General features: G+C 40.0%; 1 protein-coding gene across 1 annotated transcript; it reads left to right on the forward strand.

Annotated features, from left to right (window-relative positions):
• The first annotated feature begins 21,410 nt into the window (after positions 1 to 21,410).
• LOC138911488 (uncharacterized) lies at positions 21,411 to 26,642 on the forward strand. The gene is made up of 2 exons (XM_070210796.1): positions 21,411 to 21,923; positions 22,098 to 26,642. Exons 1-2 carry the CDS (start codon positions 21,411 to 21,413, stop codon positions 26,640 to 26,642), a joined length of 5,058 nt encoding a protein of 1,685 aa, XP_070066897.1.
• Positions 26,643 to 56,946: the final 30,304 nt, after the last annotated feature.

A 56,946-nucleotide genomic window follows, 5' to 3' on the forward strand; every position in this document is an offset into this window, starting at 1 on the left:
AAGGGCCAGGCGCCCATAGAAAATGGAGCGCATAACCCCCTAAAAAAAAAAGAGACCTTATAATATTCAGCGGGGGAGGGAGTGGGGCGTGGTGCGCTACTCCCCACTGCGTGTGCACATAATAAAGCTAAGTAAATTGATGGTCTTTGCGCCGAAACTGACAAGTTGCAATAACAACAAGAAGCACAAAACTTTTCGATGGTCATATTAGATACAAGCTGGACAGCGAGAGAGATGGAGAGAGAAAGAGAGAGAGCGAGACAAACAGAAAGAGAGAGAAAATGGAGATGCGTATTGTATAGAAACTCTTTTGCCATATTTGCCATATTGTTGGCCACCAGAACATACAAAAAAGGGCCAAAGTTAGATAGGTAGATGGATGGGTAGATAGATGCTGGGTTAGATTGTGTTCGAATAGATGAATGACTGCTTCGGTCATATAGAATGCATGTGAATCATTTATCATGGCAATGGGAGAACCAAAATATGCGGGCCAAAGGTAAAGAAAAATGGGAAAAGTATTACAAATGGCGGATCTAAAAGCAAGAACTACCGCAAGAGTACACAGAAATGCAAAAGCTGCATAGGGTAAACAAATTAAATTAAATTAAAACAAAATGAAATGCAGCTTATTATTTATAAGCTGTAAAAAAGCCATTTTGATCGCTAGAATGTTTTAGGAGTTCGTCAGCAAAAACAGTTGAAATTTTAAACAATTTGGTCAGTCATTGTTCAGCAAATAAATGTAGCCATTTTCAACATTTTTTTCAAAAAAACCAGCTGCCAACACTGCTTCAGACATCGCGTAGAACTTAAACTCTATTAACATTGTATTTCAATATGAAATATTATAATGCTTCATCTAATAGGGTATTCAAGAAAACAACGCTAACTCCATCATATAAATATTTATATATATGAATAAGGATTTTGGAGCCGAGTGGGTTTTACTTTTAATTGAAATAGTTCCATGCCTTGAACCTCAGACCCCGCACGTGCCCCTCCTCTTAGCAGTTCCATTTCTTTTCCTTCATTTTGCTGCTTGTTGCGCCGCTCAAGGCCAAATGCCTTGGCCCTGGCCATTAGCTAAACATTGGCCAAGACACACACACACACACACACACACACACACACACACACAGCTGGCAGCTTATGGCCAGGCATTAATTCCCTTGCACCTCCGCCTGCTGCTTTTGCATCTACATAAATCAACCGCATAAACGTAATTAAAACATAAACAAACGCCCAAGAAAAATCGAAGAGAAAAACTCACAGACGTGCCATTAAATTATGCGGTTGTTGTTGTTGTGGGCTGTTAATATCTATTTGTGCAGAGATCTGCGCCAAAATAAACATAAAAAACAAATTACAAACAGAAAATCCCTTTAAAAAATATGTGAAAATTGCACTTTGAAGCTAAAAATAAAAATTACAAACAAAATGCAGACATTTTTTTAATGAAAATTCAAAGCTACAATAAAATATGTGAAATATTTGTATTACAATTTAAAAATTGAAATTAAATGAAATGTATATACAGTCGGCGAGGGGGTGGGGGGATAAAGGAGAAAAAATTGAAAGTTGCAACAAGAAAATTGCATTTAATTTAATTTACGTGTTAAATTCAACAATAAAAGCAAAAAATTAAAAAAAAAAAAACAAAAAGCAAAATGCCAGAAACCAAAGAGTTCAAAGGGCCGCAATGCAAAGATAGGTGGGTAAGGGGCGGTGTGAAGAGGTGAGAGGGGGTTGTCCTTAAAGGGCGGCAGTGGGGCAACGCGTGGTCAGCGCAACAACTGAGGCATAAGGCATAAATAAATAAATAAATACAAAAAATGCGTCACATGAGCAAAAATATAAAAGAAAAACCAAATACCGCCCATTCTTTTTTTGGTTTATAAAAAATGAAAAAGCTTTGCCTGCATATTTGAGCCTGGCGCAAAGGATGCGTTCTGGATATGTAAATGATATTTTTCGAGTGGCCGCCAGTCAAACGCAGCCAATGAAAATGGAAAAGCCCAATGACCAGAAAACCCCAGCCAAGCGCGCTCGCTCCTGCCCTGACCTGAACTTTGCGCTCAAAAGGCCAGGGGCTCTCTTTCTCTCTCGCTCTCTGTGATTGTGTGTTTAAGCCGCTTTGCCCGCCTGTCAGCCAATTCGTTGGCTTTGGATCTCCTTCTTGTCTTTTATAGGCATTTTAAATATTTCATATTTCTGGATTGTCGGAATTTTACAAGCCATGAATTTTTAATAACCCAACGAGAAAAACCGCGCGCGACAATTTTCGGCACACGAAACGCGTCAATATTTATGAGGCTATGCGACACGACCAGCAGTTGACCCCCTACCCCCTCCCCACTCTTGACCTGCTGCTCCTTTCCGCCGTGGCCGCGCAGCTTGTTGCCCTGTTTTGGTTTTCTGTGTCGCAGTTGGCCTTTGTTTTTGAAAGAGGCCTCGTGATTTATGAGCAGCGCGTTTGATGCGGATTTTTTGGTTATCCCCTGTGGCTTAACTAGTTTGCCAGGCTCTCGCCGCTCGCCCCCCTCCCGCTTCTCTCTCGCAAAAGCCTTTGTTTGCCACCCAGAGTCTGTCTATCAACGCGGAGCTGTCGACAATGCCAAGCGATTTAATAAGCCTGTCAGCCAAACTCTTTGTGTAACCCGCCTTAAAGCTACGCCCAGAAAAGGGCTACAAAAAACGGCTCGTAGAGTTCGTGTAGTTTGTTGTGGATTCCAAGCGAATTTCTTTATACGCAAATTAAGGCTGTCCAAAGCGACTTTATATATCAATTTGGATCTCAACCGCTTTAAATTGTAGTTGCAAAGATCTATATTTTCCATTAAATGCAATCCGTACTTAAATAAGTTACCAAACAGCTCGGGAACTGCTCGACAGAAATCAAAGTATTTTGTTAAGGCTTTATATCTATGTATACAAATAATATCTATCATAATTAATCTTAGGAAACTTTCCCTAACTCTCTCAAAGCTCAGCAGAGTTGAAAATCGCTTTATTTCATTTAAAAAACCGTTTAAATCTTGTTTTCATTAAATTATGTTAAGTTCTTATCAAAATCCTACCCAAGTTCTGCCAGCTCGTAAGTAACTCGGGATTCTCTCGACAGAATTGAAAGAGGTTTTCATTATTATATTTTAATCAATTTATATATATGAAATATTTTGTTGATAAGATATCCAATAAGTTATACACAACTCATTTTTTGTATTTCCCTCTCTCTCTCTCTCTCTCTTTGCAGGTAGGTGACAATGTACGTAATTTGTTTAGGCTAGAGAAACAAGATATATATATATGTATATATATATATATGTATATACACAGATGCCCTACCCTCTTCTAAATAACACACGCTATTAATGGAGGAGGTTTTTCTGTTGTTGGTAAAACGAGCGTATGCATATGCGCACATGGCTCCATATTTTATTTACTAACCAAACGCGTAAAGTGTTCACATTCTGTGTTATATAATAATGGGAATCTGTGTATTGGTTATTTGGCTGTAAACAAATCTCTAGATGGTCATCCGTTTGCGTCATTAGGTCAAAGTGGGGCTAAAGTGTGTGTCCGTGTGTGTATGTGTGTGGAGATATAAACTATTAGAAAACCATTTGCTTGGATAGCGTTCTATTTTAGCTGGCAGCCCATTAAAACACTCGAAACGAAAACAAAAATTACCAATGTGGGCCAAGTTTCTGGCAGGTGAACCAGGCAATATCTTAAGTTGTCTTGGGAATTCATTAGTCACTCGCGCTCTGATTGCCGAAATCAACAAATCGGGCATATATAACTGTGAGGTAGCATTTATTCATTTATATATATATATATATCATTCCATCTTTTATTATTCTTTTATTTTTAACTTAGTCATCCGTTTTTTGGCTATTTTGGATTGCGTTTATTTTTGGCGAGCTAGTAAATTGTTTAATTTATTAGATCAGACAACGATTAGGTTTTAGCTTTGGGTATTTCATACAAACACATTTATAATTCATTGAAAATGAATCAGAAATGTTTTCCATTTGCATTGGAAAAAAGGTAGCCAACAAAAAAGGTCTACCTAAGCCTAACAGAAATTTGCATAATAAATAAATTTAATATCATTTAGTTCAGCTTCAAAAAGCTTACACATACAACTCTTTAAAAATGTATGAAGAATGATTTTGGGGCAATAAAAACAAGTTGTTAATTTAATTAGAATATATGCACACACATTTGTTTTGCTTTGAATTTGGATTTAGAAACAGGTCTGACAGCTATTGTCTAAGATTTTTTTGGCATGCCTAAATAAATATACTGTATATTATTTATTAAAATAAGCAGCGAGTGCGAAACGCATCAAAATGAAATAATTTCGACATTATGACAGCTTCGAATAATTTAATTAAAATGTCAAACGAATTGATCAGCGATTATTTAAGTCGTTTATTTCATTTGCAATGTGGCTTTGTCTATTTATCTATAAAGAATATCACATAGAGCCCACACAAATACAGCCCAGCCCGAAAGTCATAAAACAATTTAATTAACTAGCGACTGGTCTAGCCTGCTCGAGCCTAGCCTACTATTCAAGTCCGAAATCTTTATATTCCGTTCTGGCTGACTGCTGTCTGCTGTCTGCCTGTCTGCATAGCAAGTTCTACCAGTAAGGAAAATGTCAAGATCATAAACAAAACCTAAAACATCAAAAATAAAAGAAAAGGAAAAATGTGAATTTTTAATGTGTCACGTGGTGTGCTTCAAACAAATTGAAAACTGAGTTCAAGTAGAATTGAATTGAAAAAATATTGAATGGGAAAGCAAAGTGAATATTTAAATGAATTTATTATAAATAGTAGTTTAAGTTGAATTGAAAAGGAAAATTCAATTGAAATTTGATTGAATTATTTGAATATTGAAAATCGAATTGAAACCTTAAATTGAATTGTAATTTTAGTTGAAACATGTTGAAATTCAATTGAAATTGAAAATGTAATTGATTTGACATTGAAGTTGAAACTAAGTCGAAATTGAATGTTGTAATCAAATTATTTTCAAATTGAAAAGCTATAATTGAATTGATATTTAAGTTGAAGCGTAGTTAAAATGATTTAAAATTAAAAATTGACTGAACTTTAATTGTTCAATATTGAATTGAAACAATAGTTGAACTAACATACATATAATGCATTTTGGTTATTGAGGACCTGAATTGAAAGTGAAATAAATAAGAAAGTGCCTTTGAAAGCATGTAATTGAATTGACAAGGAATAAATGTGCTGCATCAAATCTTTTTTGGAACTAACTTTAAAGAAAAATATGAATCAAAAAGCATTATATATGGAAGAAAGTTGTCACAATTCAACAAAATGAAATGATATAAAGAAAAAAAAACGCAATTGAAAGTGTGATTGAATTGAAATTAAAAGAAGTCAATTGAATAACAGTTAATGAAGATATGAAACGACTACAATTAAAAAGTTGAACAGGCAATTGAAATACAATTGAATCATAATCAAAATAATGATGCATTAAGTGTTGCAAAATGTGTGAAAGAGGGGTGCTTAGAAGTGTTTTCATAGAGCTGCAATCTATGAAGCTTTTAACAAACTTCAGTTGCGCCACTCGCCAAATTTATTGTTATAAATTTTAATTAGTTTAGCAACGTATTTTTTTATTCTTCTTTTGTGGCTTTGAATCTAAAACTTTGCTAATTTTGTTGTGAACGTTGCTCGTGCGCAAATCGCATGATTTAATTAAAAGTTGCGATCGAAATAAACAACAAAAATACTATAAAAAGAAGAAGAGAACTAACTGCAAACGAAATATTTAAAACATTTACTTTGGCCAATCAAACGGAAGTTTGGTTTCTGGTTTTGTTTTGAGCAATTTCCGGTTTCTGGCTGTGGTTTCATACTATAAAAAAAATGCAATAAAATTATGCTAAATATTAGATTTAATACGGTTAATGAGCATTAATATTGGCTAATGACTGATTAAAGACATTGTTTCTAATGAACAGACTGACAGCGCATTGAACCAAATGTTTCAACTCAATTTCAGTTCGATTTAAATTTGTCTGTTTGGGTATTGAAATAATGTGGCTATTAAAGTTGTGCTTGGACCTGATTTCGTAGGGCCTTGTCAGTTATAAAGCTCCAGAGCTGGACTCCAACCAAAGAACTGATTGAAAACCAGTTTTTTTTTATGTTCCAGCAGAATCAGCGGGAAGTTTCAACGCAAGACATAATTTCTTTTTTGCTTTTGCCAAATGCGTGTCAACTCTGTTTTGCAGAGGCGATCAAAGCAAAATGTAACCGGTTCCGCGGACACATGAGAGGCAAGTGGCAAGTGGGTAAGGGGTTAATGTTCTGCAGCAGTACCGTTAATCAAGGCGGTCAACATAACGGTAAAGCCCAGGCAAAGAGTTGCCACTGTTTCGAGGCGCTGTTCTTAACTTTCTTTTCATTTAAGCGAAGTTCTCTCCCTCTCTCTCTCTCTCTCACTTGGCCAATTATTTGCGTTGCACATTTCGCATGTGCCTGACCTAATTCTCTGGACTCTCTTGCTTTACCGTTACTTGGCAATGTTCTCGGCCTGGGTTCTGAGTTTTATTTTTATATATATCTTCGTCTTTTTTTCTGCTGCTGTTTTTCATGGCGCTGTGCTCTTTGCGGTTGCTGCTGCTGCTGCAAATCTGCTGCTGCTCTTGCTGCCTGTTTGTATTACCTGTTTTGTCGTTTTGTTGTTTTGGTTTTGGTTTTGCTCTTGCTTTGGTTTAACGCGTTTGACCTTAATACCTTAAGAAAGGCGTCACTTGGGCCTTTTTTCTGCCACAGCGCTTTATATAAATTGTTTTGCTCTGCTTAACCCAAGCTAAACCCCTCTCTCTCTCCCCACTCCATTTCTCCGGTCTGCGCATTTGCCATTTTGACCTGTAGTTAAAGTTAGTGCAAATTGAAACTGCCAGTCAAGCGGCCGCTCAAGCAGCTGACAATCGGGTGGACAGACCCACATTTTAGGAATAAACAAGGCTGCAAATTGTAAGCTTAGCCACGAAGCTAAAAAACTGACCCAAAGCCAATGTAAAAGTAAGAGGAAAGTTTATTGACCCTGTAATCAGAAGGAATGCAGGATGTAATTCTTAAAGTAGAACTATATAAAAATAATATCAATTTGAAGAAAGAAATATATTATGGCACACTGATGGAAATTAAATTCATTATTATATTTCCTGTACCGAAGATCTAGAAAATAATCATAATTGAACTCTAGAGTATTACATTCTATATGTATCTGTATTTCCGTCAACTTTGGAGTGCAGTACACTCCAAATGTGTATGTGTTTATTTTCTTATAAACATTATTCCGATCTATCAGCAGTTGTTTATGACAATATCTTTAGAATCTTTAATCGTCTATCAAATATTAAGTTCTCTATAACTATTATGGTGAATATAAAGAAACCATTTTATATGTTTACTTCTTAATTTTCGAGTATCAGAAGTATCTTAAGTTCTCTAGCAGATGGAACTTGACTCTATATCAAACATCGCTAAAATATTCCCTGAGCCGAAGATTATTGAAGTTGTAAATAATTGTATTTCTACTACCTGATGCTTAATTTATTTATATATGCCTAAAATGTTACTCGAGTGAAATTCTATTGAAGCTGGTGATAAAATTATATTTTAATCTATTTAAATCGTATCCATTTTCTAATTATAGACAATTTATATAGCCTATGCTTACAGTTAATTCCTTTAAAGATTCCCTCTTCAAATCATTTTTTTTTTTGTATTTTCCATCAAAATTCTCTTATTTTTTTTTAGTTTTTGCCTATCTGTTTCATCTCATTATTAGTCACACACATTTCCCGTAGAATTGCCAACAAATCCATTTGACATATGCTTAAGTAACGCAGCCGTCCCACCCCTCCTTACCACTCGTCTAACACCCACCTCCCCGTCCCTCCTCTGACAAGCTAAAAACAAATTTATCAAGCAAGTGTCAACAGGCAAAGTGTGAAAAGTGTGAAAAGCGGCGCGACAGCAAAATGAAAAGAAAAACCGAGAAAAGTTGAAAAAGAAAAATGAAAATCTACACAAAAATAAGTGTCGCTCATTTAACAGACAATATTTTGCGCTGGCCTCTTGGAATTTTCACCAGGTAGAGCTCTGACCCCCCTCTAACTCTCTCTGCTGAATGCAGTCAGATGGTGGGCGTATTAGGCAACTTGTTTGTAGTTTTGACCAAAGAGATAAACACAGACGTAGGTTCCGTTTAGTCTGTCGCGACAGTCAATCAGCGGGGCATTCAGCTGACAGATTGTTATAGAAATTGTGTTGGAGATGGAAATTTAAGAAACTACATAAAATATTACTAGATTTTTGGGAAATATTTTACTTAATTCAAATAATATTCAAATCTTTGCCAGTTTTTAAATGAGTTTCATTCAACGTGACAATAAAGAAACTGGGTTAACATTTGTTTATGTTTATTTATTTTCTTTCTTGTAATTTATTTTGTTGTGTTGCGGTTTCTTTGCTCTTTTGTTAAATTTCTTCTTTTTGTTGCTTTCTTCGCGGGCTTTAGCGAAATATGTGAGTCAGGTTTTTATTTATTCGTATTGTTTTGTTGTTTGTCCGCCAGAAACGTGCGGCTAATGAATGATGAGAACTGTGCGAACTAATGAGCACAGAGTTTTTGAATAGAAGGGTGTTGGCATGTCAAGGAAAGTACGTGTGTGCGGACTAGCCCAGATTTTCAGGTGGAAAGGAAATACGCTGCAAGAAAATTAGAAACTAGTCAACTTAAAGCACATGAAAAGTCTTGGTGTAATGAAAGGTTATCAAGAGTCTTTAATCTAAACGGAGAGCATGAGCATAAATGGATTATCCGCTAAAAATGCAAACAAATGGGAAAGAGTTGTGGTAGAGGCTTTATGGGGTATGCAGTTGGCACAGGCTGGAATTGGAACGAGGAATTTGGATAATGAGTTGAAGTTCGTAATTGTCGAAACTGGTAATTGATCAGATACCTAATTGAAATTGAAAACAAACAGGCTAAATGTGAAGAACAAGCAGAATATGATATATTTTTCTTACTTGCCTGATTGAAGGAAAACGCAAGCCCTATAATAAGTGTAGCTGCTATCATTCAACATGGAAATGAAACATGAAAAGTTAAAGAAGTTTTCTTAAGTATGCAGTTGGAACAAAATGGAATTGGAGCGAATTGGATTTGGAAAGTGATTATTCATTGCGCAGTGAGAAAGTGCCTTATTTTAAAAATGGGGAAGAGGTGAATTTGAATGTGTATGGAACGAAATGGAGTAGAAACAAACGAGCTTTCTTAGGCCTGATTGAAAGCAGGCACACTTCATATTAAGTGGAACAAAGTGGAATTGAAAGGTTTGCCATGGAAAGTGCGTAAAAGTGTATTGCACTATCAGAGCAAGAAAAATCCAATAACAATCTCCATTAAGAAAGGTCAATCGTTCACTTTTTTGCGAAACTAGATTAGGGTCAATAGTTCGAACCCCCTGAAATAACTAGCTGCCAATCACATGAGCTGCCTGTCACTTTCGAAAGGTTTTCCAACACGCATGGAAAGCGCCGAAAAAACCGCAATGAATGTCATTTGGAAAGCGATCAATAAAATTAAGCAAAAAGCGGCAACTAAATGAAAGTCGGGCTGCAACAAGATTTAATAACAAAAAAAAAAAAGAACGCTCAAAAGCCAAAGTCAATGAACTTGGCCAAGAAAGTCAATGTCCAAACGAAAGAAAGGAAGGCTCAAAGAACACGGCAAAAAAATGTTAATTTAAGACGGGGGCACGGCAAAAATAGTGTAAACACAAGATTGAGCTAAGACCGAAGTGCATAAATTATGCCTTAATTAACACATGAGCGGACCTGACAAACCGCCCAGTCGCAGAAGACAAGTGCAGATTGTGGCCTGCTTCTTCTTTATTTTGTTTCAGCTCTTTGAACTTGGCACACGCTTCGCAAAGATTACATCATGACACCTTTTTCGTTACTTGCATATATAAATTTATTCAACTTTTTGTTTTTTTTATTTTAAATTTTTTTTGTTGCTGTTTTCCCAACGTGAATTTAATTAACAAACTGAGTTACCGTTGTGTCTGCCGCCCCCTCCAAGCTCCGCCTCTGCCGCGCTGCTTTGAAAACTTCTTGACTTCCAAAAAAAAAAAAAAAAAAAAACCAAAAAAAAACAAAAACACTCAGCTTATAAACTTTGCGGCACTTCACCACCGCCCCTCTCCCCGTACATCGCTTGCTGCAGCAATCTGCCAGCACCCACTGCGAGCTGCTATCATCTGCTTCTTTCTCCGCTGCTTCTTCTTTGTCGTGACTTCTTGAATAGCAATTGACATACAAAATACTTGAAGTACTCGTCCCTCAGTCCCTCAGTCGTTCAGTCTGCTACCTACTTTAGCTGGCCGCCCTCCCCCCTCTGGACCCCTCTCGAACCCACTCGACTTGTCAGTTGCCCAATTCGTGTCGTGTTGTGTCGTGTCTTGTTCTTTACCTGTTTGTTTCTTGCATTGCGTCTTTTGTTTTGTTTTACTTGGAAACAAATTTACAGTTACTGCATTTTGTGTTCTGTTTCGGTTTTCGTTTCGGTTACAGAAACTTGATAGAAAACTTTTGCACAGCAGCGCCACCTTTTGTGACTTTTTAATAGTTTATTGGTCCAACACTCGTGTAATATTTATAGTGTCTGCATATTGTAAACCCACCCATTCAATTGGAACTTTTTGCAGGCTGGCAACTCTGCTCTAAGCTGAGCAAAAATCTATACTAGATTTTTCTATTAATATGCATAAAAAGCGATTTAAAGCTAAGACGCAAAATAGTTTTAAGTATGCTCTAATAGATTCCCTCTCAAATTGACCCCCTCTCTAATGGACCCCCGATAAAATCTAAGATCTTTTGCTGATGTTCAAATGCTTATGCCTAGGGTCAAGTTCAACACAACAAAACGTGGTCTGATTTGTCGTTTCATTCAGTATGGGTTTTATTTTAAACTAACAAGATTAGTATTCGTATTCGTGTGAATTGATTAATTCTATTGAATTCCATTATTGATTTTAAGCTGTCTTTGATAAATTCGAGTTTAATGGGCTGCTTAATGTGTGTCAATAAAACTTAGAAAAAAAAAGAAACGGATGTTCTGTGAAACTTATTAATACCGCCTCAAAATGAGATAAGCATAACGTTAACATTCTGTTAAGTATGCTAAGTACACAGCTAGGTAACTGTTAATGTTAATAGTGTTTTTAACAGCTGTCTCCTAATTGCTCTGCACAACATAGCACTTTATTGAGAAAAATATCTTAACAGTAGATGTGTTTCTTATGGATAAGATGTTGTTTTTGCTATTAAGAAATTAATTTAAACATAAACATGCTATTGTTAAGTGGACTCTGCTACAGTTGACCAGTCTGTTAAACATAAAATGTTAACGTTAGAGTCGCGCCTTCAAACTCACGTTATTAAAGGAATACTGTTAAGCGCTGTTAACCTGAACAAATGAGACTATCAATGCAAGCCAGTTAACATAACATGCATTATGTTAACAACAGCATCTGTTGAGCTCCCTATGCTTACGCTTCTCTCCATTTAAATGCAAATGTGTCTCGGAAACTATTAAAGTGTCATAGCTCTCACTGGCACGCCCACTAGTCGCCACTCCCTCGTCTCTGCACTGTCTCCAGCCTGTCTGGCAGCCTCGCCTGAGGGCGGAACTAGACGTAGAAAAGAGCGGTTGATGATGATAATGGGACAGGGCAGAGCAGCATCAGCAGCAGCAGCAGCAGCAGCAGAAGAAGCAGAAGAACAAAAGAAGGTTCATAAACGATGCGTCGCCTCGACTTGCCGCATTTTTGATGGATGACATTGATTGATGATGATTAATAATGTTGCATTTTTATTGCTTTTCATCAAGCGAGCGAGCAATCAGGTCCAGGGCAGCAAAGTGCGCCTGCTGCTGCTCCCCTCTTGCCCAGCCCCATCTGCTGTCTCAGCCACTTTTAGTTGCTTAAATACATTAGCGGCCCCAACCCCCACCCCCCTTTGATACTGGGCCAGTTAATGTGCAGCATCAGCAGGTTAGCAGCAGAGCCTCTCTCAGCGCCGGGTCCAGCGTTTACTTTGTATTCATGTGACGCTCGAATGCATCGCAAACTCATCAACTTGACGCCCAGCCGCAGCGACACGCCCCCCAAACAAACACTCGCCATGCACCCAACCCTGCCTCCCGTACCCACCTCCCCTTTTTTTGACACTCCACTGTGTCATCGGACGTTGTCTTTGCCCCATCTTTGCGCCCTGCACATGTTACACGCATATTCGCTCAATTAAAAAGCATAAAATTACATTTTCGCTTAAATAAACTTTGCCTCCCACTCGCTGTTTAATTCTCTCTTTTCCGCTCTCTCTTCTCACTTCTGTTTTCGTCTATCAGACAACCCTCGGCAGCTGCGGCTCCTGCCGCCTGCTTCTCATTTTTCTGGCTCGCGTCCTTTGTCCTTGCCAGACTTTAAATACACTTTACACTCATTGTTTGGCATTTGTTCCATTCCGTCGTTACTCGGTTATGAACATTAACATTACAGCGCCTTTGCATTTTTCGCTTCTCGCTTTGCTTCTTCATTTTTCTCGCCATTTTTGTTGTTGTTTGTTTTCTCTTTTCTTATTGAATTGAAGGCCACTTTTGGTATGCGGAGTCGAGGTTCACTGAGCCGTGCAGTGGAAAATTGTTGGCAGGCACTCAGTTAAAGGTAAATGCTGTAAGGACGATAGTGAGTGATTTATGTGGGAGCAGTGTAGATAGGGAGAGGTAGAGCGTGAAGAAGCTTCGGTTATTAGCTGAAGTAGTCTGTAGAGATGCTAACCGCAATGTACAAGAAAATGTTAAAGTGACGCTGTTAACGTAACCGCTTAAACTGTTGCTGTTAAAGTAGGGCTGCTTATCGATATTACTAATATCCTTATTTTCGTCTACAGAATCTTCTCGTTAACGTTTAGCATGTGTCTCACCGCCTATATCTTCACGCCACATTAAAGTTTCTCCCTTATCGATAGCACAGCTACATAGATATAAACTACCTTCTAGAGCTGCAACCCACCAAATTGCAGACAGCAAGAGTTCGTACTCCTAAACAAATTTTTAACTTAGCTAGCTTGCGGCTTCGTTTAACTTAAAGTTTCTCCCTGCTCTAGTAAATGCTATCAGTAGCACAGCTTAATCGATGACTCGCTTTTAAGGCTGGAATAAAACAAATCTAATAAATGAATATTCCCTAAATCTAAACACTTGTTAAGCCAATTTGGGGCTACACTTAGCTTAAGGTTTCTCTCTCTTGAATAACTGGCGCATTTCACATGGAGGAATCGCTTGCTGGTAGTTTAACCACTTGATAAGACTAACGAAATGTTTTGCGGTCGACTGTTTTGCGCTTTATTTTAGACAGCTTCTTTTACAGCAAACATTTCACTTGGCAAGTGCAGAGCGCCCCCCCACCCTTCCTGGAACTCTAAGCCCCTGGCCTGATAAATGTGAGAATATTAATTTCATGGGCTTAGTTTAATATTTATATAAAAAGTGAGGCTTATAATATAATGAAATGATGTGTGGGCTGGGGGCGGACAGCACATGTCCTTACAGCAAAATAACAAGCAGGTGGAAGAGGAAGAAGCAACAGCTAGGGGCAGAAAATTAAACCCTAATTACAATGCAAAATAACTATAAAAAGGCGACATGTGTCCCATTGTCCTAATTACATTTTCAAATCCTTAAAGCCCAGCCCTTAAGTATGCTAATAATTTCAACTTTGAAGGACACACAGAAAGAGCGAGAAAGTGAGAGAGAGTGTGGGCGAGTGAGAGAGACAGCAAGAGCAACTAAAAATTTGCGGGACACACACAATTTGCTGCCATAGTCACATATGAATTTTTAAGTGCAAACATAATAAGCAGCTTAATGAACACAACATTCACAGACCTCATCGAAGGAGCAGAGAGAGAGAGAGAGAGAGAGAGAGGGAGAGACAGCGCGCGTGGGACTCCATTGAAGAGCACACGTGCCGCTCGCACTTTGGCTCTACCGTTCCTTTTTGTGAGAGGGCGATGGAAGCCGGGTGAAGGGATTCGGCTTGGCAAAGCAAAAGCAACCCTTTTTGAGCATGCAAAGCTTGTGTCACGTGTCTACGTGTGTGTGAGTGTGTGTGTGTGTGTGTGTGTGCACAAACTTCATTAATACGGACAGCGGTTGGATGGGGCCCATTTGGAGTGGCGCTCGTGCAGCTGCCATGTGATATATTTATTTAGCAGCTCTTTAAGTTTCTCATAAAATGTGCTATCTTTTAAGGTGTATATATATATATATATATATTCATGAACAGCATCAACGGACACGTCGATATAACTAACTGCGAAGTTAGTCTAATGAAACTGTGGTAGATCGGTATTTTTTGTAGCTTTTGGTATATTTTCATTTATATTTTAGTAAATATAAATGCCGGAACCAACCACTATATCACTAAAATTCATAAGTTTATGCGTCCTATACGAGCAATATCTTATCAGCATTTGACCCCTATATCGTATATCTATGCGAATGATATGACTTTTTCATGAGTAACTTCTTTGTTTTTTTGTAGTTTAACAAGACTCAGCGCTTAAGAGCCTTACTTTGTTTTCAAGACAGCAACAATCTGAATATAAAGCGGATATAGACCATATCGGACAGCTGTGTACAGTAATATATAATACGGACAGCTTTTAATAGGGGTAAAGCACCCATAATCCAAAAAATGTCCTATAATTGTCGTTTGTCTTTCCGCACAAAACGAGCAGGCTTTTCCCATAACTGGAGAATCATACCTTAACAGTGGCTGTTCGTTTAACGGAACTTTTACTGTGATGTGGTGAATATTAAGAACTATATCGCAAGGGTATTATAGCTGCGACTTCGCTTTCAACCCTTCTTAGAAAGCAGCCAGTAATCATCATCAGCAACATCATTATCGGCATCATCATAATCGTTAACACTTTAACTGTTGTTGTTCTTGTTGCTGTTTTTGTTGTGTTCTTTATCTCCCTTCTTCTCAGGCGTCGTTCTGCCTGTCGCCGGTCTGTCTGTCGGAGCTGAGCGAAAAACCACAAAGAACTGTCAAAGTCGTCGTCCTCAGCGGCAAACATCATTATCATCAGCATTGTGATCATCATCATCGGTTTGATTATTATTTGCATTTGCTGTTGTTGTTGCTGTTGTTGTTGCTGTTGTTGTTGTTGCTGCTGCCTGTTGTCATATCATCATTCGGCTTGTGGCTGTGTTGTCCTTTGTTGCTTTGTCGTCCTTGCGTGTCGTCGTCTGCCGCAGCGCCCGTTATTTGTTTGTTGCTGTTATTTTTATGCTCCCACAATTTGCATTTTAATTATTTAAGAGAATTTTGATTAAAATATATATACATATGTATATAAATTTACAATGCGCTGGCTGGCAACATTGTTGCTGGTTGTTGTTGTCTTTGTTGCTTTTATCATGCCCTAACCGATTGCAAGCATATCAGCTAAGCGAGCGAGTTTTACTTTTGTGAAAAATACTTGAGTTTTTATTTAGAATTACTTGAAAAGAAAACTAAACATCGCCAGAATAATAAAAAAAAAAAAACGATCGTAATAAGTTGAAATTAAAAAGGCTTCTAACAATAGTTGGAATAGAAAAACATTTATATTTAAAGTATATAATCTGAAAGTTCTCCATAAAACTGGTTTTTACGAATAGTAAATGCAAATATATCGGAGAAAAAAGCATCTAAAATATTGTATCAAAATAATAAATATTTATTTAAAATGAGTTCTGTCTAGAATTTGATACAGACCCATTAGTTTCCCTGTATTATAAGGGCTGTAACAGTTTTGTGGTCCAACTGACCCATTTGCTGGGATCTTACAAATTCTTTGAATGTATTTTCCTCGACTTTTTTCTCATCTGCCAACTGTTGTTTTTATTGTTGTTTGTCTGGCGGAATCCCTTTGCTTTTCGTGATATCGCGTCTTTAAGCCGAGTTGGCAGATCCGAAACAGAGGCAGTTGTCATCAACGTTTGACGGATTAAACCGACCGCTGAGCTCCCTTTTTCAGTTGTGCTTCTTCTTTTTCTGAGGCTCTGGCCCGTTCCCGCCCTCCTGCGCTTATTGGATACTCTCATCAAATGGCGGTTGTTAATGAAATTTTCATGAAAAGTGTTGAAAAACGCGCGAAACAGCTAGCTTGCGGCTAATTATAAGTGAATGGAAAACGTAAGGGACATCGTTTTGGTGATGGTGGGGAGAGGTGGGGAGTGTTTCTACATTTCACACGCAAAAACAATTTATGAGGGGAAGCATTATTCAAAGTGACAGCAAAGTGGCGTCAGCTCCCCTCGGACTACCTGTCAAATGTTGACCAAAGAACTCACACAGCTACTTGCTTACCAGAGGAGGGGAATTAGTCAGGGGGGGGTTGGGAGGGAGGATGCAGATACAGTGCGCTGTAGCTGCCACAAATTTTAGTTCAACTTGCACCCGCCGCCCCCTGTTCCTCGTGTGTGCAGCGTACAAGCAACAAGCAATAAACATTTTTATAGCCATAAATTGTTGTAGCACTTGTCTATCTATCTGCTCTGCTCTCCCGTGCCCCCTTCCCCGCCCATGCCCCTCGCTCCCGACCTGTTTATTTCTTGGTAAATTTTTCATAAATTTTCGTGTTTTTATTGCATTTTTGAACTTACGAAATATTGTTCTCTTTTTCGTACATTTTTAATATCTAACGTGCGTTTTTTCCTTTTCTCTATTTTTGTTTTTCAGGTAAGTTTCCATTTACAACCGACACGATGGAAAAGCCTCAGCTGTGGCCTCCCCCTCTCCTGCGCGTCTTTGACTCTACTTAAAACTAAGGCACAAGTATTTTTATCTCAATTGTTGCTGGAACTAGTTCCATTAGCTGATAAAAACAACAACAATTTTATGTTGAAACTAGTTTTTAGTCAGCATCCACATTTCTCTGGGCTTTTGTTTTTTTTTTTTTTGAGGATTTGTGAATCTTTAACGGACGCAATTTGGTTCGCTTGACGTCAGTCGAGAACTCGTTTGGCTCCTAACCCAGTTAAGTCGACAAAATGTTATTCCGTTTGCTACTCCAGCTTTTGTTTGAGTGTAATTTCTTAATCTAAAGCTTTTAAAAGGCGGTAGCAAAAGTTAATTAACCTCATATCAATTGACATACTATGCATTACCATGAATTGCATTCCACTTAGTCGCTTATTACTAAAACAATGAGAGGAAAAGGCGTTAAGTAAATAAATATATGCGCAATGTCGAAGATAAAATACCCTAGGTATAAATAAATTAATGTGAATAACTGAAGGACATTTTTAACTTTTACAAAAAGGTTTTTTATTCCTTTAGTGGCTGCATTAACAAAAAGTGATAAATTCTAGTTTTTCTAGCTGAATTCAGTTGTAAGACTTTATTTTCTTTAAGCGCGAACTAAGTTCGAGATCACTATCGGTGCTTGTAGTCCGATCTTTATAAAATTGTTAGTAGGTATTGTGAAAGAATCATAAAGTGAATAATTCTGCTCTCGCTCTCTAGCTCTTATAAGATAGACTCAGCTCGTTCTCCTAATTGAGAAGACTATTTTCCTTCAATATGAAATAAGTTCATGAGTCGCATCCGTCCTTGTAGTCCAATATAAACATTTTAGTGAGAACCAATCCAAAATGAGAAAAAGTCCTAGATCCGTTCAGATGAACTTGTAATGTTCATCAAGAATATATACAATACATCATACCCATTTTAGCCAACATAGGGTATCAAAAAAACAAACCAAGAAATGAACTGAACTGAAATAAATAAATAAACTCAAGCAGCGCAAACCGACAAAACTTGCCTTGAGCTAAATTTAGTTAACAATATGCTGCAATATGATGTGTGTACAGTACTTATTGTATTTATAATTATTATTATTAATTTTTATTTTACTAAAGGTATTCTTTGTTTTGTTTCGCCATGTGCCTTTCTGCTACTGGCTGCTTTATAAATGGGGCTCTCGGCTCTGTGGTTCTTCAGTTGAAGGCATATTATTAATGTCTAGTTAAACGAAATGGCGTTTCGTTCTGCACGCGGTCTCTTGGATGCCCTGCAAAATAAAAAAAAAAAAAAAAAACGAGCCCAACCCAAAAGCAACAGCGGGGTTTGGGGCGGAGTTCAGGCCTCTTCATTCAGTTTTGCCAGCTGCAATATACTTTCTGGCTGTTTTTAGCCTTTTTTTGCGCCTTGCTTGTTAATTACTCACTAAACAGTCGAAAGCAAACGAAAAAAAATACGAAAATATATCTAGCTAGATCTGAAAGCCACAAAAAATTATAATAAGCAGTCGAGTGGTGCGCAGCATGCCGGCAGCGACGTCGACTGCGACTGCGGCAGCGACAGCGACAGCGACAGCGACAGCGACTAAAAATATATGGGCGCACACCTGCACGCTAGCAGCGCTGCCAACGTCAGCTGCGTTGAGGTAAAAATGTATTTTTATAATTTGGAAAAATGATTTTTCCTACGCTTGCGGCAAATATTCTGGGTATCTTTAGTTTTGAACGAGAAAAGCAGCATATCAAATATATTGAGCAAGCGAGAAAAATGAAAATATGCATGGAAAGCAATTTACACATTGTTCAAAATAACGAGACGCCCGAGACATGTATACATATATATGTATATATAAAAAAGTATATAGATAAAGGTATTTCTTATACACACATGTTTAGCCTGCATTTGGCATGTGTTTGTGTTTCTTTTCCTGCCTCTGTTTATTAGTCCAACAAATATTTTAGTAGCCGGACAACCTAATTTGACAGCTACTTAAAACTAGAATAGAACTTGAGCACAAATGTCGGCCAATAGAAATAACAACCCCCCTTGCACCCTGCCTGGTTATTTAATTCAGTTGCGGATAGCTGCCATAATTCAAGAGTTCTCTTCTCTGAGGGGTGTTTCTACTCAGGCCTCGCATATATCTATATATATGTTTAGTCCGTAGTCGCCGCTTTACCACAGCGCTTTGATTTGTGCGCTAACAAGTAAATTGACCTCTCCCAGCACTCTCCATCACCTCTAACTCCCCTCCCACCCTCCTCTATGCTGCTCAATGTTATCAACATCGTCATCAACATCCCTCAACATTGTGTTCGGTAAATTAAATTAAGCAAACAAACAGATGCACAGACACTGAGGGCCGGCATATTGTACAACATGACAGTGGAAATCATCCATTTATGAATGTATTTATATACACATAGATATGTGGGAGAAGTGTACACTGAGAGAACAGATAGCTCAAGTTCTATGCAAATGCAGCTGGTGCAAGCGGCAAACATTAAGATATGACATAAATTGAATTTTAAAATGGATCAAAGACCAGGTTTTAAAAGAGGATTTTGCTTTCATTTGTAGCCCACACGTTTTGTTGAGTGTACGCACATGGGTGTGTGTGTGTGTGTGTGTGTGTGTATGTGCAAAGCTTGGATTGGTTGAGAAATCGTTTCGTTTATTGCAATTGCTGCAATTGTTAATTGAATTCCGCTCGGCGGCTGCAAGCTAATCAGCTTTTGTCCGTCAACAGGTGCAGCCCGCCTGCGTTTCAATTAATTTCTCTCCCTCTCTCTGTTTCGGTCTGTGTATTTGCTTATGAAAAATGTCAACCGAAAAAAAAAAAGAGAGAAAACCCACTTAAACAAATAAATGACATCATTTTCATTTCCGTTTTTGTGCAGTTCACGATGTTAAGAGATCGCACTGAAAATTCAATTAAAGCGCTCCACTTGCAAATGCACCCACAAGTGTGCAAACCCCACCCCTCCTCCCCACATACACACACACACACACCCCCGGCAGTGCCCCTGGCCGACTTCCACTTGCTTTGGGCACATATATGAATAGGTCGGTCTGTTCGTTTGCTTTTTGTGCGCCTTAAATGGATTTTGATTGAGTTTAATTAAATTTTATTAGGTTTTGTCACCCTCGCACACTCAGTCGTGTCGTCGTCCGGTCCGCTCCGGTCCCGCTCCGGACTGCGACTTGCGCTTGGGTCTGTGTCTGAAATGGAAAAACCTTCCAATTTGTGCAGTCGCCTCTTGTTGGAAAATCAAAGCATTTGCTTTGGGCTTATTATGCTTGAGACCAGCTGCAAGCTGCTGTCTTTGTGTGCGTGCCCATATGCTAAATGGATTTGCTGAGCGTGTGTGTGTGTGTGTGTGTGTGTGCATGGTGGATGGTGGGAGGTGGGAAGGGGGTTATGCTCTATGGGGGATCTAAAATTTCACTCGTTTCAATAGACATTCGCATATATCCATTTGACGTTTGTGTTTATTGAGGCTTTCGGTTGCTGGTTTTGAATTTCTCTAGGTCTCTTAAAACTAAGTTAGTCTCTCTCTCTCTCTCTCTCCGACTCTCTCCCTCTCTCTCTCTCGCTCGCTTAGTCAAGCTCAATTGAATGAAACGCGTTGAACTGCTTTTTATAGCTTTTAAAAGGTTTTTTTTTTTTGTTTTGTTAAAGTTTGATTCGATATCGATTTGAGTTTTTTGTTTGCTTTTCAGACACAGTGTTGCCCACTTTTTTTATTTTTAAGATTGTTTGGTCAAGTAACAGCAGAGATAACACCGACGGCTGCGGACATCATCCAACAGCAGAAAATAACAATCATAATTACAGCCTAAGAGCAAATAGTTTTTTTTGCGCGCTCTTTGTAAGCTGCTGTCCACTCTCCTTCTGAATTGCTTTGCTTGCATTGCTGCCCTTCGCTCTAACCGGCGAGCGTCTGATTGGAGTTTCGTTTCGATTCGCTTTACATATTGTTATAAGCTGTCAGTCTTTCGTTTTGATCGCAACCTAGGCACAACTAATTCGAGTTGGCTGCCAAGCAACAATTTAAAACTTATAAATTCTAATAAGTGCCCTGCGCGGCAAATAAATCCATTTGAAAACTAATCTAAGTGTTTGAATTTCGCTGCACAAGCAGTTAGAATTAATTGGTTGCAAAAAAGCTTGCAACTACACATTTTGGTGACCCCGACGTGATTATTTCTTTCTTTCATTTTTTCTATTTTTTCTTGTACTTCGTTCTTGTCGTGTCAACGGACAGTTATCAGTTCGGGCAAAGCTGTGTGGTGAGCCGTTTGCTTGCGCATCTGCATACAGTTGGTTGTTATACATAAACGCCGTAGCAAATCCCCGCTAATCGTTGCGCGCTATAACCCGCTATACGCTATCTCGCTCGAACGAACACTTGCGCGATCAGACTTGTATTGTAGTTCGGCTGTGTGAACCTTGTTGTGCGCTACATTCATAATGTTTGATGAAGGTGCAAGTGCAAATGGAAATGATGAGGCGACATCAGCTAGTCAAGTGGCGGTTGGAACCCAGGCTGCTGTTTTTAAAATAAAGATCAAGAATTTAACTGATCGACTCAATAGATTGTCCTCGGAACTTGATCCCGCTCGACTTCGCGATGTTGATGACTACGAGCTGCAAGATTACATAAGCATGGCATCTGACTTGCAGGCGAAATTTGAGATAGTCTGTGATGGTTTGTTGGAGGTGGATCATGCCAGCGTTGATGAGGATCTTCAGACAAGTTTTGAGTCAACTATTAGGCAGCTACGGCTGTCCCTTCAACGCGAGCGCGGAAATCGAAGCAAGGTTCAGCAGATTCCGCATTGTTCCACCTTCAATTCAGCCGCAGCCGATGACTCGCGTTCTACCTTTGTTGTTCCAAACCACTCTCGATTGCCTCAACTTAAATTGCCGGAGTTTAGTGGAGGCTACACAGAATGGGCCGATTTCTCGAACCTGTTCACCACGGTCATTGACAAGGATCCGTATTTGACCAACATTGAAAAACTCCAGCATCTACGGTCATGCCTTAAAGGAACAGCGCTGGATACAATTCGCTCATTGGAAATTTCAAACGCAAATTATGCTGCCGCTTTAGAACTGCTTGATAAGCGTTTTAATAACAAGCGTCTTATTTTTCAGGCACACATCTCTGAAATTTTGGGTTTGAGAAAGGTGGACAAGGGCGCGACTGCACAGCTGCGCGAATTTTCAGATAAGCTCAACTCTCATCTACGTGCTTTAAAATCGATGGGCAGTGTGGAACAGATCGCCGGTTGCGTCATAGTACATACGTTGCTGCAAAAACTAGATAGCGTTACGCAGGCTAGCTGGGAGGATGATGCGCCGTTGGACGTCATACCATCATGCGAGCGGTTTACAACCTTCATAGAGAGGCGTTGCCAAAGGCTGGAAAATGCGGATCACGCTACGGCAATGTACACGCCTAGCTCCCAGGTGGGCCAGAACAACAGTAGTAGAAGAACGTTTGTAGTGACTAGGAATGGAACGAGTGCTTGTGTGTTTTGTGAAGTCGCAGGCCACTCTATTTATAAATGTTTGCAATTCGCAAATTTATCGCCCTTGCTGCGCCTTCACGAAGCCAAGCGGCTTGCGCTGTGCCTAAACTGCCTGCAAAGGGGACATCAGCTGAGAGTCTGCGGCTCCAGCGCTTGCAGAGTTTGTGGAAGCAAACATCATAGCTTGTTGCATCTTGGCAACACAAGCAGTCACATCGCTGCTTCTAGCCCAAACAATGCTCAAGATACCGAAACTTATTCGTCATCCCAAAACACCTTGGCGGCACTTTTATCTTCGCCTCTCACTACCGCCCAGCATCTCAAGCACGATGTGGTCCTGCTTGCCACTGCCGTCATCAACGTGAAAAATCGCGCTGGCTCCTTGGTGCCTTGCCGTGCGTTGCTCGACTCTGGGTCGCAGTTGCACATCATCACCTCTCGTCTTGCTCATCAGCTCCAGCTGCGCAAATTCAAGTCAACAGCAATCGTCTCTGGCATTGGTGATGCAGCATTTGCGTCCGATGGGTTTTCGGTCAACATCAATGTCAAATCTCGAGTGTCGGAGTACTCCACATGCATCCCGGCCTTGATTGCACCATCCATCACCGATAATCAGCCTGGCTTCACTCTTGACCCTGCATCATGGAACATTCCATCAAATATACAACTAGCTGATCCTGAATTCTTTAAATCTCAGCAAATCGACATGTTGATTGGAGCCAGTCTGTTCTTCGATCTGCTATGCGTCGGCCAGATTAAACTAGCTGCTGGACTGCCGATATTGCAAAAGACTCGCCTTGGTTGGGTGGCTACGGGAGGTGCCTCACATGCTGGAAAATCATCATTCATGGCCATGAGATCAATGGAGAATCCAGATCTGCTGGTTGACTCGCATCTGCAGCCTAATACACAGATTGATGAATTAATCCGTCGTTTTTGGGAATTGGAAGGCTGCACCGACCCTGAGTCCTTACCAAACAAGGAGGAACGCGACTGTGAGGCACACTTTCAGGCCAATTTTAAACGTCTGTCGACTGGCGACTATTCAGTTCGTTTACCGCTACGTCTAGGCATGTATCCGCTGGGTGACTCCTATCAACAGGCGGTTCGTCGATTCCTGAACTTAGAAAGAAAACTAGACCGTAATCCACTATTGAAACCCCAGTATGCAGCATTTATCAAGGAGTATCTTGACTTGGGTCACATGTCACTTGTTACCTCAGCTGCACTGGGCCAATGCAAGTACTACCTGCCACATCACTGCGTGCTGAAGGAGGATAGCACTACAACCAAGCTAAGGGTCGTGTTTGATGGCTCAGCAGTTACTACCTCTGGACACTCGCTGAATGATGCACTGATGGCAGGTCCTACCATCCAACCGAAGCTGTTTTCGATACTGATGCGGTTTCGTACATTTGCAGTCGCCCTGACAGGCGATATATGCAAAATGTATCGATGCGTACGAGTCGAACCCGCAGACAGTTATTTTCAATGTATCTTGTGGCGTGAGTCTCAGCATCAGAAGATACAGATTTACAAATTAGACACCGTCACCTACGGCACAAAACCAGCATCGTTTCTCTCAGTGCGAGCTATGCACCAACTGGCCATGGATGAGCAGAAAACTTTCCCTATTGGCTCTGACATTGTTAAAAGAGATTTCTACGTGGATGACCTCATTTCTGGTGGTAGCTGTGTTCAAGAAGCAATTGAGATATTGAAACAAACATCTGGACTACTCGCCAAGGGGAACTTTAGGCTGCGCAAATGGTGTTCTAGCGACACATCTGTACTCCAAAACATACCGGAAGAGGATAGAGAAACGCTGCTTAAGTTTGACGATGGCAGTGACATCACGAAAACGTTAGGCCTCGTTTGGGATCCCGCTTCAGACTGTTTCCTTTTCTCCTTCTCTCCACTGAGGTTGCCCTCCAGACTGACAAAACGGTCAATACTCTCCGCAATTGCTCGCTTTTACGACCCCCTTGGTCTTGTTGGTCCCGTAATAACAAAATCGAAAATTTTTATGCAGGATCTCTGGAGAGAAAAGCTGGACTGGGATGAGAGCCTGCCCGTACACTTAAGCACAGCCTGGGTCAACTTCTGCGCTGATTTTGAGTATACTCAGCAATTCCAGTATCCCCGTCGAGCACTCTCATCAGACAGTACAGTGGAGATTCACGGATTTTGTGATGCCAGCCTAAGCGCTTATGGAGCATGCGTCTATACAGTCTCAAAGTGCAATGGCAACACCAGCGTGCGTCTCTTATGCTCCAAATCGCGTGTCGCGCCTGTGAAAACCATCACGGTACCAAAGCTGGAACTCTGCGGAGCTGCATTACTGGCTCAACTTCTCAGCGAAATATGCCAAATGAAAGTGTTCGACTGTCGGTATTACTGTTGGTCAGACTCTGCCGTGACTTTGGCTTGGATTCGCAATGATGCTTCGAAATTCAATGTTTTCGTTGCCAACCGAGTCGCAGCCATCCAAGAGCTCACCACTGGAATGGAATGGCATCATATTCCCACCGAATTAAACCCGGCGGATATAATTTCACGAGGAGCGCTGCCTAGTGAGCTCTTCCGGTCTCCATTATGGGCCCATGGTCCGAGTTTTCTCAGTAAGGGAAAGGAAGAGTGGCCTGCCTCCTGTGTACCTGTCGAATCCTTACCAGAACTTCGACACAAGGTACTCCTCGGAACTGCAGCGCAACCGGATCTCTCGATTGGTTGCAAGTTCATCAATTCGTTTTCCAAGCTGCAGCGGGTCTTTGCTTATGTTTACAAATTTGTAAATCGAATCCGAGGAGCTGAACTAACCGTTGACCACTTGCATCATGGCACACATTGGTTGCTGCGGTCAGTGCAAATGGCTACTCTCAGCGATGACTACAAGGCATTGAAGGAAGGAAGGCATGTCAAACCGTCTAGCTCAATGGCCTCTCTTGCGCCATTCCTTGACGACTTCGGCCTACTTCGCATCGGTGGACGGCTGAAAAACTCGTCGTTGGACTTCTCAGCGCGACATCCGATTATATTGCCCCGTCAGCATCCTGTGACGCGAGCAATCATAGTTTACTTTCATAAACGAAACTTACACGCTGGACCTCGCGCTTTATTGTCTTCGATTCGGCTCCAGTACTGGCCCATTGGCGGTCGAAAAACAGTCTCCAGTATTGTTGCCAAATGCATAATCTGTTTTCGTGCCAAGCCACGATTGGCCGAGCATATAATGGCAGACCTACCAGCTGATCGTCTTAATACATCGTATCCCTTTATGGTCACTGGCGTTGATTACTGTGGACCATTTTACTACAAGAACGAAGTGCGCAACAGGCCACCAGTGAAATGCTATATCAGTCTGTTCATATGCTTCGCTACAAAGGCGGTGCACTTAGAGCTTGTAAAGGACTTGTCCACAACATCGTTTCTAAACGCCCTAAAACGTTTCATCCTGACTCGCTCTCGACCTTCAAGGATCTGGTCTGACAATGCGACAAACTTCGTAGGTGCCAAGAACGAACTAGCAGATCTGAACCGCCTGTTCCTGAGAGACGAGCATGTCAAGGCCGTTAACGAGTTTTGCCTAACCGAATCAATTGAATGGTTGTTCATCCCTCCTCGCTCTCCGCACTTTGGTGGACTATGGGAAGCCGCTGTGAAGACTGCTAAGCACCACTTTTATCGATCTGTTTGCTCTTCCATTTTGGATTTCGATTCGCTGCAGCATCCAGGTGATCTTGACGTCTTGACACCCGCACACTTCCTGGGTACAGCGCCATCTTCATCATACATTGAGCCCGATCTAAGGCAGCTTAACTTCAATCGGCTTAATTATTTTCAGCGCGTCACATATCTCCAACAAGTATTCTGGGCCCGTTGGCGCGAAGAGTATTTGACGCTTCTTCAACAGCGCTCCAAATGGCGCACTCCTCAGCCTGGACTCTCCATTAACGATGTTGTCCTTGTAAAGGATGAGAATCTACCGCCGCTGAAGTGGCCACTCGCCAGAGTGCAAGAGCTGATCTCTGGATCTGATGGGGTATCCAGAGTTGCTGTGCTTCAAACTGCGACTGGAGTCATACGTAGAGCTGTACGAAAGCTGTGTTTGCTGCCCAAACAGGATGATGTTGAAAGCCCTTGCCTTCCAACGGGGGGAGAATGGTGACCCCGACGTGATATGAACACGCAACCTTCTGGACACGCAACCTTCTGAACCAAAAGCTAGTCAAGTGGCGGTTCAAAATGTGTAGTTGCAAGCTTTTTTGCAACCAATTAATTCTAACTGCTTGTGCAGCGAAATTCAAACACTTAGATTAGTTTTCAAATGGATTTATTTGCCGCGCAGGGCACTTATTAGAATTTATAAGTTTTAAATTGTTGCTTGGCAGCCAACTCGAATTAGTTGTGCCTAGGTTGCGATCAAAACGAAAGACTGACAGCTTATAACAATATGTAAAGCGAATCGAAACGAAACTCCAATCAGACGCTCGCCGGTTAGAGCGAAGGGCAGCAATGCAAGCAAAGCAATTCAGAAGGAGAGTGGACAGCAGCTTACAAAGAGCGCGCAAAAAAAACTATTTGCTCTTAGGCTGTAATTATGATTGTTATTTTCTGCTGTTGGATGATGTCCGCAGCCGTCGGTGTTATCTCTGCTGTTACTTGACCAAACAAAGATCTAACGACACATATTAGCCAGACAAAGTTCTGTTTTGTGGTCGGGTCGTCGTCTGGCCAGACGTGCCAAAGTGCAAATTGCGGTGGCAAAACTGTTTGGCAGCTTTTTCTTTTTGTGTGTGCACTTTTTTCATTCTCAAATTCAGCTCTAAAAATTGTTTTTAATCAATAGATAATTGAACGAAGTGTACACATACAACATATTTGTAAAGTCCAACAGTTATTTGAAGTTGAGTTATGTGAGGTTGAGCTTATGGACCTATTTAACTATTTACATTTTTAGAGTTTCGATTGAGCAGACAAAAGTTGAACAAAGCGCCGTATTCAATGTTATTTAGTCTAAGCACAACTTGTACCTTTCACTCAAAGAAATCCCAGCTGTTGTATGCCCCATTGGCAATCCTAAGCTCTTACTGACACTTTCTCGTCGATGAGGCAGAAGAAAAAGAAGTAGTAGAAGAAGCTGAAAAGAAGTCAACTCGTTGAGTTTTATGTGGCTTGAAGAGCATTTACAATGCAATCAACTGACAGCAGAGTGATGGAGAGGGGTGAGAGGGGAACTTAACCATGTGTTTATATTGTTATTATAAGCGATGACACCTTGCCAGACTGGTGAAAGGCAGGGCTGTGTTCGAGGGGAGTTGCCAGACAGTGCGACACCTTTGTGCGACGGAGGCTGCTTAGCACAGCTTTTGGGTTTTATGAGCGGCAATTTTATACAAATTTAAGCTCTTAAAGATGACATTTTGATCTGTTTTGATTTCCCCAGAGAGAAGGCGAATACACAGAGAGAGAGAGAGAGAGAGAGAGGTTTGTGTCTCGCTCTCTCTCTCTTTCTCTCTCCCACTCTCTGGGGGCAACTTCGATATGTGCTCGGCGTGTGGTGTCCTCTGACAGTGTTGTAACGTGATTTTTTGTTGCCACACCCGCCCGAGCAGCTCCACCCCTTCCCCGCCCGCTCACTCCCACTTGCCCCTTTGTATTTTGGCAATGTTGTATTTTTTATGTATTTTTTCCCTTTGGTTTTTTTTTATATGCATGTCAGCGTGGGCGTTTTGTACGCTGTCTCGCTGTGTGCTAAGGGTCCTTTAGCGCCCCCTTCCCCTCTCACTCTCTCCCAGTCTCTCTCGCGCATATCCTTAATACATAAAATATGTTTGATGGTTGCCAGCCAGCTCATATGTCAAAGGTTAACGCACGTGCCCATGGATTCAGTATCGGATTTGGGTTCGATTCGAAGCCGGAGTCGGAGTTCGCCCAAATCGAAATTTAATATATTTGTGTAGTGAAGCAAAACTGTGTGAACTTTAACATTCGTTTCGTTTGCCAACTCGCATTTTGTGGTTTGCTTTATTTTCTTTTTTTCTCTTTTTTTTTCGCTGCAACTCCCGCCCTCCTGTTCGTGGTCTTGTAATTCTTGTTTCCACCGAAAAGTATGCTGTAAAATTGAATTATTTATGATAGAGCGACTGGCCAAAGTTTTTCATTACAAGAAGACAGGAAAAATGAAAAGGAAAAACATTTGATATGGGTACGATAACTACAGGAAATGGGAACGCAGAGAGTCGGAAAGACAGACAGAGATGGACACAGATAGACAGGCCGCTTGCCCTGAAATCAAGCATTTGCCATCTGCGATAACGCACCGTACGGTGCGACCAGATCTCAACAACTTTCAATTAGCCAACCTCACAATAATGGAAATTGATTGCCATTGTCAGTTCAATTGTTGCGCCCGGAGCTCTTCCGGCTACAAATCAATTATCGAGTACTCATTTCATTCGCAGCGAGGTGTTCTATTTTCTATTTACCTTTCGACGAAAGAAGAAGAACAACAAGAAGAACGACACAATACAAAATCAATAATTGAGCCATCGCCGTCATAGAAAAAGTCAACAAATATTGTTGTTAAGGAAATCTCGACTCGTACACCAAAAGTTAATTTCATTGAAAGCGACAGAGTGGCAAAGGTAACATACAGCGGGAGCCCCCTCCCTAACGAACATTCTTATCGGCACTTCAAGTGCTCTCCTCAATTTGTGATTGCGGCCTTTTTATTTATTTTTTTTGTTTTGCTCTTTCCATAGTTCGATTTGATCTTTTCATTGCCGCAATGTCGCAGTTAATTGTACTATCAATATTGACTCTACACCAATTATCTATTTATAACCTAGAGAACATATATATCAATCGAAACTATCCAATCTAATTAAAATATACGTTTTCGATAACCAACTAGTGTTACAGTAAGAAATGAATTCTATAAGAAAAGTAAATTATTGATATTGAACTAGGTAATATGTTTTGTGTTTGCTGGATTTTAACTATAGAATCTATGTGTATGTGGATAACAATATTGATATATTTTATGTGCGCGTGCTTTCAACATAAAGAATATATAATAACAGAAATCGATACTATCAATAGTAATTAAACTATCATATGTAGTTCAAATATATACCATCGATAACTTTGTCGAATTTATTCTATGTTAAAAATATTGTTAAAGATTATTACTCAATATATCTTGTCTGAGATCGTTTTTAACTCTCCTTAACTAGATCGGTTAAAACATTTATATATATTTTCTATTGGTTATCGATACCGATTTGTATTTAATTAATAATATTTCTTAAATATCAGAACTCTCTTCGCTAGAAATCAGATTTCTTTGAAGAGAGCATGTTATGGCAATTTAGAGATATTTTATCTAGTAAGCTCTCAAGAGCATCAAATCTTATCTTCTTATTCCATAGTCTCTTCTATCCTATTTTATTTGAATAGGCCCAACTTTTGCCCTTACCTAGCTCACAAGTTCATCAAATCAGTTGATAATCTCTGCAGCTGTATTTATATAAAAATCTAATAATATCTGCTCTGTAGGCAATCTCGACAATCTTTCTGAGGTGCTTCTTTTTATAATCTCTATAATCAAAGTTAAGAGTTGCTTTCGACTAATTGTTAAGCAAACAATGCGGCTGTTACTGCTTATCTAAACTAACCTCTATTTGCGATAGCTACCTGATTTTTAGTGCAGCTCGTGCAAATGTCGGACACGTAACTGTATAAATCTTGAGCATATGACGTGCAACTTAAAGTGGCAGCCGCCGCAGAAGCCCCTTTGCCACACTTCCCTGATCTCGCAGTCCTCTTGCCACACGCCGCATTCGGTATCATGCCGCGCAAACAGCTCCACAGGGGTTAGATTTTTGGTTGTGCGCGGAAGGATGGGTATGGGAGGGGGGTTGCGGGGGCTGCGAGGGTGTGTGTAGCATGCACAGATTTCAGCACCTTTTTTGCCGAGTTTTTTCAGTTTTTTTTTGGCCAGCCACAGACATGTACTGATTTCGTATTTATACCCTAGCATAGAGCTTGGAAGAAGGCATCTCTGAATTAATAGAGTATGCATCTAATTCTGATCAGCATCAATCGATATGCAGAGACTAGTCCCTAAAGTATTTTAGTTGTCTTCAAGTTATACTTGGCTGATATATCTATTTAGAGGGTGCTGGTTCTAACACCCATATAATACCGCAACTACTTAGATATGTGTTGGCCGCTGACAGAATGTCTGGCAACTCTTTGAAAACCTTAGGAAAACTCCAAGTTCCTCACATATATATAAACAACATCTACTCAATATGCGACTTTTATAACAATTAGTCTAGTTTATTGCATGAAATCGGGAAGAGGCTTAGATTATATAGGTCTAATAGGGTATTTAATCTTTGGCATTCCCAAGAAATTTGTTTTTTCTTATATATTTTTTTGCTGCTCAACCCGTGATGTAATTTTCCGCAACTTTTTCGTGTTGAGAGCAAGACCCCCTCCTCCCAGCCGAACCCCAACTCCTAAAACCCTCGTCACATTAATGTCTCTATAGCTGTCAGTTTAGCCAGGCAACTAGGTGGCTTCCTGTGTGGGCGACTGGGCGACTGGGCGTGGCGCTTGTCTGTGCTTATCAGAAGAGCAGAGCCAAAAAAAAAATGTACGAAAGAAAATCACATTCTGCGGCAGTTTAACGGGTTTTGCCAGGTGAAAATGTTGGGTGTGCGTGTATGTGTGCGCGTAGGTGTGTGTAGCTTGTGGCACGCGCTTTCGACGCTTGTCAAAAGCTTTAAACTTGCGCTTCTTCAGCGACTGCCTTCCGCTTGCCAGCCATGCCCTGCGCCTGCCTGGCTGCCACACGCGGCGTATGTGTAATTTTTGCAACTTTTCACTTGCTGCTCTCGCTTGATGGCGAAACTTTTGGCATCAAATTGGCGCCCCGTTTGCTGCTGCACTTTTACAACAATTTATCATCGTGCGGCGCAACCCCTGGCCATCACTCCTCTTCCCCCTGCTCCTAGCGTCTGCGTCATTCTTGACGCCTGACTAATCGCTAAACAATTGTTTAACAATTTAAATGGCAACATAATCACATTAATTAGCATTTTCGTTGCGCCTCAGTTGGTTTCGCTTAGTTGTTGTCGCTTCTGCTCTGCTTCTTCCTGTAAGAGCAACAATTGCCAAAAAAAAAAAAAAAAATGAAAAGAAAAACAGAACTTTTCCCACACACACATGCGATTCTTTATTTTTGTTTTTGCTTTAGTTAACAGTTTATTTTCTGTGCGCGATTCGCACCAAAATATTTTCTTTATATCATAGATGCAGTTCAAACCTGTTCTCATTTGCTCTGCAAATTAAAAATATATTCGTTTTACACTCGGAAAACAGCTGAAATCTGAATATTCATATACTTTTCTTGTTGCTGATGTTGTTGTAAAGTGTGTTGTGGCAATTGCGCCTTCGCGCTGTTTTGTTTTTTAAGTTGTATTCATGAAATGTTCACACATATTATAAATACATTTATTTAAAGGGTTCATTAAACTTTCTTCTCTTTTATTTTTTAATTCTATAAAACATCTGCCCAGCTGTTCGTAATGTCACCTGTTTTTAATTGACCCACATATTAAATACTTTGCATAAATTAACTCGAGTGTTAAGCTTTTATACTTATAAAATAATATACTAATATAAATAATTTTTAATATTATAACGCAATATAATAAATATAACATATAAATGTTTTTTGAAAAAGAGTTCAGGTCAGACATTCTGTTATCTATTCTATAAAATTAGAATTATAAAATTATATAGATTACCCGTCGTTGCCTTGTAAAGGATAAAAAGAACTCTAAAGGGGTCTCATTATTGTTTGTATATATCTCAACTTTAACTTAATTTACAAAGTCTCTCCAATCGTGTCCCATGCATTAAATTATAAAAATGCACAATTACTGCAAAATTTGAACCAGCGATTTCTCGCAGACTATGCAAAACACGTTTTTCGTTTTTCTTTATATTTTTGATTTTTGTATCATTTTTCCACTTAAAAGTAGAGTTTTCCAAAAAATAAACCCCGCCTTGGTACTCACTTTTGACCGCAAAGGATTAGATATATTTAGCTAATTTCTGTTTATATATATTTTTCTTTATCCAAGCCCATGCAAATGCGGTCATTTAAACCAGTTCGTTTAAATAAACTATGCGCATTAGTTGAGCGCCGCCAGAGAAAATTTCAACAATTTTGTTTGGTCTGTTTGCCAATGCGCAATAAGTGTTGCATATTTGTTTATGACTTTCATATGCATAATTACCGATATAATTTCCAGTTAATTGCAATTTAATTTTTGCGTAATTTGTGCGTACAACAACTACATTAAAAGAAGCAGGGGGCAAAAAGGAAAAAAAACTAACAATAAACAAATATTTGCTGTGTTTTGTGTTGCGGTACATCAAATCAACACACAGCTCATTACCATTACCGCCCACTCCCAACCGCCCCCCTCTTTCGGGACCTGTCATCCATCTATTCACCCATCCATCGAGTTATTTAGCTGTCTAACTGACTGAATGTCTGTTTGCTCATTGCTCATCATTAGAGCCAAATAATGAATTCATGTTTTTAGCTGCTCTAAAATTCTTGTTTAATTTGGCTTTCAATGTTTTTCAATGCCCTGTGGCAATAAAAAGCTAACGAGGAAGGTAAAGACTGTATTCTTTTTAAACATTCTTAAAGAGCAACAAATGCTGAGGTAATTTCTCCATCAATATCTTAACAGCATCAACCTCTGTTATCTCGAGAACTTTTAGAGCTAGTGTCGCTTAATTTGGTTTAGTTTCAATTTGGTCTAAAACCTCGGTCTCAATTTAATGTATACCATGCTAGAGTTAGTATCATGCAGGATTGCTTATAGGATATCTGCGAGTCGTACATTTTTTACTACATTTGTTTTTGTTTAAGCTTTTTTTTACGCTCGCTTTGTTTTTATTTATGTTAAACAAATGCTGTTGAAAGATAAATTATGCACAATTTATTTATGGTTGGCGCAAATGGATCGATATATTTGTATGGAGTTAGCGGCAGGGGCTGCGGGGGATTTAAGTGTTTCTTTTTTTGGACATTTCAAATACTTCCCATCCCATGGAGCTTGCGGCTGGGGAGGCACTTAATAAATCGCTGCTCATTAAAAGTTTTTAAGGCAGTTTAACTTGCTTAGCACTTAAAAACACTATGAACTGACCTTAGAAGAGGCTGCCGCAGCCGACCCGCATTAACATGTCTTCTCTTGACGTCTTTAATTGCTTAAATCTAAGGCTTAATTAAATTGATTTATGTAAGCGTTTTATTTATTTTTTTGTTGAATTCGCAAAACACTGTGCAACTTTCATATTGTAATTTGTAATTGAAGGTAATTAATGCGCAATAGCCACAGAAGGCGTGGCAGGGGGCTCTCTCGCAAGTGCTGAGGGGCTTAACTAGCAACAACACACACACACACACACACACACACAACACATACGAACACACTCACTTGGATGAGATTATAAATAATTGAAACATTTATTGCAGTCATGTGCAATTTCGTAGCTAATTATAATAAGCAACCGTGCCGTATGACTCGACTTGGGACTCGCTCTCGCTCTCTCTCACTCCCTCTCACTCTCTCTCATATGAACGCCCCCCACAAACACACGGTCTCTTTCTCTCCCTCTCCGTCATAATTTTCATAATTTATATTAGCTTTGCAAATAGTTGGCTTGTCATTTGGCCTTAGATATGCCCCATTCTAACAACCATGCCCACCTCTCTATTAATGCCCAACGCATTCCTTACCCAGTTTTTGGGCGCTCTCTGCAGCTGTCATTATTACATTTTGTCTTTGAGAATGCGTTGTTGTCAATGCCTAACAATTAATTATTATTTATTGTGTTTGGACTGGGCTGCCGCTGAAGCCTTTACAAATTACATTCATATTAATTACGTTATAAGGAATTTCGCGTAGACGCAATTTCTGATATGTTTATGCAGCTGTCAGTTGTCTGTTTGCCAAAAAAGCAACATATTTTGCATATGACAAGCTGCTTTTTTATATATATATTTACATATCTAGTATATCTAGTATAGCACATCTTTCGTTTGCCTTAATTTGATTCAAGTATTTGTAGTAGACCTTGCGTGTGATATACGCCAAAATTTTCAGCTTTCTAGCTCAAAAAGATCCCGAGTTATGCGCAAAGAAAAAACGTGCAACATATGGAATGCTCTTTACAGCTTCTGTTATTTACGAGTGGCTCGCTCTGTGCGCTGTTAATAATTACCTCTGTTAATGATCTTTTGGGATGTTGATTATGATGATTAAATTGCGAGTTAATAAACATTTGTTTTTTGCGTTTTTCGGCGTAATTTCTGCAACTGCCGCCTGTCTTGTGTTTTATCTGTCATGTTTATTTATTGTGCTGCGTATTTCTTTCATTGGGTTCTGTTTTATTTTTGTTTTTGTCCATGGCAAATACCCCATTGGGCGCGCCGCGCCTATTAATAAGCTTTGAACGTGGCCACATAAATTTGTTGATTTATTATGTGGCACTTAATTAGGCTCAGCTCAGTCAACGCACTGGCTTAAAGCCATCTTCAAATTGTGTACAATTTAATGAAGTTAACAACATTTGGCTAAGCTCCAAAATGTTTGGCCAGGAGAACTAACTGCATTTGCAGACCAGTCAAAACCAGTCAAAGGCCACAGCTGTCTGATAAAAACGAAACCAGAAATAAAGTTTCGGCCACTCGACAAACTATGCAAGCGATATGAGTGTTTGTATGTGTGTGTGTGTGTGTGTGTGTGTGTGTGTGTGTGCTAACCTGGCTAACGTTAGCAACAGACCACTGAGTTTCTGGCTTTTAAAGTTGCCAACATGAACAACACACATGCATCGTCGAGTATTCGAAAAATGATAGCAAGTATCACATATGAGTAGCTGCTCATGCACTCAGCGAAAAACTGCATGAAGAAGTGCTTTGATTCCATAGAAATATTGTCCACTAGGACTCACTAATTGGACTTAAATTGATGATTTATTTATTTCTTATTGCGAATTCAAGAATTCGATAACAAGAATCTAAAGTAATTATAAAAATGCTAAAGTTGAACCAGCGACTTACCCGCTGCTAGTCCGACGCCTAGACTAGAGCTTGCAGCAGCGTTTTTCTTCGAGTGTATTTACAATGATACCTTCACTCCCACACATTTATGACTATCTGCCTACCCATATACCGCCCTCATATTCGACTGTCCCCTCACGTATCTTCTCGCAGAGATACTCATATCTCTCATAATCTGCAAATAGGCATCTGGTCTTTTTTTCGTTTGCCCTGGCGATTGCTTTGCAATTTGTTCTGGCCAATGCGCGCAACCTGGCAGCAAATTGCTGGGGCAACAGTGGGACTCGAGGCGGCTGAGGGGCTAGTCCAGGGGTGGGGCGTCGGTCAGCTTGCTGCTTAGATGTTGTTCGGCTGTTGCTTGGCTTCATGTTCGACTGCAATTAATGTAGACACTTAATTAATCATAAAAATTGGCGAAATGTGCTTATGGCTCATTTAAATTGACAAATGTTGTGTGGGCTGCAAATATCAAGACCTTACAACGTCGTCATCATTATTATCATCATCGTCATCGTGGCGTTCATCTACGTGCCGACGATTGCATAATTTCCGAATCAAAAATCACAGATGACCTGATTAACATTTTCTCTGCGCTGCTCTAGAGCACAACTCGCGCCCCTTTCTTGTACTTTTAATATTATTCATAAGCATCATGCGCTCATCAGTTTATGATAATGATAACAAACTCATTAATTTGTCGGCTCGTATAAGTCTGTCATTCAGTCAGTAAATCAGCCGCTCATAACTTTACAAAAAACATCTGTCTGTCGTCTTCTGGTCTCCTGCATACTAATTTGTCTAACCGACTGATGTCTGCGTGTAACCCACTGGATTAGTTGTGCCGCTTCTTGTTGCCAGATTTTGTGAAATGCGCATTTTGACAGCTCAAATACTCAACAAAATTCATAACAGCTTTAATGCCTTGATGGGCGTCTAATGAGATTGTTTGCCAAATTTTAAAGATCCCAAGAAATTGTAACATTTGTATAGATTTTGAGGTTAATTCGTGCGATCAATAGCTATGCCAATCTGCAGACTTCATTTTCCAAATGGAACTCAAAAAGATCCTGAGATATGTTAAAACTTTAAGCATATTGGTGCTGTCAGTATCTAGACCATGCTGCATACCAAGTTTTCTAACTGGAACTCACAAAGATGATATGATATGTCAACTTCCAAAGCTTATTTGTATGGCCAGCATATAAAGTTAGCTGCATCCCAAACTTTATAGGTGGAACTCAAAAAGTTCCTGAGATATGTTAAGTTCTTAAGCATAGCTCAAGTTGAATTGAGCGCCAGCTCTAATTGTCCAAATATTCTGGCACAGTCTCTTTAATCTTTTGATGCTCAACTCAAATTATAATTCCTGTTGCTGTGCCCTAATTATGCGATTTATATATCTATAGCAGAAGTAAACAAATTTCATCTCGAGCTGCTCGTTTGGCTAATGCCGCTCACGTACACAGCGGCACTCCCCTCTACTCATTTCCCTGCCCCCCCACCTTGCTCTATGCTGCACGCGGCCGCACTAATTTTATGGCTTAATATACTCGGTACTTCCATCATTTGGGAGTCGGATCTTAGACGCCCCCAGCCTAGAAACTATGAGAGTTTCCTTGGCGCAAAATTGGCACTCAACGTCGTCGTCGCTGTCGTGAGCTGTCAGTAATGCTTCACTCATTCCCCCCTCTCTCCCACCTCTTGCTTCGCTTGTCCATGTGCCATTCATTGTGTATGAAAAAAAAAAATAAGAGAAAAGAAGAAGAATTTGTCACGGCAGCTTTGGAATTCTTAATTTTATTACACTTTTGGCGTGCGTAACGTGGCAAGAGACAAATAGAAAGACAGCCCGAGGAGGCAGCCCAGCCAGAGGGGACAGCTAGAAGATATCGCCAGAGGTCTGGGGGCTGTGGGGTAGTGGGGGGTACTTGACGTAGTTGGGCATAGGCCAGGCAGCTTCTGGTTCTTGTGACTTATTTTTTTATTATTATTTTTTTTTTTTTTGCTTGTATTTCCCTTAACATTCCTGCATGCAAATTTCAAACCCGCCTTCGTTCGTGCCTTGTCGGAAATGACATTTTCATGCGTAAATTGAAATGTGAGCGACGTGTTTGGGGATTTGTTTTTCTGCTTGTGTGTGTGTGTGTATGTGTGTGTGTGTGTGTGTGCTTCCCCCGATAGAGACACGCCTCTGAGAAAGTAAAACCAAGTTGTCATTGCTTTTAATTATTTTTCATCTAGCCGCCTGTCAGCGTCTTCGCACCAAATGCAATTACAAGCTTAGCCACGCCCCCCTTGACAAGCGGCAGAGGTCGTGGTCTTGAGCTCTTAACTTTGGGCATTTGTTAAACTTATTAACTTTCACTCCAGCGTTAGCCAAAGGCCCTTTGAAAAGGCACTTTTTCAGACACAGCGGCATAATAAATAATAAATTCGACATAAACGTTGTGACAAATTAAAAACGTCTATTGAACTTTATTCAATCTTTGCTATAAAATTTATTTTTACGTAACTCAATTTTAATTATTGTAGATTTCATTTCAAAAAGCTTGTTGGCCATGAGTATGTTAGTCTAAAACTTTATATACTTGTAAACCTTATTTTTCTCTGCCAGATTTGGACTTATCGAACAGAACAAGACTTTAAAGCATTCTAAAAAATCATTGAAATTACTTCGTTTAATTAAATATATTTTTCCTACTTTCTCTCCATTTCAGGTAAGTTGAAATGATCCCTGGACCTAGAAAGCCGCACAATAAATAAATTGCTATGCAGCTAAGTTGCCTTTCAACTTCCGTTTAACTTGTGCTATCTGTGCTTATATCATATGCCTTGCACATGCTATATATATTTATATATCATATTCTAACTGGCAGACAGAGTCGGGCGGCATTTTAATTATTGCAAAACATAAAACTGCCAGCAAAAGTCGGTCAGAGGCCTCGGCAGCAGTAGTTTTATTGTTTTTGTTCTGCCGCTGATAAGCGCAGTTTCTATAACATTTCCGGTGCGATAAAAAAAACTCGCCTAGCTGAAAGCAACAAACGCACACACAACTATCATGAACTATATACATCTATAAAGGGCAAGAGAGAGAGAGAGAGAGAGAGAGAGAGAGAGGAGGGAGAGAGAGAGAGATAGAGAGAGTATGTGCAGCTGTGTGCATTTTAATTCAAGCTGGCAGCACTTTTTTCTGCTGAGAAAAGGCATTTGCTCTCCTACACTGAGATAAAAAAATGTGTCAAAGCAAATGTGTCTATGGCAAAATCAAATTGCCAAACAAATGCACAACAAGCCGCCGTCGACGACGACAAGTTGGGGGATTCCCCCTCGAGTCGGGTTTTGGTTTTTGGTCTCGTTTGCCGCCAACATTCAATAAAAATTCAATTTGGAATCGAATTTGTTTTCGCTCGGCTCGTTTTCTCACTCGCTCTCCCTTACTCTATAGGACTGTTATCCTCTCTTTTTTTCTGGCCAATTGTAAACATTGCAAAATTGGCAATGATATTGCTATGCATGGACGGCAATAGGCCGTCCCTAGGTTTATATAGGGAGCACGTATAGAAAACTTTCTGTATTAGCTTTTGTTGCATTGCACCTAAAAACAACGGGAGTTTATGATATAAACAAGGGCCGTAGCAGTGCGTTGAGTTTCCATATTGTAAACCATTTGCCTAACCTGGCACTTTCCATGCATAGTTAGTGCCTTTTAATACCCTATAGTTCTATCCTATACTGCAAACCTGAGATCTGATCTATTTGAGCTCGGGCCCTAATGGAGCTAGAGATATGCAATTGAGTAAATCCGTTTTGAAGTATGCATCAGAGCTTACATTTTGGCTCACACAGCCCGAAATTGTTAACAACTAACACGGCTATAAGTGAAGCTAGAGTCCTGAAATTTGGTGTGTCAATATTTCAATACTCAGACAAGCTTGTATCCGTATCAGAGATTAAATATGCTTAGGCAATGCCCTGTTCATTTAACAAATATATATTTAGAATCATCTTCAACACATAGTCAAGAATTTGGGTATGCTCATCCCACAGTTAACACAAATATATACCAAAAATATCTTAAGGAACGCTTTGCGCGAGTTTTGAGTTATGTACAGGGTATATGCCATTCGGCAAGTGCACTTGACACTAGCTTATGGCATATGCACATAATGTTTGCTCAGTTATATTTATTACATTTACCGTTTTGTAAATTGGATTTTAATGTCAACAAAGCAAATTTAGCCTAAAAGGTACAGTCGGAAAAACCAAAGCATATTTTTGTGGGCAAAAAGGCAAAGCCTCCAAATTAGCCACAAAAACTGAAATTAATTAAAAGCCCAGCAGAGTGCGACTTTAATGGAAGCAAAATAAAAGAAAAGTAAAATAAAACACAAAATATTAAAAATAGCAGAAATAATCATTAACAAAAGGCCAGTGCTAGGGTTTTCTTTTGTTATTCTTTAGGGCTTAATTCTCTCCTATTTTTTTTTTTTTTGTCGCCAATATGCAAAAGTGAAACTGGTCGATGACAATGTTGATGATGAGGTTGGCAGGCGCTGTTGCCAGCCCATTCACAACATTTCTTCACTTGGGTCACGACGCAAAACAGTTCGGACAGCAGTCACGTTAAGCGGAAATGGCAATGTCTAGACTAGATGGGCCAGCAGCGAAAACAAAAAATCAGAAATGAAAACCTCCCCAAAAATCACCGCAAACATTTGCAACGGCTTTCTCCGCATTTTGTGCCTTTTGCCGCCTGCCAGCTGCAGAATAAACCGCAAACAAATTTCTGGAACTACCTAGCCCGGCCAGAGCCAAAACCCGCCACCAAGTCGCTCCGCCCCAATTTGCTGGAGTAGCCACATGAAAACCGCCAAAAACGATTCATTTCAGGGTGTACACAAAGCTAAAGGTGGTGGAGGGGGCGGGGGGAGGAGAAGGGATATCATCTAGCTTACCTTGCTAGCACTTGGTAGCTTTCGCTTAGATATTGTGGCTAGCAAAAGAGCTCTAGTCGGGTGACAAGTGTCCTGTTGGGAAAGGCGTCTTTAAAACTTGTACACATTTTCATTGTTATTATTGTTATATTAATGTTAAGATTATTATTATTTACTATTGTTTTTATTAAAGTTTATATTTTTGTATGATTACAATTAGAATAATAATATTTTGAAAAAGTTTTGAGTAAGAATACGATTTAATCCTGATTTGAACTCTTAAGGATTTAATGTTTAAAAGAGCGTTCTTTTTCGAAAAACTATAATGCCAATAATATTTAATTATTCCTTACCTCCGCCCAGCAGTCCCAGTTACCGTTTTTGATATTGCATTTTATATTTGTTCGTGTATGCATGTAAGTTTGTGTGTGTGTGTGTCTAATAGACACTGTCTATCGTTTAAGATATTTGCGGAAACAAGTGCTGATAAATGCTCGATTTTTGCATTTTGATTTCATTTCCGTTGCGTTCGCTTTTTTTGTGTTTGTTGTGCAAATGAAGAAAAGCTAGCTAGGAAAAAAAGAAAAGCAGCAATTTCCGCCTTATCACAGTTGCGAAGAGGGGCGCGGCAGACATGGCAGAGCATCACCAGCATCAGACCCCCTTCCTCCTCCTTCTCCTTTTTCTCAATGCTTTTGCTGCCTCATGCTGCTGCTGCTGCTGCACGTTTGTCTAAGGACTAAAAGGCTATGAAAATTTGCCGATACGGCGACGACGGCAACCTTGGCAGCTGCTACTATTGTGGCAAATTTCTCAATTCGCATTTCGCATGTGTTGCACTTGTTCCATTTCATAAGCTGCACATTTCTCATCATCTGCGGCAGGCAGCTCGCAACATGCTGCGCCGGCAGCAACTCCCTTTGGCAACTCCCCTCCCCCCTCACTCTCTTTGTCTCGGGGTTAGATTTGTTACAGTTTCTGCATGTCTGGCTGTCATATTTTCTCATCTCCTGCGCTTTTACCTCTGGCAATTGCTGCCTAGTCTCATGGTCTCACATGCACTTCCCCCTTAGCCTGCTCGTGTACTCCCCCCGCTCATTGTCGACTTCTTCGTCGTTCTTGTTGTTGTTGTTGTTGTTGTTGTTTTCCAACTCATGGCTCATAATTTTACTTGTGCACCATAAATGCCAACCAGTCAGCGAATTTCTGTTTCAGTTCTTCACGACAAACATTTGCCTAAACACCCAAGCCCAAAACTCGAGCCTGAAACAAACAGCTCCTATACTAAAACACAACAACAACAGCAACAGCAACAACAAGAACAGCAACAATAACAACAACTGCCTGTGCTCTCCAAAGATATGCTGTCCAGTCCCTTTGGACTGCAAACAGCAGTTGAGCCAAAATGATCCAATTGCAATGCCTTTTCCAGGTATTTTTGCTGTATTTTTTTTTCGTCATGCTTCGTTTTTTTCTTTTTTCAAATTCTTTTTTTTTTTCTTCCGTTTTTGCTTCCGCTGTGCAAACAGACAGCAACTAGAACCAGCCGCCAGACGACGACGCAGCATCAAGTCCGGCACCAGAGAAATGCAAACATTGTCCAACATTCTAAATCAAATATTAGATCAAGGTGATCAGGCATGATGGACTAGTGAATGCCCTTCATTAGATACTACTTAAATAAGTTTCGATAGTTTTTGTTCTATCATTAGTTATTATACATTAACAAATCAATTATCGATATCTAAGTTATCGATTGTGTTGTAATATATTTTTTGGATTTATACCTGTGAGTGCTTAAATACCCTGTAATTCACCGAATCAACACAACTGTTGCCCGACAGCAATCCGCCTCCAACTTTGGTCATATCCACACACAACACACAACACACACACACACACACACACACTCCCACACAGTTGAATTGCCTTCATTGTTGCTTTTGTTTCTTTTTGTTGTTGGGCGGCAATCTCAGCATTGCTTTTGGCCAGAGAATTCACGTTCGCAGCTTGGGTTTGTTTTGTGAGCGGGCGGCGAGGGGCCAGTTCAGGTAGAGTTAGCAATGTGAGCAGGTACTCTGTCTATCTGAGCGTGCGAGTGTATGTGTGTGTGGGTGTGTTGTTTTATATTTGCATTTGTGTGTCTAGCTTGTCTCATTGTGCGCATTAACAACCCATACACAGACACACGCACGCACATGGAGATGTGTGTGAAAACAAGACAAATGTGCGCCATTTTGTTGGCTCTTCCCGTTACTTCATGCCCTGTGTGCCTGCATGTGTGTGTGTGTGTGTGTGTGTGTACACTCATATATTTTTTCTGTTGTTATTACTTACTCGCGCATCGTTAAAGTGACTTCCGGTGCCCTCAGACACACACACACACACACGCACACATACATCATTTATGTTAACAGCGTATTTTTGGTGTGTGTGCGTGTATTGTGTGTATGGCATATATTACGGGCCACTCGTTGAGCTCAGGCGCTCCTCTGTCTGGCAGCTGCATGCGTTAAATTATGCACAGCTTTTGCCTTGACTCGCCCACCCAACCCCACCTCCCTCCCATTGTTCCATCTCCCGCCCCCACTTCGTGATTTTTTCTCTGCTTGGGCAGAAGGTGACGAAATATTACAACTTAACCTTTTTCGGCAAAATTTCCGCTAACAAAATGATGAAAGCCTCATACCGCCCCGCCCTTTGCAGAGTTCTATGGCAAAGTTTATTTTCATATCTAGCATTACGTTGTACCGTTATTTCTTACGTTTTTTTTTATGGCAGACAGCCAGGTTTTTCGGGTTGATTCTTTTTTCATTAAATTTTAAAGTCTGCTGCGAGACGCATCCTTTTGGTTGTGTTTCGTTTTGCCTGCCACTCGCTGCCACTGATAAGGCACAGTGTGCAGCAGCAGGTCGCCAGATCATAAATAAATACGTGCGTGTATGCAAAAATATTGGATCACAATTAATTGCCCCTGCACCCTTGAGTCAACAGTGGCTGATGTCAGCTGGCATATTATCCATTTTATGCAATATACAAATATGCATATATATGGTATAGTATGGTCCATGCATATTCATATTTATTCAGAGTATTTTTTTTGTTGAGTTATTTAAAAATTATTAACACAACCGCAGCTGAATTGACGGCCACAACAAATGACCAGAAGCGATGGGCAGATAAAAATCCAGCCAAGCAAAAGTTTCGATTATTTACAAATAAATGATGTGAGTGGATTTTGCCAATCAAATCCCCGTCCAAACAGGCAGGCAAACAAAAAACAAAACAAAGCAAAACAAACATTTATGGGGCGTTATCTATAAAATACCATAAATTATTGGGTATTTTTTAGCGTCTTTTTATGGCGTTCTTTGGTCGAATGTTGTTTTAAGATTGTATTGCAAAAGGGTTTGTTTTAATCAGTTTACGCTTTTGTGCATTAGAAATGGAATAAACAATAATGTTTAAATTTCTCTTGAATTTTGTTTATTTATTCTACAACAATATGTTATTGTAGGGTATATTTAGTCAATACGCATTTCATACCCTCGTAAAACATTTTTCTCCCATTTCTCAGCACCTTCATTATGCCAAACAGATTTTTAATTATTGACTGTCCGTTTAAAATATGTGCGATAATTGCAAGATTTATGACTGTGTGCGAGAAGAGAAAGAGATGGAGAGAGAGGGAGAGCAGGCGAGCGAGGATAGAGCTAGCTGGACTGTAAATAAAAGCGCTGCATACTTCAAGCGTCGCCGGAAACAAATTGCACTAGAAAACTGCGCGCGAGATAAGTGAAAACGCGAAAAAACGAGGGAAAAAAGGAAAATGCAAAAAACTCGAAAACAATTAAAAGTGCGCGACGTAGGTGAAGAGGCGTTCCAGGGGCGGCTAGAAGAAAACTTAGCCAAGTGGCGAGGCGCAGGCAGGCAAAAAGTTTGCCAAAAACACAAAAAAAAAAAATGCGAGTTAAAAATGTGAGAGGCGAGTAAAAAAAAAGCAAAAGAGAATGAGAGGGAGAGATTGATAGTGAGGAAGAGGGAAGAAGAGATGCTCTTTCTAGTAACTGTAGCTGCAAGTGACTTGTTTCATGGGCGCTTTTGGAGATTTTCAGTTTATTTTTTTCTTGTTTTTTTTTGCTCTTGTGACAAAGCAGCAAAAGTCGAGAGAAACGGAAGCGTGTGGGCGTGGCAATGAACAAGGCAGCATGGCCAACACTTTATGCTGCAATTTGCACTTCATTGCCAGAGCAAAGAGCAGAGGGGCTGCGGTTTGCAGCTGCCGCTGCCTCTGTTGTGGGGCAGTCTGCTCAAAGCAACTTTATAAATTTTTTAAAGTGCCATGCAAAAAACTTTTGCCCAAACGCCTAGCACAAAGCCCACGAGCGCGAGAGCGCGAGCGGGAGAGTGCGAAATTGTCGTACCGGGCTTTAGTTCTTAGTGTTGTTAAAGGGCCATAAAGGCGCCACAAAAAACAAAGAACATAAACGCGCGAGCCAACGAATGCGAATTGCGAATTGGTCAAAGGGAATGAGAATGAAGCTTGTTTTATATTTCATTTTAATTAGAGGAAAATGGCAAAATTGTTTAAAAAAAACAAAAAATTAACAAAAGAAGTAGTGTTCAGTAACGGAAACAGACAATTGCTGCGACATCTAGCGGCCAGCATGGTAAACAAGGGTAATTGTATTTTGCAATTGAATTTTCATTAGTTTGCTGTTTGCTTAATTTATATGTGCAGCAGTCTCTCAGTGTGTGTGTGTGTGTGTGCAAAACCGCATAATTTAATTTAACAAACAAAAACCGCAACATGTCCAACTTACAACAAAACAAAGCAAATAACCAAATCGAGCGCGCGCGCGTTAAAAAACGCTCGCAAACCGCATGAAAAACATGTCACAAACGCAACAGCAACAAAAATAACAACAACAAGGAAAATCAACAAACAACAAAATGAATTTTAAATGCCACAGCAAACCTTGCAGTCAAACAAAACAAAAAAATAGAGACGAAAGAGACAGATAGAGTAAGAAGAAAGAGGCAGAGAGTGAGGGAGAGACGCAGCGCAAATATGCCATGAATTTATGCCTTTGTTGTTTTTCGTGCCACATTTATGGCCAAATCGCATCTACCAAATTGATATTCTAAACGCGTAAAAATGTATATGTGCGAATATGCATAAAACTGGCTAAAATTCTTGTTTTTCCCTATACGACTGTTTTTTTGTGTTAACTGGCATTAAAAATAAATGTTGCATACTTTGCGGGCGCAACATGGAAAATGCGCTTTTGCCAAACGAGTATTATGGCCTTAAAATGCGTGGGCGCTGCGATTCGCCCCTTTTGGGCTGATTGCTGCCGATATTACCTATATAATGCACATAAATTTATATCTTTATACTAACATGTGTTTTCTTCTCCTATTTTCCGAAATGGCGTTAAGAATGACGGCATTTTGTAACTTCATTAAGCATGCCGCGAGCTTATGTCAAATATTTTAGAGTTTTTGGTTTGGCATGCAAGTGCAGCTAAGATGGGATTATGTTGACTTGATATCTATCGTATTTTTAGCATGAGGATCAAGTTTTCTTGGCTGTCCTTGCAGGATATTTCGAGGATTTGCTTGTTTGGAGCTATTCAAATTATATTTATGTTAAATTCAACTTACATATTTATATTATAATATTTATTAACTGTGTTTCTATCAAGTCTTTCTTTACTCACCTATCCATGTGTGTCCATGTTCAGATTATTTTCCCAGTCTAAATATTATCAACAGTCTACCTAGGACTCTACTTTAATAGTAATTCATGCTTACAATATTCTGTACTTTTCCCTATTTTTTTTAGATTATAATCAATTTAGTTTGTTTATTGCACAGTTTATCATGCGAGTTGCCAATCGCATTGTTTTCGTTTTGCCTGATTTACTTCTTGTCCTCTATGATAACCTTATCACTCTGTTTTTTTTATATAACTCAACATATCATTAACATTTCTCCTTCATGAGCAGTTTCTTTGAACCTGATAACCTCGCTGTTGCCATATTTAAGTGTGTCCTCCTAGGTTAGATCTGTTTATTTTCATAGTGCATAAAAATGATATTGCTACTTCTTCATGTATACCTTTCATCTAACATCAAATAGATGCCGTTCAATGTTTTCCCTCCATAGTCAGATTATGCTATTAATTTTTAATTAAGTTAATATATAATTGCCTCACTGTAATATATGTCCTCCAATTCAACATCTGTGTTTTTAGATATACATATTCCAACCTCGAAGATGCTGTTTTGAACTGTTTACATAGAACTATTTCTTTTGCTTATTAGAATTTATACATTTTATATATTTACTTTAGGTTGGAAACTATTTGAGTAAAGCGTGCCAACACTAATTAAAGAGCTGTCATTAAACTATTCCCCCAAATCACAGAATTTAAAATATCACAAATGCATTTCTACCAATTTGAAATTTGAAACAGTTGTTGAAATTTTCTGTAAATTGAAATTAAACACACCAAGTTTGTTTGCAAGTTTTACTTTGGTTTTAATTGGATTTAATTTTTTGTTTTTTTTCCCTGTCCATTATATCTGTCTCTCTGTCGCTGTCGTTGTCTCTCTCGCTGTCTCTGTCTCTTCACTGTAAATGTGAAATTATTACACCAAAGGGTTTAGACATTCGTTGCGCTTTAATTGGATAGAATGTGGCCAAAGCAGCGGCCACACATAACGAGCAGATGCAGATGCAGATGCGGATTTCAATAAATATCATAAATACATGTCTTCTCTATTGTAGCAGCCCCTCCCTCTTCTGCATCTCCTGCTCTTGATGGGTCTCTGGCTTTCTCTCTCAAATAAGGTCGAGCTAAATGCGTTGCCAACAAATGACGCTTGCAGCTGCTGCTGCGCATTGCAATTATATGTCATTGCAATTGCAATTTTTTACGCTCTAAAAGTGCTGACAGTTATTCAATTATACCCTACAAGCCCAACCTCCAACCGGCCCAACCCCCCCCGCTCCGCAGCACACTCAATTAAATGCGCATTTCTCAAGGCGTTGGGCTATGACAGAGAGCGAAAGAGAGAGAGAGAGGAAGAAGGAGAGAAACACATGCGAAACTTGGCTTTCTCTGTAACTCCAACTAATGGCCAACAATGAACACTCAAAATCGCATTAGAGCCAGCTTTCTAACCCAGCCTCTACCGACTCCCTGCTAACTTGGCCTAAAAGCAGACTACGCAAAGACTACGCAAAGTAACATCAATCAATTTTTGGCTTTCAAGTCGCGTACGCAGCAATTTGTTTGTATAGAAAATGCCCCGAAGTGTGCACCCCACGCCCGCCACTGTCCCAGACCCTGTCCCTGTTTGCTGTCTAACTTTTAATGTATTTCGGGCACGTCTAACCGCAGGCTAGGGGCTGCGAAGAGTAAGGAACTCAGAAGTGTATGTGTGTCGGCTGTATTGATATGCCTATTGATATAGCCAGGCATCATCCACATCATCCCCATCGTCAAGCCAGCTAGCAGCTGCCTGCCACTGGCATCAATTTCAACACCCTTTTCGGTCGTCTCCCCAACTCAAGCCTGCCCCTGCCACAAATTGTTGTTTTTGCTCCTTGTGCCTATTACTTGTAATAATATTTTAGCAATTTTGTTGCCATGTCACATATGCGAAAAGCGTCTCTGCTTGTGTCAAGCTGCGGCAGTTGAGTTCCTTTTGCTGCCTCGCCCTCGATCATGTCCTTGTCCTTTTTCATTTTTTTTTTTTAAAGCCAACACCAACCAAATTTGCATTTTTATGTCGCCTGCGCCTAGGCCAAGGCAACAAAACAGGGCCGGGAAGGGCAGGGCAGCTGTCAAGAGAAATTGATTTGATGCAAATTAATGACAGCTTCTTGTCAATTTCATTAAAGGAAAACAAAATAAACCGAATTTATGTCTACGCTTTAAATGAGCCTGTGCCAAATGTTGACATTAGGAAGAGCGGAGGCTTAAATAGTGTGGTTAAATTGTAGAAGAGAAGTTGCTGCAATATACTCAAGTAACTATATATGTCAATTATAATTACAATTAATTGCCTTTAATTACTTTAGTAATTGAATAGGAATTCCGCCTAAACCTAATAAATATAATAATTTTTACCTAAATACTTCAGTCAATCTTAGCAAAAGAATATTAATTACTACTAATTAATTGTCACCCGAATAATTATCAATGAGATATCGTTAACTGACTAAAGTAACTGATTCTTTAATTACTTGGGTAAATATTTAAATTATTATAAATACTTTACATGAAATATTTATATCAGCAAATATTTTTGTAGTTATGTTTGTTTGTTTGATTGTGTCTTTAATTGACTGAAATATTTACCAAAGTAGTTCTATACTTAGTAGTTCTACTTAGGTAAATAATTTAATTATTTTTGTCAAACTCTTGATTATCTATGAAAATATTTAAAATTTTTATTTACTTATGTAAATTTGAATTTAATGCTACAATTACTAAAGTATTGATAAAAACCTTTGAGTTTAGAAGCATTTACCCAAGTAATTAATTTCGTAACCACTCCAGTAATTAATTCAATTATTTTATAAATATTTGAATTACACTTTTTTTCTTTGAGTTTATATTAATAGTGATTTTTATGTTCCTCTCTTTCATTGCTTTCAAGCTCTTTCACAATCCCATCTACAGCTAAAGGGCATCTCAAGTGCGTTGTGCAACTCTTTCGCAATCTTTTACTCATTTGTTGTCCCTTGTATGGATTCATGCTAATTTGTAATGGATTTTTAAGTAGGGCCTTTAAAATTGAGCAAAGGAAAAGGCAATTTATTTCGAAGATTTTGACAATGACAATGTCGTCTATCATCTGCCACGTCTTGTCCCGCCGACCCTCAGGCTTATCCTGTCACTTGTCTCGATTGTTGTTGAAATTAATTTAAATTAAATTTGTATTTTCTGCTTCTTTTCTTTTTAGGTAAGTTCAAGTCCTGCGAAAGGCGTCGCCTACATTTGGCCCGAATATTCAGTAAGTTAGCTTTAAGTTCGAGTCGCAAGAGGGCATTGGGCGGGTAATGGTCTAATCCCGTGATCGCATTTAAATAAAGTGCTCGGCCACTTGACAGCAGCCGCTAATTATGTTCATTGCCAGTTTCCATTTTCCAATTCTCCAATTCAATCAAAGAGCTTTGCGCACCGCCCTTAAGCCCAGCCGCAAACGCGCTCAGCTAAGTCAGTTGCCGTGTGTCCTGGATGTGTCCTGTGTGTCGGCTTCATCCTGGCGGCTGCCTTGGCAGCTGAGCCCTATTGAGCTGGATTAAGCGCTAACTGCTGCAATGTGCTTGACGCTAAGAGCCACAAAAATATTGTAAGCCCAAGTCTCCTTTCTCCGGCCCAGGACCATAAATTAATCAACAAAGCGTAGAACCAGAAAGTCCTGAAAAAATGGGTATTCATAGCATGAAATAAGTACAAGCAAAAAACATATTTTCGGCGCGCAGTTTTTTAAGCCACATAAATGACGTTTAATTCACTTTCAACGCGCCCGTGTCCTGTCCTGTCCACCTGTTTACCTGGCCGAGCTGAGCCCTGTTCTTCACGTAATGCTTATTATTTACTTTATTAATTTAAGTGTACCCCGCCCCCATCCCCTTGTTAGCGAGGGTGGCAAACAATTTTCCTTTTTTTTGTGAGTATGCGCTTCTTCATCATTTAATTCTATTAAAGCCAAATATTTACACGAAGCGCCTGGCTAACAGAAAAAGGCCGACAGACTGTGGAGAATGCAAGCACTTTTGGGCCCGTCTGTAAATATAGCTAGAGAACCCAGCCCACCCACAGACCCCGAGTTGACTGCGTAGGTGCGTGCTGGCCACACCCAGGGCACACGCGCACAGGACAATGGCCGCACATGAAAGCGGCGGCCTATCTGTTGGCCTAGAGTTTATTAAAAGTAATGTCCCGCTGCTTGTTAGCGCGCCGTCCAGGTGTATTACGTTCAGTCGGAAATGTTGTTGATGTCCAAGCCCACCCCCAAGTGGTGCTACGTAAACTAACTACAGTAATTAAGCTTAACGGGCACATACACAAGCTGTAACTACTCTAGATTCAGAGCATTCGATAACAGACATTGTGTGCATATATGTAGGTAGTTTATGGCTATTGGAATACTCTTTGACCTATGAAGGTATGCAAACTTTCAATTTGTAGTTATTTAAAGAGTGATTGTACAGTCTAATATAAATTTATTTATATTTTACATTTATTGTAATTGGTTTATTTATTTACCTTGAGGTACTAAGAAATTGAGACATTAAATCAGCAGTTTTTCTATTGTAATTTGCTTTTCACTATCTTCACTTTTCCTACACCCCCTCTCTCTCTCTCTATCTTTTACGCTTTGGCGACCGTATGTCAATTTTGCCTTCCCTTTTGTGCTTCTTTTGTAAACCTTTTACAGCTTTTGCTTCGCTCGTCATTTCCTCTCTCTCTCTCCCTCTCTCTCTCTCTCTCTCTATCTCTCTCTTTCTTTCGCTCTTACATTGATTTCGTGCATCCCTTTTTGTACCTCATCCGGTAACGTTTGACAGTTGATGCTTCACTCTTCCCCTCCTTTGCGCTCTTGCGAGCTTATTTTAATTTCGTGCATTCCTTTTTGTTCCTCTTACGTAAACGTTTAACAGCTGATGCTTGTTTTGGCCATCAGAATCCATTTAATATGCCATAAAAAGCAATTCTCTTGATTATCGCGGAAAGTTGTTATAGCTTGTTTTCAAATCTTTGTACTTAAGTCTTTTGTTTTTCATCCTCTTCTCCTCATTCATTTAACTCATTTAATTGGCCTGTATCTATACAGGCCATTTTATCTTCAACCCCCCAACACACTGTGACATTTCCTCAAGTTTCTTGTATTTTAATGTTCTTTGTTGCTGCTGTTGCTTGTCGCCTTTTGAGGTAATATCGTACAGACTTACTGCAAGTTGCTGCTGCGGGTTTTACATCAAATATGCCACGCCTCCAGCGCAGTTGTAGCGCCCACATTAAGCGCTTACGACAATGCTCCTGTCACACGCGCAGGACCCACTGACAAAAGGACATTTTGTTTGTCAAATGTTTGTCATTTGTAAATGTCAAACGGCGGTCGAGCATATTTTGCATGCATTAGATGGAGAGACGGCGGGGAAGAGTGGGAGTAGGAGTCCTTACAAGTGCAAAGGAAGTGCGGTTAGGTTGGGGTAGTTACTTTCTCCTCCTCCACCCTCACCCACATGCAAAGGCAGTGCTTAAAATGTGCTTTCAGCTTGAGGCCCGCATATCTTTGGGCTCAACTGAACAAAGAGCAAGACAGAACGAGAGAGTGGGTGAGTGAGCAAGAGAAAGAGGGAGAGGGAGAGAAAAGAGAACAAATCGGGGAGAATGACAGGCAGTCAGTAGGAATTTCTTCTGTTTAGAATGAATTTTGTGCACAACAACCAAAATTATGAGACATATTTTGCTCTTGTCTGGGGTTTTGTACTGCGGCTCGTTGTTGTCTATTTGGGATGTGGACTAAAGAATATTTTCGGGGGAGGGGGCTGCTGTTCTCTCATATAGAAATCTGACATTTAATATTTACTTGCTTCAACTTGTGACATTTTACTCATTATGAAAGCCAAAGCCGTTTCTGGCGATATGCGTTTCGCTTTCAGGAAGGAGGGTTTTGCTGTGGATTGGTTTCTATTTGAGTGGGAGCCGGGAGCCTTGCTCAAGGATTCGGTTTTGTAAAACTTTTGTCATGCTTTAATTTGCTTTCTCTGAGCATTTCGTATTCATAAGCTGACGAAATTTTGACAGTTTTTAGTGCCTTTTTGTTATTGTCTCTCCAGACTCGGCAGCTTCTTCTTTTAATGTTTAGATTTATTTTCACGCAGATGCGTGGATTGGGCAGGGGGCTGGCTATCATTTATCAACGCTTCCGGGCGGCAGTCTTGTTCCTGTGTTTTGTGCTCTTCTTGACTGACTGCTGTCTCCTTTCATTCAATTGGGATTTTCTGTTTGTTATTGCTGCTACTGCTTCTTTTCTTTCCTCCTTTGCCGCTCTTCTGTAACGTTTTCTGGCCTTGGGGCAGGTATAAATGCTGTTGTAAATGTATTTTTAAATGTAATGAGATTATTACGCAATTAGTAAAAGTTTTCTGCGGGCAGCGTGCGCGCTGCGGGTGTCGGAGGGGGGTGGCTTTAGGAAAGTGAGCCCCGAGGTAGGCTTTTAACTGCTCGGATTTTATAGCTAATTTTTTTGCGTGCGCCTCTGTTATTATGTGTTTGAAGAGCTAAGTGAGGACTGGGCTTTAATGTGCCCGACCGAAAGAGAAAACCAATTTGATTTACAGTGAAATAACTCAAAGTTTATTTTAAATATCTGCTTAGATGCTCAGTGAAAGATTTAATTTTAATCAATGTTTTTATGCCTTGTTAATATTATTTAAAAAAAATATTTTTTATTTAGCTAATTCAACTACTTTATTTATTTACATTTTCGTGACCTTAATTCAATATGTTGCATAATATTTAACAGACAACAGACGATGATTATATTCAAAAAAAATTGACTTGATTTAAAATGTTACATTTAGAATTTATTCAAGATTTATTCATTTATTATTTATTTAACTAATTTTTTTAATATTCATTTTATTAATAAAGTGTGGTTGCCTTTAGGCAATTTTCACTGTAGTTTTTGCCTGAATTTTGGACATTTGGCTGCCTGATTTTGGGGCGAAACTCTTAATTAATTAAAAATAGAGAGCACTTGGTAACTGTGTACCTTTGTGTCGTGTGTGCACCAGTGCGTGTGTGTGTGCGTGTGTGTCTGGTGTAACATTTAGGTTCAAAAATATAAAATTTTTGCATAAACAACACAGACTCAGGACGAGCATTTCATTATGGCCCAGGCACAAGGCGACCACAAAAACCTAACTAGACACACACACACACATGGTCGTTCCCTGTTAAACACACACACATTGACACACCTCTCCATAGCTGCAGCTGCCTGGCCAAAGCACGCCCACCTCCGTCCCCAATCTCGCCTGCCTACGTGCCACATGGTAAACGCTTAAGGGCTCAACAAACACAAGAAGTCAAGACATTTACACTGCACTTCATGCTTCAGCTACAGCTACAGCTACATCTAGAGCTAGAGTTGGGCCCAACTTCGCCCGAGCTCAGGCAAATGAACCTTAAAAACAAATCATTATTAAAGACCCGTCCGTAGCCCCAGACTAACCCCGCACTTACCAAAAGGACCGCTGCTTGCCTTGCTTCATGTTTCTAATTATAAAAAAACTTTGCACCATGTTGCATTTTCTCTCTTCACTTGAATGTGTGTGTGCGTGTGTGTGTGCATGCCCCTGCGGCAAATTGTAGTTACACACATGACTCAATGTCTCCTTCTTGCAACCCCTACTGGCTCCGGCCCTGCGCCTGCCTCTGCCCTTAACATTTTTAACATTTTTGACTTTGCTGGAGGAAAGTGAATTACAGTGGGCGTGTCTGTGCCTGTTTTTCTACTCGCAGTTGTTGTTGTTGTTCTTGTTGTTGTTGTTGATTCATCAGTGGCACTTTTGAGCTGTGCATTTACTAACTTGTTCTGTCTCCCTAACGCTCGCTCCTTCTGCCTTTTTTCTTTGCATAACCAAGTTCGCCCTCATGTATTACTAACTTGTTGCAGTCCGTTCTGCAGCTTCATGCCTTTAGACCGTGAGCTAGTCCGCCCGCCTCCCCTTTAGGCATGCAACATGCCACAGCTGTCTCTGCCCACGCCCCTCTCTGTTTCTCTCTAGCGCTGCTCGTAAGCTGCTTGGGAAATTTGTTTTTGATTGAAATTTAAACAATAGCTGCATCGTCCAACAACAACAACAAACAAAAACAATAATATAGCCGCACTCCTAAACGCCTCTAAACATTTCCCTGGAAAAGATGAAGCCAAACTTACCCTGAGAGAATAAAGAACAATAACAAAGAGAAGTGTATCGCGAAATTATGGACATAACGATATTTTGGAAAGCTTTGGTTTCTTGATATATAAGCAAAGACTACATGTGCCTAAAGTATAGATCCTTAATGAAATAAGGAACTATCTTAAAACCTTCATTATGTTAAACTAAAGCTCGAATATATCTCTTATATTAATTGCAGGTCTGTGGTATTTAATAATAGATCTTTATTAGCTCGCAAGCAGCCAACAGCCTGGCATAAGTGTAATACACCCCAAAAGATGTAGGGTATATGAGAAAAAATCATAGCATATTTTGCTGCGCAGCGCATTGGTTTCGGGGTATACGACAACGCACCTTTGTTGCGTCATGTTAATGTGTGCATGTGTGTGTGCGGCTATTGTGTGTGTAAAGTGGCAGCAGTTTTAGCATTGAAGGCGCAAAGCAAGAAAAACGAGGCATCGTCCCCAACGGTGCACAACATGAAAGGGAAATTCCTTTTATTTACAATTTGTTGTTGTTGTTGTTGTAGCTGCTGTTAAGCATCTGCTTCAAATGAAATTGTTTATCAAGTTTAAACTTTTTGCAGAGAATTATGTAAAACATGTTGTTTGCGGGCTTCTCCGACGTTCTTCGTTCTTCGTTCATCGCTCATCGTTTGTCTTTTGGCCTTTTCAAAAATGTTTTATATAAAAATTAATTTTCTGCTCGAGCTATTAAACATTTATGTGCCATGTCCTGTGGCCCATTGTGTCTGTCAGTCAGGCTGTCCCACTGTCCTTGCAGTCTTCCTGTCCAACAAATCCTTCAATCCTAATCCCTAGCAACTGTCTCTCTGTCTCTCTCGCTCTCCGTGTTTAGTTTCAATTGCAAACTCTACTCTAAAATCACTCGGTTAGCTGCCCAGTTGTCCAGAACTTCCGCTGCCAGCCCCTCGCATCCTCCACCTAGGCTTCTTCGGGCAAAGCGCATTACATTTGCGGAATGCAGCGCAACCAACTGGTAAAGCGCTTAAAACTGAAAGCTCATCATTGGACGGGGGCTGCGGCATTGGTTTTTGCTCTTTGCCAGCTGCCCACTTGGGAAAAACCCTCAACTTGCATATTTATATCTATTATGATTAGATCAGTTCAACAGCTGCACATCAACCATTAAGTTTGCCTGCCCTTTTCATGTAACCTTTTCTGTGCGTCGTTCATCAATCAGTTAGACCTTCAATCAGTCACTCAGTAAAAATGGTCTTAAATATAATAAATATGATACAAATTTATGATATATCAATCAGTACGTCAGTCAATCAAACAATTAGTTAGTTAGTCAATCACGAGAAACAGTTTTTAATTTTAGAATAATACAATCATGACATACTTCATTTAATAGTCTTTGATCAGTCATTCAATCAAGACAAATACTTCATAAATTCTAAAATCATGTTGAAACTTATTCGAAAACAACTAATAAGCAAATAGGGCTTGCAACGCACCTAACACTCCATGCTCAACGTTTTCCAACACTTCCGCCCTATTGTCGGACACATTTATCGATAAATCGTTGGCCTAATCTGTTGGGCAATTGTGTAGCAACGTTGAGCCGCCGTGTTGGTTCTATTGTTCGATTCTTGAATACTTTCGTTGCCAAATGAACAGTTGCTATTGAAATCAAATGAGTCATGAACCAAGTTCAGCCACGCATCTAAATTTCACAGAAATGTGAAACAATAAAAGCAACAAAAAATACACCAACAAAATGACCCTCCACCCCCGAGCCCCGACCCCCTTGGCCAGGACACTCGCAGCTCCTTTCTGGTCAACTGAGCAGAGAAACTGAAGGTCATCATCATCAGCAGCAGCCCCTTTCCCTCTCCTTCTCTCTCCGTATCATTATTATGCTTCTCTTTCTTCCTCTCTCTCCTTCCTCTTCCTCTCTCTCTGGTTTCAACATTGCATTCTCTGCTCGCCGGAAGTTGGCAGCCAGCCGTTCGCATTGTTTTTGGCATTTCATTTGACGTCATTTCATTGTTGCTGCTGGTCAGTGCAGCCCCCTGCCAACACGCCTCCTTTTACCATAATGGCCAAGCTGCTGCAGCCCCTCTCCCCCACACCACTCCTCCCTCCCCTTACTGTCCCCCCTTTGGCGAAGCTCTGGCGTGATTCGTGCTCAGCCATGGGGTTGATGATTTCCGTATGCATAGCCCATTTTATGCACAACTTCCGGAAATTTCATTGCGGTTTTTTTTGCAGCGGATGTTGAATTGTTGTTTGCTTCTTGTTCGAGTCCCTGTTTCAGTACCTTACGACGATCTGGCTACCCACGCAGAAGTGCTACTAGCATGCTCTATCAGTCCAGCTTCAACAATTCCCAGTAAAAATCAAAACTACTAAATGATTTTGTTTTGA

Source organism: Drosophila virilis, unplaced genomic scaffold (genome assembly GCF_030788295.1).
Source record: "Drosophila virilis strain 15010-1051.87 unplaced genomic scaffold, Dvir_AGI_RSII-ME tig00000730, whole genome shotgun sequence".
NCBI lineage: Eukaryota > Metazoa > Arthropoda > Insecta > Diptera > Drosophilidae > Drosophila > Drosophila virilis.

What these genes read in the sequence shown, in the direction of transcription:
- LOC138911488 (XM_070210796.1), top strand. Translation starts at nt 21,411, where the DNA reads ATGTTTGATGAAGGTGCAAGTGCAAATGGAAATGATGAGGCGACATCA. An exon ending in TCTCGAACCTGTTCACCACG is followed by an intron (nt 21,924 to 22,097) that starts GTCATTGACAAG and finishes CTTATTTTTCAG; the next exon opens with GCACACATCTCTGAAATTTT.